At 35.6% G+C, this 66,939-nt stretch overlaps 1 protein-coding gene across 1 annotated transcript; it reads right to left on the minus strand.

The window, feature by feature from the left end:
* Window positions 1–13,770: 13,770 nt before the first annotated feature.
* Window positions 13,771–57,155, minus strand: LOC143237802 (cuticlin-1-like). Its single transcript, XM_076477407.1, has 10 exons — window positions 56,934–57,155; window positions 54,408–54,448; window positions 44,114–44,162; window positions 33,962–34,167; window positions 30,749–30,885; window positions 24,493–24,641; window positions 24,192–24,273; window positions 22,145–22,307; window positions 21,245–21,428; window positions 13,771–15,213 (listed from the first exon to the last, which is right to left on the minus strand). The coding sequence occupies exons 2-10, from the start codon at window positions 54,441–54,443 to the stop codon at window positions 14,990–14,992; spliced, it is 1,230 nt and encodes a 409-aa protein (XP_076333522.1). The 5' UTR covers window positions 54,444–54,448; window positions 56,934–57,155; the 3' UTR covers window positions 13,771–14,989.
* Window positions 57,156–66,939: the final 9,784 nt, after the last annotated feature.

Genomic DNA, 66,939 nt, shown 5'->3' on the forward strand with positions numbered 1-66,939 from the left:
CGTTGGTAAAAGAGTACCCCAAGAGTTGGCAGTGGGTGGTGCTGACTAGCTGCCTGCCCTCTAGTCTTACACTGCTAAATTAGGGACGGCTAGCACAGATAGCCCTCGAGTAGTTTTGTGCAAAATTCAAAACAAACAAAGCAAAATCCTTCTAGTGTATTACTTCGAAATTCGGGGCGGCTAATTCAGTATCTCTCGAGTTCGACAAACAAATAGACAAAAGACTAAGTTGAGATAGAGGACAATACACACCGATATTGCTGAGCAGCAGAATTATATCATTGGTTCACTTAAAAAACTCTAACTATGGAAACCTATGACAGTTTCCTCTTGTAGCTGATGTTGTTTTGCAATCTGAAGTGTAACAACAGTTGAAACACGCGAGTTCAAACTTGCATATTCCATGACATTGTACTTAATGAAATACATCTTTCCCACTAGGTTTCTTTTAGAAATAAGCAATTGAAATAACGAAAGGGAGAAAATATGCTCTTTCGAAATGTATGTTGCAAATGTAAACCATGAGCGTACAAGGGTGGGTGGTGCTTAGAAGGCAGTTTCTCCCCCTGTAAAATGGGAAACTGAATTGATTCTTTCTTTATTTAACACATGTATATAATTTTTTTTTTCAATTCACAATTCTACTCTAACCCCCCTCCTCCCCCAGAAAAATTTCTGCGGGTGTCCGTGCCGTAAACACGATTCTTTATTACATGTTTACCGCGTTGCCATAAGAGCTCAATGGTGAGGATCGCAGTCAAACCATGGGAGAGAAAAGTAATCTCCGACAAGGGTTAGAGAAAGTCAACATCACAAGAGCCATCTGTTCACTGACCTGTAGGTCGCCAACCTCGGGGCGTATGACTTATAAATGTTCATCTAACCTATCGTTATAATCATCTTCTGAGATGAAGTGAGCACAGATCTCGTGAGCGACTAGTTTTTAATCCAGAGATAGAACAGTCTTAATTTCAGCCTGTTGTTTTTCTATTGTTGTTATTTTAAATTTCACTCAGGGCTGGTACATTTTCAACGCGCATGTTTTGAATGAATAGTGAATGAAAATTGTTATGAAATGTTAATAGAGTGCAGAAGAGGCGCCATTAGTTTATCGCACAATTTATTCAACAAAAGAAATGACGGTTTAAAACATGTACTACTGCAATTATGAATACAACAACAACAACAACAACATACAACTGTTAAGAAATGTAGAATAAATTATTTAATAGGTAACGAAAAAAATATTTCAATTACGTTGGAAAGAAAGAAACTGTTTTACTAGGTGAACTTGAACCATATGCTGGCTTCGCAATCTTCAAGTTTTTCAAAGTTGCTTGAATAATATTTTACCCACGTGTAGTGTAAACGACAAGGTCAAACACCCCTAGGATTCAGGTCTAGGTGACCTTAATATTGAATTACTGGCCAGAAGTTTCTTAAAAATTATTTTTTAAGTTAATCACAAAGGTACATGTGGATTATCTGTGCTCTGCTTGCAACGAGTATCGAAACCCGTTGTATAGCGTTGTAAGTCCGCTGACATACCTCTGGCCATTGGAAGGGCAAAGGTACTGGAATTTCTTAACAGCATTGAAAAGAAAAACAATATTTTTTTGTTTAGTTTGTAGTCAAGCGCAAAGCTACACTGTGAGCTATCTGTGTCTTGCCAACCCGTTTTCTAGCGTTGTAAGTCTGCAGACATACCGCGGTGCCACTAGAAGACTGCCCAGAAGGATTGCAGTCAATAACTTGCGCAACAGCAATGTTTTTGTCAGATTTTAAAAACCTTATAAAGGAACTGACTGTTACGTTTATAACGCGCATAAAACTGTATCTGTGTCAAAATTTGAACCTTTAGACAAAGCCCGAATCACTAACAATTAGGTCACGCCGGGACTGCTTTTAATTAATAAAATTCAACTTAATAAACATAGAACGTGTAATCAACTTGCGAGAATATATATATATATAAAAATTGTATTAGAATTTTCTTAACCAAAACTCCATAATAATTTCCCTAACCATTTCTGTTTTTCGTGATTTATATGTATATTTTTTTGCTGTTTTGGCAATTGCATAGTTCACACTAGATGCAATTACATGTACACTACAAAAACTAATAACTGGAAGATCCTGAACCTAATATTGAGGATTTAAATTTATTTATTTATTTTTTCCAGTAGAAACTTTAAAATTTAATATTGGTTCAGTTCAATCACTATTTCAAATGTATGTATTTTGTGAATTTCAGACGACAATAAATGAACAACAGATACTGAAGGATGGCTTCATTTCATATACACTTTTAAACAGAATGCACTGATTATTAAATGTTTGAATGTGCGTTCCAAATTAAGTAAAGAAAACGTCAAATGTTAAGCTCTAAGTCCATAATTTAGTTGGTTTCAGTAAAAATGTTTATTTTTAAGTTAGAATGTCTGAGCTTCGATTCTACTCCTCACAAATTGTTCTTTAGTGAATCGAAACTTTTGTTTTCAGATGGATTAATTAAACAATGAATTAACTGCCGACTTCATATATCTCTAATATCCATGAAGAAGATGATATATGTTACAACTATAATAGTTTTATTGTCTTCCATCAGTTGCCCGTAACTTCTGTCGCTGTTTGGTATATAAAGAGAATAGATGATCTGTGTTATGTTAGAATATATTCATTGTCTTTAATCAGTTGCCTTTAACTACTGTCGCTGTTTGGTATAGAAAGAGTAAAAGATGATCTGTGTTATGTTAAAATATATTTATTGTCTTCCATCAGTTGTCTTTAACTACTGTGGTTGTTTGGTATAGAAAGGGTAAAAGATGATCTGTATTATGTTAAAATATATTTATTGTCTTCCATCAGTTGTCTTTAACTGCTGTGGTTGTTTGGTATAGAAAGATTAAAATATGATCTGTATTATGTTAAAATATATTTATTGTCTTCCATCAGTTGCCTTTAACTACTGTCGCTGTTTGGTATAGAAAGGGTAAAATATGATCTGTGTTATGTTAAAATATATTTATTGTCTTCCATCAGTTGTCTTTAACTGCTGTGGTTGTTTGGTATAGAAAGGTTAATACCAATATCGAGCGAACATCATTGTTACATCATCACGAACTCAAAGTTTTCTCTCTTTTGAGTTTCTAAAACCTAACTATTCATTTTGTGTTTAAAGATAAGGTATTGTTTCTTAGTGTGGAATTAATTACCATTGCATTACGTTAATATCAATGTTTTATATTGATATGAAAATATTTTATGGGAAGTAAAAATTACTGTGAAGAAATTCTAAGTGGTGTTCCTGGCCTCTAGGTTAAAGAACGCTATTTGTACTTATTTACATACACATATTGCTGTGCATTCATCATTCTAAGGTTACTTCATTAAATAACTGGCTACCTTATGAGCCAGACAAAAACTAGTCACGATGTAGATAGGCATTCTGACCTCTGATGGATACAGCGCTCCGCCTGGTGACGAGCATGATGAGAACTCTGAGGTCAACACTCTCGTACGTGTCTGGAATGTTTACTTAGTAAAACAAAGTATTATGATCTCGGACTAGGAGAGGCTTAGCAAAGAAAGGAGGATATCTGATTAGTGTCTACCGAGTTAAAAAAATTAACCAGCAGGCTTGTGATTTGTTGTCTCATACCCGTGAGTACTTCTTAACGGCAAAAATTATCACCTGTTTGAACAGATATCTCAATACGAATCCCGACTTTAATTGACTGTTCTTGATGTTACTGGGAACAATTAGCGCATCTCTGTTTTTCTGTTTCTTAGAGAAGACAATGACTTAATTGCCAACGGGGTCAGATTATACATTGCGTTGCCAAGGGCTGGGTTATCTGGTGAGATAGGCCATTGTCCTGTAGGGTTGTTACATTTCTCATCCATGTCGGGCCCGACATGGCAAGGTGTGTTAAGGCGTTCGACTCGTAATCTAAGGGTCGCGGGTTCGAATCCCCGTCACACCAAACATGTTCGCCCTTTCAGCCGTGGGGTGTTATAATGTGATGGTCAATCCCGCTACTTGTTGATGAAAGAGTAGCCCAAGAGTTGGCGGTGGGTGGTGATGACTAGCTGCTGCCTTCCCTCTAGTCTTACACTGCTAAATTAGGGACGGCTAGCGCAGATAGCCCTCGAGTAGCTTTGCGCGAAATAAAAACAAAACAAAAAGCTGACGGACTAGTTTAACACTACCCCTGTCTCTTGATTTAACATACTGGCTGACACTAGCCACTTAGTCCAGGGTTATTAGGAAATGGGATACCAGTTTTCTACGTCAAATGAAGATAGAGTTTAATCAAGCGATTTCGGTCCCTAATGTCATGAAAACACGAGAAGAGATGTGCCAGCTCGTGACATATTATATCAACTAAATTAGTGACAGTTTAGAACATTTCATGTTGCATGTTTAGAGCACTGAGACGATTGTGGAGATAAATGTGCTGAACAGAAACGTTCAGTTGTCTCACCATTTTTCAAAACTAGTTAGTAGGAAACTTTTGTGTGAGTGACATGGATTACACTGTAAGCCGGTCTTCCTATTGGTTGTATTATATGAAGGAGAACCCTTTGGGATGTTAGGAGAGGAGACACTAAACCAACAGACTCCAAGTTACAGGTGAGATTACACAGTCTGGCTCCTTCACACATACTTTAGACACGTTTCTATCTCACATTCAATTTTTCTTATTTTTTGTTATTAGTTTTCTTTTTACATGTTTTATTTGTTTTAATCAATCATTGTCGCAAAATCGCTGTCGGCACTTTGAGGCCGTGAGTGCGTTATAAGAGTGAGGGTCAAATCCCACTGTTTGGTCAGAGAAAAGTACTGTAAGAGTTGACGGTGAGTGTGCTGTTGACGAGTTGCTTTCTACTATAGTCGTATTGGTACACATTTATGGACAACTATGCGCAAATACCCTTAATGTATCTTTGTGCGAAATTCTGAAACAAAAGAAACGTCAACGTTGCGTTTGATTGATCCTCAAAAAAAAAGACGAAAAATACATTTTACATGCTATATAAATGCAGCCTTCATTTTTGTTGTTTGATATTACACTCGCTGTTCATATGAAAGTTAAATTGCTTCTGGTAGAAGAGATATATCTCAGGACAGTAGTTTGTGAACATGGAGGAAATGAGGACCTGACTATCTTATAATGAAAGTCAATGTCCTAAAACATGAACTTACAAAATGTCCTTCCTTGATTGAGGAACGACAGAGAATAGCATGTGTTTTTTGTGTAATTAGTGACCAATAAAAATAAATGTTGGGGGTACACGAAACCATGAGCAACCAAGCGTTCGTATGGGTCTCCTAGTCTCTTCCTCTATGTGTGAATGACTTTTGTTTCCACGTTTCCCATCGAATCTCCAGGAAAGTCGCGCTATTATTTATTTGCAAACGTGGTTTCTAACTTACCGCTGTTGTAATTTTATTCAGTAGATTTAGTATCGTATTGAGTAATGTCTTTGACTTTAAAATTCTGACATAAGTCATTATTTCAAGCGTCGTTGAGCCTTGATCACAACTACGGACAAAGGTCAAACAGAATACGGGAAGTTTGCTACTGTTAGGTTTGTCTGTTTGTTTTTTGGAATTTCGCACAAAGCTACACGAGGGCTATCAGCGCTAGCCGTTCCTAATTTTACCAACTCTTACCAACGAATAGTGGAACTGGCCGTCATAGTCCGTCAGCTCAAATTTAGGAGGTTGTGCGCCGGTAATCCAGGATTAGTTTTGAATGAAATTTATAAATATAAAAAGAAACTATAAACTAAAACTCAATATTTCCTGTTCGTCAGGAATATGAATAAAGTTTTTATTCAAATTAACTCGTAGTATTAATCGTAACCTCTAAGAAACACGACTTAAAACAAAATCAATAGATAAATGTTTGAAGCTTAATCAAAGAACTTCTTTCGTTACAATTTCTCAGAAAATTTGTAAAGTGTATTGCCCCAACACCGTGTATACATTTCCCGCCATCAGCAGTATTTGCAACGTTTGTGTTAATCTCAAAGCCCTAAGGCGAAGGTACCTAAAACTAGACGCAACATGTCCCCCACAGTAGTTCATAGCAAGTTTGGTAGATAGCGCTGTTGTAATTGTCTTTATTGCTTTAAAAAGCTGTATGACAGCAATAGGAATTTTGTCGATTACTATACTTACTGTACAGCCTTTCTAATAAGCTGACACCACTTACTTTCTCAAAGTAAATCAATCAACATCATTAACGTAATTATTGTAATGACAACAGCCTCAGTTCTCGTTGTTAATAAGCTGTTATCACACAGTCCACGACCTGCCAACCCTATTAACAAACTATGACGACAAACAGATCAGCTTTACAGTTGTTAATAAGGAGTTGTCCTAGAATAATTTTAATAATTTTGTTTGTTTGTTGTTGATATAAGAAGTGGGATGTGTCTGTGATGTGCCCACCAGGGGCATGAGAACTCTGTTTTTTTGTGTTATAATTCGGCATACTGTGCCATCAGAGAGGCTACATCACTAAGACATGACGACAACCCGACCAGTATTCATATCCTTAACGAGCCTTTACTACACAACATGACGACAACCACATCATCTCTTCGGTTGTTAATATGAAGTTAATACGTAATAACTTCAAAACAAATCTATATCAATCAATAGTGCCGGCAATCAGGTCAACTCTCCAGTTATTAACATGAAGCTAATACACTGTTTCGTCAAGACGTTACCTTTAGATCAATCAGACATGACGACAATCATATCAACGCCCCAGTTGTTCATAGGGAGCTATCACACAATAGCTTCAAGACATGACGACAACCAGATCTATTTTTCAGTTGTTAATAAAGATTTATCAAAAAATAATTTCAAGACATGACGACAATCAGATCTATTTTACAGTTGTTAATAAACAGTTATTAAAAAATAACTTCAAGATATGACGACAACCAGATCTATTTTTCAGTTGTTTGTGTGTGTGTTTGTGTGTTTTCTTATAGCAAACCCACATCGGGCTATCTGCTGAGCCTACCGAGGGGTTTCAGTTGTTAATAAAGAGTTATAAAAGCATAACTTCAAGACATGCGACAATCAGTCCATTTCACAGTTGTTAATAAACAGTTATCAAAAATAACTTCAAGATATGACGAAAACGACATCTATTTTTCAGTTGTTAATAATTCATTAAAAGTTAAGTTTATCATTTTCTCAAATTCCAAAAGATGTAACTTTTGGTATTAAATACGTGACGGTCAATTCGTTTATAAAAAAGTATCCCAAGAGTTGGCAGTGGAATGGTGATGACTAGCTGCCTTTTCGAATCCCAGTCGCACCAAACGTGCTCGCCCTTTCAGCCGTGGGGACGTTATAATGTAAAAGAGGAGCCCAAGAGTTGGCAGTGGAATGGTGATGACTAGCTGCCTTTTCGAATCCCGGTCGCACCGAACGTGCTCGCCCTTTCAGCCGCGGGGGCGTTATAATGTGACGGTCAATTCATTGGTAAAAGAGTAGCCCAAGAGTTGGCGGTGGGTGGTGATGACTAGCTGTCTTTCCTCTAACTTTACACTGGTAAATTAGGAACGGCTAGTGCAGATAGCCCTCATCTAGCTTTGCGCGAAATTCAAAAACAAATTCTTTGTTGTTAAGCACAAAGATACACAAACAGGTATCTGTGATCTGCCTGCCACGAGTATCGAAGCCTTGTTTCTAATGTTGTACGTCTGCAGACATACAGCTGTGGCACTGGGGGCGCATTCCAACGTATTCAGGATCAATTATTGAAAAAAAGAGGCTTACATCAGGAAATAAACCCAATACTGTAAGTGTTTTCAGAAACTGGACTTTTACCATTTTCCTCCGACAAAGATAATTTTGCGATCACTTATTATTCTTTCTTTTCCATTCCTATTAAAGATAAAAAAGACTGTTAACGCCGTGCGCTGCTGTTTTATTAATTATTTTTGAAAACTACTCATTTCCTATGATAAGCCAGGCAAAGTCCATTAACCAGAGGGAAACAAACAGGAAATCTTCTGCTTTCAAGGAATCTTTCTTTCCCTATTAACTGTATTTGACTATCCAACTCCTGCATATTAAGTGAAGGATACACAAATACCAAAATGTTTTGGTACTATATAAGGATGTGATTCTCAGGTGGCGTAGTTTAAAGTGGACCAGTATTTGCATGATGGACTATGAATTTAAGGGTCCAATGATGTATGTCCCATTTCAGCAAAAACACGTTCTGCACTTTGGGGCGGTGGGCGTTTTATAGGAATGATAATCAAATCCCATTATTCGTTTAAGTATCCCAAAAGTACTTTGTTGATGCTGTCACAATTAGAGACTGTTAGCGTAAATAGCTCTTGTATATAGATTGTTTATTTATCACGGTAGGGCTATCTGCGTTAGTCGTCCCTAATTTTGTAGTGCAAGACTAGAGGGAAGGCAGCTAATCATCACCACCCACCGCGAACTCGTGGGTTACTCTTTTATCACGAATAGTGGGATTAGCCGTCACGGTATAACCTCCCCCTGGCTGAAAGGGCGAGTCTGTTTGATGTGACTGGGATTCGAACCCGCGACCCTCATGTTTCGAGTCGAGCACTCAAACCACCTGGTTATGCCGGGCCATTAACATTATAGTCGTTTGGATGATACTACTCAAAGAGTATAATTAATGTTGTAACCAAGCATAATTAAAATTTCTCTTTACCTAATATTCTTGAATTTACTCTGATAAGTAATACATACAGAATGATCGTTGGATTAAGCCGTTACTAATGTCATACACAATACTAGATGTACTTCCGAAGGTCCCCGAAATTGTTCTGTTTCAAGAGTAAATATAGCCAATATAAAGAGTAACAAATACTTCTATTTTTTGCTTCTGAAGTTCATATGTCATGCTGTACTGTATGTAGTCTACAGAGTGCATAATTCTTCTCGTAATTCACGGCATTCTCACGTTTCACTAACGTCACGACAGTGGCAATTGCAAAGATAAGCATCTATTATGAGACGATATTTTAGCGTCTACTGACTTACTGACAGACAAGACAATCCACTACTACGTAGTGGTGCAAGTGGTGAAAACAGGTGGCCTTTTCAAGAGACTTTCCCCTTTTTGAGGGACCTTTCTAAATAACTAATTTATAAAGTAACAATATCATTTGTAGCAGTGGTTCTCAAACATTTTTTTTTATCCGCGAGTCACTTTAACGTGGTAAAAAATAGTTCCCACGGGCCACTTACTGGTCCTACCCTACCCGATTTCACTTACTATCGGAATAAAATCAAACTTAATGAGTAGAACAGTGCTGTTTTTGATATGGCTCGCACTTTGGGCCACATAGAGTACCTCCTTCTTACACCAACAGGGGTTCGTGGACCACTGATCTATAGTATTCACACACAATTTAAGCATTGAGATTTTCTAAAAGTATTTATTTCGACTCTAAAATTATCGTGCAAGTTTGTGTTCATAAACGGTTGTAATCCACCTGGTTAAAGAAACTTCGATGATTTCCAGGACTTCTATATTGTTCCGAGACTAAAATAGGAACTGATATTTTTAGAGTTGGTCATATTTTTTACTTTTTTGTGTTAATTTTTTATTTAATGAACCCAGTTACAAACCATTGCAAGTTCGACCGCCCGCCCTATTGTTTTGAAATAAGATTTACTACAAAAATCTGTTCCCTTTTTACCAACTGGAATTTATAACTGGTAAAAAGAAAGAAACGTAACAGAAAAGATTTACTATATTCGTCGTGACCGGAGATTTTGTAATCTTATAACCATTAATGCACCATACTCAATATTCTATCGAATATAATTAACATAATACGTCAAACACAACTTACAATAGTTAAGAACATTTCTTATTCTTGCTTAATAAAACTTTCTATCCCATTTCTCTTCTATCGATTGATAACTTCAAAATACTTAAAATTAAGAACATTAATACATCATAACAAAAGTAAAACCTTCCTCTATTAAAACAAATAAGATAACGCGATTAAAACCTCCTACCTCATAAACCACAAAACACATAAAATTTTTATTTAGCTTAGCCCATGTTGTGCAACTAAACCTACTTATTTGATCATAAAAGTACAACATAAATTGATAGTAAGTGCGTACAAAGAAACATTTGTCGACCGAAGTGGGCGTTATAACCACTCAATACTAATAACCTGCTTAGTTTAAAATCTCAAACAATCACTCAATGTCGCGAACTTAGCAGAGACAGCCATCAGGTTTTACTTTATCATGGAAACGGTCTTTATTCTAAACCACCTTCCTGAGTTAAACGTAAATAGGTTACAGATAACGTCTAGTTTACAAGCCATCATTTTTTTAGTCTTTCCTCAAATAAACATCGTAAACATGCTGTTTTTTTAAATAAAAAAACAACAACACGACGTCTTATTTACTAGGCGCCCGCTTGTACAACGGTATGTCTACGGATTTACAATGCTGAAATGAGGGGTTCGATGCCCATGGGTGGGCTCAGAAGAGAGTTTCATATGGCTTTGCTATAAGAAAAACACACACGTACATTCACCAAGTGCGTCATTACATGCACGACGCTTATTATTCGTCATTAAATTGAAATGATTTTAAATTAATGTTTGTTATCACCTGGTAGTTAAACTTATATACCTAGAATACTTAAATTTATATATAACCTTTCATGCTTTTAAATATGAAATTATTTCTTTATATATCTGAAAAACTTCAATTTTTATTGTTAGATTTAACACTTCTCTAAAATACCTTTGTGGATAAGCTCTGAGAAAGGACCAGCATAAACTGGTTTTCGTATTAATTGTATGTTTATCTGTATATATAGTATTATTGGGTTTATTTTTATTTCAGAAGTTTTTTTTAACTTGTCAACCTTATCAGAATAATTACACATAGTAACCTTTATCATTCTATTTAGGGAAAAAAAAAACACTTTTTATTTTAAAACATTTTGATGCTGTCGAATATCTTATGAAAGTTTTCACACGGATATTTTATAGAAACGACAAGCTGATAAATGAATCAAATTTGTTTTAGAAAAAAGTTAAAATGTTAAAACTCAAATATACACTTGTAAGTATTTTTTATGTTAAACTTCACATCCAAGACTACTATTGTTAAGATGAACATTTGTTTTACAGAATGGAAAGTTAATGCTCTCCTTGATGTTCCAAAGTAAATATATTTTCATTTTTTTTATCTGTATAACTTCGATATTTCATTGGCTTAATGTTCAGTGGACAGTTTTCCAGACATAATCTTTCGCAAAGATAAAGGAACAAAATAACAAGTGGTGGAACTAACCTCGATCCCAGCGTAATTCCCTAAGTTTGATCAACAGAACACGGTATTCTTTGGCGGGAAACTCTAGTAATTTATGAAGCTTGTAAATACTGTATAATTATTTTGATATAACGAAACAACTTTAAACTTTAAAATCCATTCACAGCAGTGTTAGTGTAGAAAAGTATCCATTAATATAAAACAGTACATTTTTCATTTCATTAAAAATTCAAAACTGTTCGGGTGAGTTCTAAAACTACTAAAAGAGGGTCGCGGGTTCGAATCCTGGTCGCACCAAACATGCTCGCCCTCCCAGCCGTGGGGGCGTATAATGTGACGGTCAATCCCACTATTCGTTGGTAAAAGAGTAGCCCAAGAGTTGGCGGTGGGTGGTGATGACTAGCTGCCTTCCCTCTAATCTTACACTACTAAATTAGGGACGGCTAGCGCAGATATATCTCGAGTAACTTTGCACGAAATTCAAAAACAAAACAAACTTAAAATATTTATGTGATTCTTAACGGTCCTTACAGCGTAATAATTCACACGTCCACACAGGAGGAAAAAGAAAAATGACAAATATTTAAGAAATATATTTTTATTTGCAAGACTATGGCTAAAATACTACAAAAATCATAGATGGCGTACTCAGTTATTGTTGTTTTATTACATCACTACAAATATACTACCAAACGATGATCTGTCACCAACAGAAAAGAACCTCTGGCCATTGTGATTGAAGACATTAAATAAGCAAAATATTTCACTTTATCATCAAAAGACTACAAAAAAAAGTTCGAAGAAAATCTCCATACCACCACTCTTTAAAGGCAAGACAAAATGTAATAATTTTCCGTAATGCTTACCACCGGAACTGACTTTTTGAGTAGAGGTTGGTAGAAGAGATTCTTCTTTCAAAACCCTGCACCTTACACCAGATCATAACTTAATGTATAGATGAAATAGGAGACCATACCTTTACCATTTGGGCCGGTTGATATATGTGTAGAAGAGATTACATGTGATGGTTCTTGCACTAAAAACATTCCGTACGTACTTCGTTAGCATTCAATAATTATAATAGCATCAACGGAAAGACAATTATGAACAAAAAAGTAAGTTTCGTTTATTTGTTATAACGCATAAAATTACACATCTCCCCACCAGTGATATTATCGAAGTGTGTGTGTGTGTGTGTGTTTCTTATAGCAAAGCCACAAAGGGCTATCTACTCAGCCCACCGAGGGGAATCGAACCCCTGATTTTAGCGTTGTAAATCCGGAGAAATACCGCTGTACTAGCGGGGGGCGATATTATCGAAATCTAGGTTTTAGTGTTATAGTGTTTTAGGCCTTCAGACTTATTGTTAAGCCAGCAGAGGGCAAATTATGATGAAAAGATTGTTGAAAATAAATAATTCTAAATTTGTCAGATCGATTATTAAAATATCATTTAAGGAATGATTTACTTTAGAATGAATTGTATTTAAATATAAACCTTTATCGCTACCACTTCGCGATAACTGATCCGTTTTGATGCGAAACGCTGAAAAGATAATCTATACCAAGAAATATTGGTTGTTATACCACTTATAGCATCTAGTAGTAACCTATCCCGGTGTATTATTAATTAGGCTTAACGTTCACGATTAGAATAACCCGTAACACATACATGACGTTAAAGATAATCTATACCAAGGAATATGCGTCGTTATACCACTTACAGCATCTAGTAGTAACCTGTCCCGGTGTATTATTAATTAGGCTTAACGTTCACGATTAGAATAACCCGTAACACATAAATGACGTTAAAGATAAACTATACCAAGGAATATGCGTCGTTATACCACTTACAGCATCTAGTAGTAACCTATCCCGGTGTATTATTAATTAGGCTTAACTTTCACGATTAGAATAACCCGTAACACATACATGACGTTAAAGATAAACTATACCAAGGAATATGCGTCGTTATACCACTTATAGCATCTAGTAGTAACCTATCCCGGTGTTATTATTAATTAGGCTTAACTTTCACGGTTAGAAAAGCACGTAAGACGTACATGACGTTCCTAGGTTATATGTCAGCATTAAACCGATTGTATTTAATAGTTTCAAACTAGCTTTTTCAGTTTGTAGTTTTCTTTGCAGTATACCACAAATCTAAGTTTAGAAATGTAAGAAGATCAATGAACTCAGCGTCTTCAAAATTATTTTTACCGTTCAATATTTAATAGACTTTCATGGGCATACTAATACACTGTTTTTTTAATTTTAATCTGAATACTGTAAAATATACAAACTATCAAAATAAGTAATACTATAAAGAAGGCTATAGCACTGAAGTTTTCATGGAAGCACAGTAACACGTTTGTGTGAAAAGAATAGTAACACACGCTAGCTCCTGTGTGAAAACAACGGAAACACACGTACATGTTAGTACCTGTGTGAAAACGAATTTTTATTCCTTCTATACAAATACAAAATTTTTTCATATTCAATTTCGGCTTTTGACCCTGAGCCAAAGCAACACTTGATGAAGTAAGTATTGTTACAAGGCTAATAATGAACAGATACAATGAGTCTAAAACGGCCATACTCTGTTGGTTTATTGTTCAAAACTGGTTGTTTCGCTATAGATCAGTGATTCTTAATTGGATAAATGGTTTATCCAGGGATTAATAATATCAATATTATGGTAAATGAGTATAATCAACAAATTCAACAACAAACAAAAATTCATTAGTTATTATTATTCATTCTAGTTGTATCTTGATTCATACGTTTACTTTTTTGTTTATGTTGTATTTTGATATATACGTTTACTTTTCATGTTGTATTCATTCTAGTTGTACTTTCATAAATACGTTTGCTTCTTACGTTGTATTTATTGTAGTTGTAGTTTGATACATATTTAAGTTATAAAAAATAAACTTTACATTTTAAATCAGTAGTTTTTGTCTTGTTTTTCGAACTCGATGAGTGAACTATTGTGACAACCTTATAAGGTTGAATGATATTGGAAAATGTTGAACAGCAATGATACAGATAATGCTTACGTAAACATCATTGTCGACTCGTAGAAGTTTCAAGAATATCACAGAGTCTTCACCAAAGTAATAATACATCTTACATTTCAAAACTGAAAGATTTACTAAGACTAAAATCGTTTTTATTACTGGCGCTTCTGCTCTATCTTCCCACGTTAAGAGCCAACTAGCAAATGTAGAGTAGAGCAAAAGTGATTAAGTTACAGCACCGATAGTAACCTGAAATAATAGATAGAATTACAGGGACCCGCCCAAGTTCCACCTCCGTCAAAATTGACGGAATATCTGTTAAAAAATAGACAAGCCAATGTAATTAGATGCATAGTACCAAACTATACCATAACCATCATATATCCCTCACGAAGTACGTGAAGTAGTGAATACTGATCGATTTCGTTTCAAACGCTTCTTAAAACCATAAAAATATATTTTCAAAAACATAATGTACATATCAGAATACCTGCCTACAAATGACCCTGAAATGTGATAATTAGAACAGGAAAATATTATCACGTAACAAAGAAGATCATTCTAGCGTGTTTTAGTCCCAAGATGCATTGCTCTTAATGCGTGCCCATTTTACGGTGAAGCTGTCCTGCAGCGGTTGAGGATTATTCTCTGCTGTAACCGGCGTTAGAGTACGGTCCAGAGTAGATGGAACTACCAGCTGTGTGGATCCCTTTTCTCCTACGACGGCGATGAAGGATGCAAGCCACCAATAACACAACGGCTAACATCAAGGAGACTCCAGCCACAGCAATACCAATAGCGAACTTTCTGGTGGATACACAGAACTCGTCCTCTGCTACCGACAGCTGCGTTGCTACTCTAGTATCTAAAAAACAAGAAACATTATACGATACAAACAAAATTACCAGACATCAGTGACGGGAAAAGTTAATCTATCATTTTAAATTATGCCAGGACTTTAGAAATGATAACTGTGTTGCACTCTTGGTTTCACACAGATATAAACCTGAGGTACTTATACTAACCACTGTGTAAAATAACTACTGACCATTTCAGTCATGCTAAGAGTCACTCAACAACAACATAACAAACAAACCATAAGCCACATCGCATATTGAGATGTGAATGATAGTGTGATTAGTTCGTGACAATTTAGTGTAGAATATCCTGCTTGTGACATTAAACTTAGCAACGACATTATTCATGTCTGTTCTACCGTCATTTGTCTATGGTCTTACAACACTAGAAATTGGGTTTCGATACCCGTGGTGGACAGAGCACAGATTAAGCACAAGCAAAGAACTCTCCCCGTCGTTTCAAAAATGTACGTTGAGCTTTCCCTGAGCTCACGCGTAGCTTTTCAAACGGGAGTCTGATAAACAGACACCATGGTTAACATCACATTATAATTTTAACACGCATTGCGGCTAGGCGTGGCCAGGTTGTTAAGGCACCCGACACGTAATCTGAGGGTCGCTGGTTCGAATCCCCGTCGCACCAAACATGCTCGCCCTTTCAGCCGTGGGGGGCGTTAAAATGTGACGGTCAATCCCACTATTCGTTGGTAAAAGAGTAGCTCAAGAATTGGCTGTGGTGGGTGGTGATGCCTTGCTTCTAATCTTACACTGTTAAATTAGGGAGGGCTAGAGCAGACAGGCCTCGTGCAGCTTTGCGCGAAATGCAAATGAAACCAAACACACATCGCTCCCACTATCAAAGCAGCGATTAGAGCGACTCGTACAAAACACAAAGTAATTTGTTTCTCGAACATACTTGTGAAGAATATTAAAATACTCTTTCTCAGATTTCATTTAGGTACAAAGACGAGCAATTTTATGTTAGTCCAACGGATATTCATGTTAAACTTCGGACATCGTGTTTCTTGTGCATATTTTATAATGTGCTGCAAAGTCTTACTCAATGGGACTTGCGTGTGTTTAAATAATACATTTAATTGTGTTGCTCACCTTACCTTCAAATAGCAATAATCGTAGCTTTGTTGTTTGTGTGGCCTTTTTTTATATATTTCGCGCAAAGCTACTCGAGGGTTATCTGCGCTACCCGTCCCTAATTTAGTAGTGTAAGACTAGAGGGAAGGCAGCTAGTCATCACCACCCACCGCCAACTCTTGGGCTACTCTTTTATCAACGAATAGTGGGATTGACCGTAATATTATAACGCCCCCACGGCTGAAAGGACGAGCATGTTTGGTGCGACTGAGATTGGAACCCGCGACCTTCGGATTAGGAGTAGAACTCCTTAACACGCTTGGCTATGCTAAACTCGGTCTTTTTCTGCCCATATTTTTATTACCCTAAACCACAACATCCTGCCAATATGCGAGTCACGGATTCAAATCCTTCCCCGAACGTACTCGCCCTTGCAGCTGTTAGAACGTTATAGTGTGACGATCAAACCCACTGGCTGTGTGTGATTTTTTTTACTAGCTACCTTCCCTCTAATCCAGTGGTTCCCAACCAGAGGTGCGGGATAACATTTGTTTTGGCCACCTTCACCTTTATTCTTAAATAAATAATTACTATGAGGGGTGCGAGAACACATTAAAATTTTTTAGGGGTGCGGGACACAAAAAAAGGTTGGAAACTACTGCTCTAATCTATCGCTTCTAAATTACGGACGGCTAACGAAAACAAGCCTCGAGTAGCTTTAGGCGCAATTTAACAAAATAACAAAGAACTACAATGTTATTTAATCTTTTATCAACTCAAGCCTGTTAATTTTAGAAAACACCACGTTTCCATAAACTGTCTACGATCTTTTCCGACAAATAGTTTTAAATTGGATGAATAACTATATGTACCGAGTAAAAGATTGCCCAGATGGTTTTTGGAAGAAAATAAAAGTGAGAGGAGAGATTCCAATTTATTTGGTTATAGAAAAACAAGAAACCATAAAACGATTAACAGTAGCAGTAAATTTCATTCTTCTGGTTTCATGAAGGAAAACAAGAGGAAATCCTTAATAGCCTCGTGTCTAATTAGATCTCAAATCGGTCAATAGATGGTGCCATGAGTTAAACGTTTGTACTTAAAAAAACACAACTCAGAACGTTTTATGAGCCACTAAGCAGCGGCTAAAAATCACCTGCTTGATCACTGCAGCATTGTGTTTTCTGCAAAATATGTCCAATTTTAAGTGTTTTTTTTAGTCAAACAACCACAAAATGAAAATATTGAATATTATTGGTAACATTTGGGATTATATTTTCAAATTATTTTTGTTAATAATTGATTGTACAATTTATTTTGAATCACTAACATCATATGTGTCAATCATTTTCAGTTGAGCTAAGTGTGTCGGTGATTTATGTCTATTAGCTTGACAAGCCATATTCGAGTAGTAGGCGTGACGGACTGCTCAAGAGAGGCTAAAGCGGATACGTTACGCCAGTCCCACACTTTCAAATGAACATTACAATTGTCTTATTGTTGTTTTTCAGCTTATTGTGCACACAATGGGCTGTTCAGGTTGAAAATCTCAATTCCTTTTCCATCTCAATAGGTTTGAGTTTCTCTCATGGGCAGTGTTTATATTGCACTATAACTGATAAAAGAATAAAGTTATATTTTAATATAATAATTTGGTCTTCCTCTGCTTCCATAACGATGTTAGTGAACCAATAAGGCAACTAATGCTTCGTGTACTTTGCAAAAATAAAAAAACATCCAATGGAAACAATGCTTTATTAGAAGCTAAAAAGACACTCAAAGAGTGCAATCTTTATCCCACAATGTTTTCTTTTATTAATTTAACAGTAACAAATATAAAATATAATCAAAGAATTGATCGACATAAGATTCTCTTTTCAGTTTATCTGTATTTTGACCGTTTTTCTCTAAATATGAATTTGCTACCGTTGGCTGATCTATAATGTGACCGACCTCCCCTTGAGATACGTTCAATATTCTCGCCATGGAGCGGGAGTAACGACAACAATAATGTGATACATATCGGAACAATGATTATTGTATTAACAGACTCAGCTGAATGACGATCACAATAATGTAATACATATCGGAACAATGATTATTGTATTAACAGACTCAGCTGAATGACGATCACAATAATGTAATACATATCGGAACAATGATTATTGTATCAACAGACTCAGCTGAATGACGATCACAATAATGTAATACATATCGGAACAATGATTATTGTATTAACAGACTCAGCTGAATGACGATCACAATAATGTAATACATATCGGAACAATGATTATTGTATTAACAGACTCAGCTGAATGACGATCACAATAATGTAATACATATCGGAACAATGATTATTGTATTAACAGACTCAGCTGAATGACGATCACAATAATGTAATACATATCGGAACAATGATTATTGTATTAACAGACTCAGCTGAATGACGATCACAATAATGTAATACATATCGGAACAATGATTATTGTATCAACAGACTCAGCTGAATGACGATCACAATAATGTAATACATATCGGAACAATGATTATTGTATTAACAGACTCAGCTGAATGACGATCACAATAATGTAATACATATCGGAACAATGATTATTGTATTAACAGACTCAGCTGAATGACGATCACAATAATGTAATACATATCGGAACAATGATTATTGTATTAACAGACTCAGCTGAATGACGATCACAATAATGTAATACATATCGGAACAATGATTATTGTATTAACAGACTCAGCTGAATGACGATTACAATAATGTAATACATATCGGAACAATGATTATTGTATTAACAGACTCAGCTGAATGACGATCACAATAATGTAATACATATCGGAACAATGATTATTGTATTAACAGACTCACCTGAATGACGATCACAATAATGTAATACATATCGGAACAATGATTATTGTATTAACAGACTCAGCTGAATGACGATCACAATAATGTAATACATATCGGAACAATGATTATTGTATTAACAGACTCAGCTGAATGACGATCACAATAATGTAATACATATCGGAACAATGATTATTGTATTAACAGACTCAGCTGAATGACGATCACAATAATGTAACACATATCGGAACAATGATTATTGTATTAACAGACTCAGCTGAATGACGATCACAATAATGTAATACATATCGGAACAATGATTATTGTATTAACAGACTCAGCTGAATGACGATCACAATAATGTAATACATATCGGAACAATGATTATTGTATTAACAGACTCACCTGAATGACGATCACAATAATGTAATACATATCGGAACAATGATTATTGTATTAACAGACTCAGCTGAATGACGATCACAATAATGTAATACATATCGGAACAATGATTATTGTATTAACAGACTCAGCTGAATGACGATCACAATAATGTAATACATATCGGAACAATGATTATTGTATTAACAGACTCAGCTGAATGACGATCACAATAATGTAATACATATCGGAACAATGATTATTGTATTAACAGACTCACCTGAATGACGATCACAATAATGTAATACATATCGGAACAATGATTATTGTATTAACAGACTCACCTGAATGACGATCACAATAATGTAATACATATCGGAACAATGATTATTGTATTAACAGACTCAGCTGAATGACGATCACAATAATGTAATACATATCGGAACAATGATTATTGTATTAACAGACTCAGCTGAATGACGATCACAATAATGTAATACATATCGGAACAATGATTATTGTATTAACAGACTCAGCTGAATGACGATCACAATAATGTAATACATATCGGAACAATGATTATTGTATTAACAGACTCAGCTGAATGACGATCACAATAATGTAATACATATCGGAACAATGATTATTGTATTAACAGACTCAGCTGAATGACGATCACAATAATGTAACACATATCGGAACAATGATTATTGTATTAACAGACTCAGCTGAATGACCATCACAATAATGTAATACATATCGGAACAACGATTATTGTATTAACAGGCTCAGTTGAATGACGATCACAATAATGTAATACATGTCGGAACAATGATTATTGTATTAACAGGCTCAGTTGAATGACGATCACAGTAATGTAATGCATATCGGAACAATGATTATTGTATTAACAGACTCAGCTGAATGACGATCACAATAATGTAATGCATATCGGAACAATGATTATTGTATTAACAGACTCAGCTGAATGGCCATCACAATAATGTAATACATATCGGAACAACGATTATTGTATTAACAGGCTCAGTTGAATGACGATCACAATAATGTAATACATATCGGAATAATGATTATTGTATTAACTGAATGAAATAACAAACAAATAAATGACTAAGAAAGGGTAAGGGAGCAGTTAATAAACAGGTTTCTTTTTGAAACTGGCGAAACCACAGGTGTAATTTATTTAATAATCACACGTCCCGAGATGAAACAACGTTAACTCTACAGGTTTATAACGCTAAAATCTGGGGTTCGATTCGCCACAGTGAACAGAGAAGACAGCCCAATGTGACTTTACTTTAAAACAAACAAATAATCATACACTAAATTTTCAGACTTTTATTACTGTGGGTGAAATGTTCATGATAAGCCGAGGACGTAACTTCACTGTTCGTTTGCTTTGAATTTCGCGCAAAGCTACACGAGGAATACTCTTTTACCAACGAATAGTGGTATTGATCGTAATATTATAACGCCCCACGACTGAAACGACAAGCACGTTTGTTGTGACGGGGATTCGAACCTGCGACCCACAGATTGCGAGTCCAGCGCCCCCTAGTTACCCGATCATGTTGGGCCTATGTAACTTCATAAGTTAATTACATCTCGTTTTATTATTTATACAAAATTATCACACCAATGTAAGTAAAGATTAGTATTTCATAGCAGCTGGAACGTACCATCGCTTTTCTCCAGGTTGTCAACCTCGTTGACGTACAGACCGGAATAGACCTCAATGCTGAGGTCTCGCACGTTCTGTTCCTCTTGTTTCAAATCTTCAAGATCACCTTTCTCTTCTAAATCACTTTCTCTCTTTCTCCGACGCTTCAAGAGGTTATTTCCACTGACGTCACACTTCGGCGGCTGGAGAAGAAAAAATCTAAGTTTTTTTTTTTTTTCTATAACGTTTCAGTTTTTGCGTAGTAAGTAATCAAGTTGCAGAAGTCAGTTGACAACCGTACGGTATATTCAAATATGAAACACAACTATTTCTATTCTATAACAACTCCCAAATTATGAACCAGTCCAGCTAGTTCATTGAAGAACAATACGCAGTTTTGGATGTGGTAGTAAATTTTGTCTAAATATCCATCTTTTTACTGCTGATTTCTCAACGGCTACTAAGCCTAATTATAAAGCACTAAAGATATTAACTTTAGTGATACAAACAGTGAAAAGATTAAACCGTTATTTCTTTATAAGAGTGTTGTTAAGAGTACACACGGGTAAATGACGTTCAACCACTTCTCAAAGATGAGGCGACGTTAAGTTCTCACCCTGCCACCTTCTGGACGTAAGCATCAAAAGTGGGATTTTATTCGCTTTTTTTTTTTTTTAAATTGGTCACCAAACCACTGATTTATTATGAAAATAAACAAAAAATACGTGAGGTAAGAAACAAAATAAAGTTTTTAATATGTAACTGAGACATTTCATTACTGATCACAAACGGCAATTAAACTTTCCTAAAGGCCTAGCTAAATTCCTTACAAGTCGTTGACATTTTGTAAATAAACATACTTGAACATATAGAGCTAGTAAGACTTAGATCCTGAAAGTCAATGGTTAATACAACCTACCACATCATCACAGCCACCACTCTGCTTTAGGCACAGCTTCACGTTACACTGATAGTAGACGGAGGAAGTGTAGGGGAATTTATGAGCTTTGAATGTCACTATCGCTCGGGTCTTGTTCAGGGTGTAGTCAAAAGGGCCCATTACCTCCAGGTCCACTGGACACCTGAAATAAAGTTTTAAGAAAGCGATGATTGTAAGAAAATTACAAGTCACAATATTTTAGCCTCCTTCCTCAGTGAATCAACAATACCTTAACAGACGTATAACGCTAAAATCCGGTGCTTGATTCCATGGACAGAGTGTGGGCAGCCTGTTGTGTACCTTTCTTATAAATGCGTTACTTAATTCTACTCTAAACATGAGACACTTTAGGCCTATAAATGAACACAAGCTATAAAACACGTACAATAGTGTGCATTTGTTTGTTTTTGAATTTCGCGCAAAGCTACTCGAGTGTTATCTGCGCAAGGCATCCCTAATTTAGCAGTGTAAACTAGAGGGAAGGCAGCTAGCCATTACCATTCTACTGCCAACTCTTAAGCTACTCTTTTACCAACGAATAGTGGGATTGAATAGTGGGATTGACTATTAGGGAATTAGGTAAGTAATATGCCATTGCTGCTTAATATTTATATAAGTGCCTTAGTTTTGTGGGCCTGGTATGGCCAAGCGCGTAAGGCATGCGACTCATAATCCGAGGGTTGCGGGTTCGCGCCCGCGTCGCGCTAAACATGCTCGCCCTCCCAGCCGTGGGGGCGTATAATGTGACGGTCAATCCCACTATTCGTTGGTAAAAGAGTAGCCCAAGAGTTGGCGGTGGGTGGTGATGACTAGCTGCCTTCCCTCTAGTCTTACACTGCTAAATTAGGGACGGCTAGCACAGATAGCCCTCGAGTAGCTTTGTGCGAAATTCCAAGAACAAACAAAACAAACAAACAGTTTTGTGGTTGACTGGTCTCACTTACAGGTAACAGCCTAAACAAGCTTTGGAATTATTTTCATTGGTTTTAAATTAAATAATGTTACTTCTAGGTAACGCACCAATTTATATCTTACCAACATATAATTCACATCAGCTCTTTTGTGCAATATAGATTGAACTATTTTAAAAAGAAATTCAAGGAATACTTTTTTCATCGTATTTTCATAGATAGAGAGTTAAATACAATTATAATAAGCAGCTATAGGCTCGTTGTTTTGATTTATTTTCTATGTAAATGTCATAAAAAACAACTTTTTTATAGTTTCCCAAAAATTATAGGGCGAGTACTATTTTCTCTATAGTATACCCTAACCTTACATTGCGTAGCTAATTGAAATAAATAAATTTTGCAAAATCAACCTTGAGTAACAAAGAGTCAGAAAAGTCGAGTCGAGGTAGTCAAGCTTTGGTAAATTCTTTTGTGAGGCAACCAAAATTAAGATAATTCCTGAAATGAATTCGTGGTGTATTCATAGAGTAATTATTGGTTTGTTTTGTTTTGAATTTCGCGCAAAGCTTTTCGAGGGCTATCTGCGCTAGCGGTCCCTAATTTAGTAGTGTAAGACTGGAGAAAAGGCAGCTAGTCATCACCACCCATCGCCAACCCTTGAGCTACTATTTTACCAACGAATAGTGGGATTGACCGTCACATTATAACGCCCCCACGACTGAAAGAGCAAGCACGTAGATGCTTTTGGTCCGGCCCGGCATGGCCAAGCGCGTAAGGCGTGCGACTTGTAATCCGAGGGTCGCGGGTTCGCGCCCGCGTCGCCCTAAACATGCTCACCCTCCCAGCCGTGGGAGCGTTATAATGTGACGGTCAATCCCACTATTCGTTGGTAAAAGAGTAGCCCAAGAGTTGGCGGTGGGTGGTAATGACTAGCTGCCTTCCCTCTAGTCTTACACTGCAAAATTAGGGAAGGCTAGAACAGATAGCTCTCGAGTAGCTTTGTGCGAAATTCAAAAACAAACAAGCTTTTGGTCCATGAAATATTACGTAAGTTATTAACATCTTTAAATACGGTCTCTTCAAAAACAGAAAAGTTTAAAATAGTAGATATTTACCCATTATTGTTGATTAAAGGCTGTTCTCCCCAGTTTAGTCCATCTCGAACTAAGCAGTTTGTCACCTTCATACCATAGATATCTAAGATAAGACATGAACTCAGTTATAACAACAAACATGAACTTGTTACATATGTGATATTTATTCGCTACTTGCAATAACAAATTTAATATATTCCGCCTTTTCTGTTCTGGCTTCTTCAACCTTAACATGAATCGACAATAAATCAAGGTTCTATTTTGCAGACAAAGAAGGATTAGCGATATCTGATAACAACTACTTATAATGTTTGTACTTAACCCTGAACATCGATGTTAATTAGGAGTGTGAGTTGGTCACCAATCTTGACATTTTCAGCAACAAATGCGTGATCTGGATCTCCTTGAAAAATTTTCATGTGACACGTTGGCATTGCGGCGGTGGCGTACATGGGTGTTGTACCGAGCATGCTGTAATCACAAGAAATAAAAAATACAGTTTTAATAAGGTTGGTACTCGATAAAACAAAGGGCAAGGTATTCATTCATACAGGAAAATCCTCTCATAATGAATAACACAGATAGGATAATAGAATTGTAAGCACGAAGGTTTGGTTTGAATTTGGCGCAAAACTGCACGAGGGCTATCTGCGCTAGTCGTCCCTAATTTAACAATGTAAGACTAGAGGGAAGTCAGCTAGTCATCACCACCCACCGCCAACTCTTGGGTTACTCTTTTACCAACAATGGAGTAGGATTAGCCGTCACATTATAACGCCCCACGGCTGAAATGCGAGCATGGGTGGTGTCACAGGGATTCGAACCTGCAACCCTCAGATTGCGAGTGAAGCGCCCTACCCACATGACCAATACAAACGAGGTCAGAGTAGCCAAACAAGGAAGCACTATCCTTACAAAGTAATGAACCAAGGAGAGACATTATTAGAATGGTAAGTTCAGAGTTGTCCAAACTTAAGAAGACTCAGGTTAGATTCACACGTACTGTGACACTCAAATAAAGTTGGCAAACTGAAGCATTTCATGGTACGGGAATGTTGTATCTAATACAAGGAAAGTATGACAGTCAGACAGAGACAAAAGTAACATTTTATTTAATACTATATATGGAAATCTGACATCACATGCTTGAAGCAGTGACAGAATAATCATGTCGGGTGTACTTCGAAAAGAGAAGAATGGAAAGTTATTGACAATAGAACAAAACGAAAACATTGAGGTCTAGTAGAACATAACGTAAGTAATATATAGTGTTTTACACGAACAAGGCCGGATTAGGGATTTTTTTGGTCCTAGGCTTTTTACCTTATAGAGGTCCCTTCGAAACAGAACCTCTGCGCGTAATACATTTACAGTCATAGCATGAGGTTCCCTAATTAGTGTGAGGCCCTGAGCTTCAGGCCGGTAAGCCCATGCCTTAATCCGGGGTTGTACACGGACTTTTCTATACCTTAAAATACTTCTATTTGCAAGCTTTCGGTCCTCTTACTGAAGACTTCATTGGCAACGATATATATAGAAAAGTCCGCGTGTAATTCCACATGACAGTCTCATGTTGTTTTTAAAAAAACAAGGAGAGAATGGTATGATCAGAATCGTTTATTGAAGTGACCAGTCTGGACAAGAAAAGTTCATCTAATGTTCCGAAACAAGAAGTTGAAAGACATATTAAAGTACTATTTAACAAAATGAAACTAGAATAGGTATGTTGTACCTAGATTATGTTAACAATGTGACACTTCCAGATAATGTTTTAAAACAAGAAGTTGGGACAAACAGACTAACGTTCGTCTTACTGAAACTAGAACAGTTAGTATGAGATTGTATTCAACATTAAAAAAAACAATAACAACACCTCTCCCACTCAAAAAAACAAACAGAGAACAACAACAAAATAACAGAAGAACCACTTGAGTGAGACATGGCGTTTTGATAGTACCAAACACGTCGAAAGTTTTGTGTCAAAGACGAACTAAACAGGTATCTCTCGTCAGATAACATTCCAAAACAATACCAAACAAGGCTTAATATTAAGATGTTGTTTTTAGGTGTTTCTGGAAAATATAAATTTGTAATTTTACCTGGGAAGGTTGGCTGTTGGATGTCAATAAAATTATCTAAGTTGTCTTCTTTCTGTTGGTTGTTTTTGGTTGTTTCCTTGTTTTTGTTCTCTGTAGAAAGTATCACAAGTCTCCTGGCTAGGTCTTCTAAACATGTTTTGATTTCTATGGTTGGAATGTGCCTAGGTGCTATAGCGAAGTTGAGTCCTTTGTTAAGTAGATGTATCTCGTCTGTGTTTAATTGACGGTCGGATCTGTTAATTATGAGGTTGGTCAACGGTTTGTCGTTTTGGTGTCTTTTCTGTTGTTTGCATCTTAGTTTTTCTAGTTTTTTGTTGTGGCAGATCTTTTTGTCTCTGTCGTTTTAGTATTGATTTGGTTTATGTTTCGTTGTATAAGTCCGTAAATCTCTGGTTTAATGCAGCATGCCAGTTGATGGTCTAGATTCATTTTTTGTTTTGTAAGTCATGTAGTTCTTTATATTTTGTGTTCAACATGGCTTTCAGTAGTTTTTTCTGTAAATTTTGAATAATGTTTGTGTATGTATTAAAATTTTTTGAAAGTTTTACCTTTACAAAATTAGGGGTTAGTTGTTCTTTTCTACATTGTTGAATAAAATAAATGTCATTTCTTCTATTAATAATTCGTTGGTTTAAATTCCTTAGTTTCTTAACGATCGTGTGAGCGTGTACTGTTAATAGTGGTGTACGGTATGCTAGTTCAGACATAATGGTAACAGGTAAGTACAAATACACTGAGAAAAACACAAAACTTACACTTCTCGTACAGTCGCCGCGATGAAACAATAATCAGTGATGACGAGAAACCCACTTGTTGAGAAATTTATATGCAAAAACGGCTCGTTTGGGCTGAGAAAACACTTTACATAGAAGAGCGAACAACGTTTCGACCTTCTTCGGTCATCGTCAGGTTCACAAAGAAAGAGGTAACTGACCGGAAGCTGACCACATGTTTGAAAGGGGTTGTGTAACTGTGTGTCGAAATGTAGAGGGCGGTATTAGATGTTTGAATATATAATTTTATTTATTATATTAATATAGGTATAAAGGCGTTCCTTTATATTGGTTTATTTTGGGTTTAAGTTGTTGTATAAGTAAGGCTTCTTTAATTTTACGTTTGTTTATGTTTGTTTCTTTATTTAGTATTTGAGTGTTTTCTATGGTTATGTTGTGTTTATTTGACTTGCAGTGTTCGAAAACGTGTGAAGGTGACTTTTTATGTTCTTTGAATCTGGTTTCACAAAAATTTTAATACATACACAAACATTATTCAAAATTTACAGAAAAAACTACTGAAAGCCATGTTGAACACAAAATATAAAGAACTACATGACTTACAAAAACAAAAAATGAATCTAGACCATCAACTGGCATGCTGCATTAAACCAGAGATTTACGGACTTATACAACGAAACATAAACCAAATCAATACTAAAAACGACAGAGACAAAAGATCTGCCACAACAAAAAACTAGAAAAACTAAGATGCAAACAACAGAAAAGACACCAAAACGACAAACCGTTGACCAACCTCATAATTAACAGATCCGACCGTCAATTAAACACAGACGAGATACATCTACTTAACAAAGGACTCAACTTCGCTATAGCACCTAGGCACATTCCAACCATAGAAATCAAAACATGTTTAGAAGACCTAGCCAGGAGACTTGTGATACTTTCTACAGAGAACAAAAACAAGGAAACAACCAAAAACAACCAACAGAAAGAAGACAACTTAGATAATTTTATTGACATCCAACAGCCAACCTTCCCAGGTAAAATTACAAATTTAAGGCTTAATATTGGTTTGGTTTCAAAGTTCGCGCGAAGCTACTCGAGAGCTCTATGCGATAATCGGCTCTAATTTAGCTGTAATAGACTAGAAGGAAAGCAGATAGTTAACATCACCCGTCACCAAATCTTGGGGTATTTTTTATCGACGAATAGCAGCATTGCCCATCGCGTTAACACCTCCATGACTGAAAAGGCGAATATGTTCGGGGACGGATATTCGAACCCGCGGCTCGCAGATTGCGAGAAGATAATCCAAACTATTAGATCATGCTTTAAATAACTACGAAAACAAAACAAAGACAGACTTATTAGAGGTAGGAATAATGAAGACGTAACAGTTAGATGGGAGTCGCTGTCGTAACGAACCGAAACTGAAACATAAGAGTTGCGATGAAGAACTCGGCACATGATTTGAAACGTTGTCTCCAAAACTAGACAAAGAACATGTGTAGTTAACACGAAACAATTCAACCTGTCAATAAGCTGCCTAAAACTTTCGTTAATTTAAAAGGAATCCGCCATGGCCATGTGGTTAAGGCACTCGACTCGTAATTCGAGGGTCCGAATTCCCGCCAAACTAAACATGCTCGTCCTTTCAGCCGTGGGGGTGCTATAATTTGACGGTCAATCCCACTATTCGTTGGTAAAACAGTATCCCAAAAGTTGGCGATGGGTGGTGATAACTAGCTGCCTTTCCTCTAGCACTGCTAAATTAGGGACGGATAGCGCAGATAGCCCTCGTGCAGATAGCTTTGCGCGAAATTAAAAAGAAACAAACTATATTTTACTTATTAGTAATGTCGAGAAAACCCACTTGTAGAGAAATATATATGTAAAAACGGCTCGTTTCACTCCTCTACGTAAAAAAATTTTCTCAACCCAAACTGGCCATTTTTACATATATATATATTTTACTTACACCTGCAAGTCGTATATTTTTATTCTTGTTTTCCACACCCTTGGTTTTAATTTTTTTCCTGTAATCTTTATTTCATCTATACCCTGTTGTTCGTTTTTGTAGTGATTTGATCCATACAACAAAAATGTTGAACAAAACGACTTGTTATATTTATATTTTTGGATTTCCTTTTAAATTGTTTGTTTATTTGTTTTGAATTTCGCGCAAGGATACACGAGAGAATTCTGCGCTATCCGTTCCTAATTTAGCAGTGTAAGATAATAGGAAAGGCAGCTAGTCATCACCACCCACCGCCAACTCTTGGGCTACTATCTTACCAACGAATAGTGGGTATAAAGCCCCACGGCTGAAAAAGTGAGCATGTTTGGTGTGACGGGGATTCGAACTAGTGACCTTCGGATCACGAGTCGAGTGCCTTAACCACCTGGCCAGGTAGAACATAGAGTGAAAATGATTTTAGCTTCATGCTGTTTTCTTAATATAAAGCTATACAATTGGGCTATTTTGGACTGTGTTAACTGCGAGGAATCGAACCTCGTACTTTAGTGTTGCAATTCTGGAAACTTATCGCTGACCCGCAAAGCGACTCTTCAGTTTAACTGTAAAATATTACAGAAAGTATAATAACGATAATATAAAAGTTCAACAAACTGCAGTGTGTAAGAAAAAAAAAAGCAAAACAGAAACACAAAAGAAACGGAAGTGGAGACATGCGGTAGCTTTACAGGTAACTTCCGGAGTAGCTTTACAGGTAACTTCCGGATGACATAAGTGTGAGAAACTAAGTAATTAACATCTTTATAACGTTGATGAAATTAATACTCAGATGAACATAACAAAAAAACACCATCAAAGTTGCTATGGTAGTGTGGTAATGCATGATAGCCCTGGTAACATGTCTGCCAGTCACACTTTATTAAATACTTCTCGTTGAATACAAACGTCAGTGGACCGTGAACATCCTAAAAAGTCTGGCTTACCTACCATTTCACCATGTGACTGAACCTTTATTGGTGATTCAAGGATGTTTATAATCACCAAGGCCATTACCAACTTTTCTTTTTCCAGTAATAAAAAAGCTACATCCCTTTGTGTGACCAATCCCAACCAGTAGGCAGCTGTTGCTAGTTCGAATACGTACAGTACAGAATAATTACGGCAATTCGTAAATTCAAATAAAATAAAACAAAATATAATTTTCCATTTAGTAATCGCAAGAAACAACAAAGTCACATAAGACATTTTTTGATAACCTTAAACACTTGTTTTCAAGGCCAAAGCATTTTTAAAGCCCGTAATCAAGCGGGGAGAGTTATTTCCACAGTCATTTATAAAACAAATGTTCTAAAAAGACCACGTTAATATACCACGAGCGGCAACACCCTTCGAATAAAAAATTTAAAGACTGAAGAATGAACATATTGCGAAAATAAGCGACCCTGAAAGTTTAGCTTTCAAAATATGGGTCTTTCTTTATCAGTCTAGCCCTGATGAACAAAAAAAAAAAAAAAAAAAAGACATCTTTTGCAAAGCCCCAGGGGTTACAAGCGTTGTTTTTATATCCAAACTTACGCGTTTTCTTAACAATTGCTTTTAGTGGTAAAGGGGCCAATTATACGTGAGTTTAATATGTGAAAAAAACAATTCTATCTTAATACTATTATAATTATTGAAGAAGTTGGTAAAAAAGTATATATATATACTTAAAGTAATATTAGTGTAAATTTAGCGTAAGTGTGATAATAAAGTAAGAGAAACTGTTACCTAACATTGAAATTGGAAAGAATGGTCTTCTCTTTCGTCTGGTAACGACAACGGACATGGTATCCTCGACCTTGACTGGTCACTAACTTTCGATGTGGTTGTACTACAACAGTGTTGAAGTATTCCACGCCATCTCTCTATGTAATAAAACAAGGTATTCTAAGGCTGACAAACCGAATTGTCAAGTGTGCATTGTTGTAACTTTTATTGCAATATTATACTGTAATTGAAATATATTAATAATTGTTTATATGGGTGAGACGCCATCTACAAATGTTAGAACCTAATATTGTACAGAATGGAAAGTCAAATGTCAACAGATTAATTCCCAAGAATGGTCGGCATTTAAAACATGAAAAGCAAACACGTTTGTCTTTCACAGAATTTTAGCGCAAGGATACATCGAGATGTATTTCCGCATAACATTCCCGAATTCTAAATTATATAGAAGTAATCAATAGCTCCTACCGCCAACTCATGGTCTACTCTTATGTAATAGAATAGTCTGAACACTAACCATTAGATCATACCCGACCCAAGAAACACTTTTTGTTCCTTCTGATGAGTTTTTTATTTATTTTATTAATTTCGTTGTTAAGAATTAAACATAAAGTTACACAATGGGTTATCTGTGCTTTGTCCACCACAGGTATCGAAACTCGGTTTCTAGCGATGTGAGTCCGCAGACATACCACTGTGCCACCAGGTGGCTTATTTGTTTTGAATTGGTAGTTCAGACGCTGAACGCGCAATCTGGAGGTGACGTGTTCTATTTCCTGTCACCAAACATTCTTTCCCTTTCAACCGTGGGGGCGTTAAACTGTGACGATCAGTCTCCCGTTTCGTTAGTGAAATAGTAGCCCAAAAACAAACAAAATTATGATCTACATTTGTACTGTATAGTGTGTGCTTTTATTAAAATTAGTTATTTCTACAACTTAACTAACTTAGAAATATACATCATCTGTTGTTTTTCGCTTGTTTGTTTTGTTTTCGAATTTCGCGCAAAGCTACTCGAGAGCTATCTGCGCTAGCCGTCCCTAATTTAGCAGTGTAAGACTAGAGGGAAGGCAGCTAGTCATCACCACCCACCGCCAACTCTTGGGCTCCTCTTTTACCAACGAATAGTGGGATTGACCGTGACATTATAACGCCCCCACGGCTGGGAGGGCGAGCATGTTTGATACGACTGGGATTCGAACCCGCGACCCTCGGATTTCGAGTCGAACGCCTCAACACGCTTGGCCATACCGGGCCCACTATCATCTAAGCATCGCAATTTTAATATTTAACAACTACAGAAACTTCCCTTCTGGATGCACAGATCTAAAATTTGTGATAAAAATCAGGTAAGTAGGGAAAACATCGGCAGTTTACGTTATATACGTAGGTACAAGTTTCGGCGGCTATATTGACCGAGTTTATTTTGACGAATAAACAAATCAGCACGTGACTTTTGGTACGGTAAAAGTGGATAAATATCCACCTGCATGCCTTCTAATTACTTATTGTTAATCGAAAAAGTTTGTAATTATAATTTGACTTTGTGCAATCATTATGATGACAGAGAGTTGAAGCCAATAAATACCAGTTGCACTGTATTATCTCTTACTAGTTATAGGCTTGTTAGTCTTACATCAGTAGTGGGAAAAGTTTTGCAAAATCTAATAAAAGTCATTTATTGACCCTTCTTTAAAAATAGTAAAGGTTCTAAGACCGAGCACTGAAGTACCCCACTTGTGACATTAGTCCAGATGGCGTTTTTCCATCCAGCTACTATTCTATCTAACTTAATTATCACACTTATAAAGATATTTCGGTTGGTTGGTTTTTGGAATTTCGCACAAAGCTACTCGAGGGCTATCTGTGCTAGCCGTCCCTAATTTAGCAGTGTAAGACTAGAGGGAAGGCAGCTAGTCATCACCACCCACCGCAAACTCTTGGGCTCCTCTTTTACCAACGAATAGTGGGATTGACCGTAACATTATAACGCCCCCACGGCTGGGAGGGCGATCATGTTTGGCGCGACTCGGGCGCGAACCCGCGACCCTCAGATTACGAAGCGCACGCCTTAACGCGCTAGGCCATGCCAGGCCTGGAGATATTTCTTTCAAGCATTTTATGTGGCACCTTGTCAAACGTTTTCTGAAAATTTAGGTTCATAAAATCTAAACTATTTCCTTTTTCTACATAAACAATAACCTGTTCCCATGTTTGTATTTTATTTTATGTTCTAGGTAATGTAAACATATTCTGAAACATAAACATAAGAATATAATGAGAAGAAGCAGCTGGAAATTATACGAAATTGGTTTGTTCAGCCAGATATAAAATATATATCTGGTTGTTAACTATAATATAGGCCTAAAACGCTTTTATTATCGCCCATAGGGCAGTAGTTATCTCACTTATTTTACTCTTCGAAGATGCAAATCCGCTAGTAAGCCTTACCTTTGAAAGGAGTAAGTTTTATTTTTGTGTGGATCTTTGTATTTAATCGCCTGGAGACTTACGTAATGGTTGTAGTTAGGGGTAGAATGAATGAAGAGAATCTGCTTTCCTTACTCGTAAAATGATCAGCCTCGTTCTCGCGACGACCTTGACACACCATATAAGGAAAACCGTCTATTCATGACAAATATAAGGCCGGCATTTTGTCTTCAATAATTTTGCAGTAAAAGACTAGGGGCAAGACAGCTAGTCATCACCACCCGCCGACAGCTATTGTGCTACTCTTTTACCAACGAATAATGGGATTGAACGTACCTTATAACGCTCCCACGGCTGAAAGGGTGTGTTTGATGGGACGGGGATTCGAATCCGTTACTTTAGGTTTGCGAGTCGAGCACCCCCTAACCGCTTTCTCCAGTGAATCGTAATTACTGTTTCTAAGTAATGTCATAATTGATATATTGGTATTAGGTATATGCTTAGACACTCATAAAATTTGAATAATGACTTATATGTTCAGAGTTTGATAACCAACCAAACTATTAATAAGGTGAGATATGTTTCTTCACGTTTTCCGTTTTACTCAAGCAGTAATTTTTAAAATTAAGAAATTTTAAAAGGTAAAACAAAAGTGATGGCTTTAAGGAGTTTAAAACACAAATCATTTAAAGTTATTGGATTTTTCCAAAATTTCACTTGCATTTTTACTGTAATGCTCTTTAACACTTGATATATTTCATCAGCAATAAACAACACACTTACCACGTCGGTATTCATGGTATTACAAGAGTGTAGAGGTAATGTGTAAATAACCTGTCCTCCAGTGGTTGAATATTCAACCATGCAGGTAGAGTTCTTGGACAGCCCCTTCGGATAAACCATCCCATTAAAGTTAGTACCAGTTGCTATGGTGACTTGGATGTTGTTGCTATGACACTGAATGCTAATACCAGAAATATATACCGAATCTGAAAATCACAGAAGAATAAAGTGAGAACTTATTGAATAAACTTATATCTGAGTTATATGAAATTATATTTTTAATCGTTGATTGCGTTGCAAGCCATGATTGTAACAACGTTTGTTTTGTGTGTTTTTAATGACAGTATATGATGGAAATAATCAGTTGTTGCTGTCTTTGAAGAGCTCGCGTAAATATGACTAAAACGTTGTCATCAGACATATAACAAACTCACAGTGTCCATCAAGTATAACTTAACAAATAGCTACATTACTGTTGTACTTGGTTTCAACAATTTCAAAACTACTACTCTCGTAACCAGTATTTTGAAATGAGGCTTAGGTCATTTCAGAGTATAAGAGAAAAATAATATGTTGATTTCAAGGAATGTGTAGATGTGTTAAAAACGTATTTTCATTTTCACCAGAGGTAAAGTAAAATGGGCTTGAAACACCATAGATCTCAAGGATGTTTTTAGTGTATTAAATTATGAATCATTTCATATTTCGATGCATTTATTTGTTAGCAAGTGCTGAAACAAAGATGTTTTTTTAGTTGAGAAAAGTAAGTGGTAAATGTACGTGCACCAATCTTCTCAGATTTGTTGTATGACGTAGTTAGCACATGCGCACATGAAAATTAAACGGTTTCCATAAACGCGTCTTGTGTCTAGGAATTCTACATATATATATATATTATTATACAGGGGCGTAGATTTTTTACACCCGATGGGGGAAATGATTTTTGTGGACTGTTCAGTTTGCAAATTGGTAATCTCTGGTTACGTGAACCTGAAAGCTGTAAGCATGTAGTCACAGAGTAATCTTGTTGCCACGATACGTGGATGTATACTTAGGCCTACTTACTGATACTTACGAAGTTACGAACTATAACTTAGATCGAAAAGCTTAGAAGCACGCCTATATTAAAGATGTACATTTCGGCTACTGAAAAAGCCTACATCTAGGCCTAATTATGTAATTCAATTGATAAGAACACGAGAATCACAAGAACAAACACACAATTTGTAGGCCTGTGATGCAATAAAACAATTCAACAGACCAAACTGTAGGGGGGGATGATTGTATGCACCATACCCCCACCTAAAATGAAGGGGGGATATATACCCTTCATCCCCCCAGGATCTACGCCCTTGTATATCATATACCGAAATTAATGTTGCCACAGCAAATGCGTAAAGCCTTCTTAATGATGCAACACATTCAAAATTTCTTACGCAAAAAAATTTAGTCTTAGTGCTGTCTCTTACTTAATTTATTGATATTTTGAGATATATATATATGCATATGTATATAATGCGTACAGCGCACACTTTACAGAGGTCCAGAATTCATATCTTATTTGGGAAATTCACAAAATTCACTACTTAGACGTTATTGGAATGATAGGGAGGGAATCCCCTTACAAGAGGGAAAACATTGTAGCTCTACCTTTGTTTTTCATGTTTTGTTTGTTAGTTTTGAATTAAGCACAAAGGTACACAATAGGCTATCTGTGCTCTGTCGAATACGGGCATAGAAACCTGGTTTCTAGCAATGTGAGTCCGCAGACATACTGTTATGCCACTAGGGGAATTTTCATGTTTAACATGACTGAACTACAGTTAGAGGTGGCCCAGCATGGCCAGGTGGGTTAAGGCGTTTGACTCGTAACCCGAGGGGCGCGGGTTCGGATTCCCGTCAGACCAAACATGCTCACCCTTTCAGCAGTGATGACGTTATAATGTAACGGCCAATCCCACTATTCGTTGGTAAAAGAGTATTCCAAGAGTTGGCAGTGAGTGGCGATGACTAGTTGCCTTCCTCCTAGCCTTACACTTCTAAATTCGGGACGGCTAGCGCAGATGGCCCTCGTGTAGCTTTGCGCGAAATTCAAAAAACAAACAAACAGATAGAGGAAGTAAAGCAGTACTAAAGTTTATCCCAAAATTTTTGCGAATGCACATAGACGCTTTTCATGTTCTAATAAATATCTGATTTTATACTTTTTTGGCAGCTAGTTTTAAATATTAATGATGTCAGGTTTCTTTTGAAAAAAAAAAAAAACCTCAATAAATACCAACAAATAAACGTTTTAATGAATGTGCTTTAAACAAATTCGAAATTTCTTAAAGAACCGTATTTGTTTATATATTCTCTTTTCAGGTATGCAATGTGAAGCGTAAAAAAAAAAAGTTATTAATTTTTTGGCGCCACTTTGTATGGAGACGTGTGTGTGCTTATGTGTGTTTTATTTTGAAGCGAAGCCACACTGGGCCATCTGTAATGTCCACAGAGAGGAGTCTAACCGCTGATTTTAGCCATAAATTCGTAGACTTACTATTCTCCCAGCATGAGTATTCAATAGATAAAGGGAACAACAGTAGTTGGGTGAGGCTATTTTGAATTATGTAATGGTCAAAGCTATGACAAGAAATTGCAAAAAGGAAAATAAAATCAGCAAGAGTTATGCTTTGCATTAACTTGTCGAAGACTGCGGAGATAAACTACTTCTGTAAAATAACAGGAAAATATTATAATTACACTGAAATGTTAATGAAAATAATTTTTTTTTTTTTTTTTAATTTCGCGCAAAGCTACACGAGGATTATCTGCGCTACCCGTCCCTAATTTAGCAGTGTAAGACTAGGGGGAAGGCAGCTAGTCACCACTACTCACCGCCAACTCTTGGGCTACTCTTTTACTAACGAATAGTGGGATTGACTGTAACATTATAACGCCCCCACGGCTAAAAGGCGAGCATGCTAGGTGCGACGGGAATTCGAACCCGCGAATTACGAGTCGAACTCTTTAACCCATCTGGCCATGCTGGGCCTTTAATGAAAAGAAGAACGAATCATGAATAGGCAAAGTAGATTTGAAAAGTGTGAACTAATTTATTCTTCAATACATATTGATCCATTTAATGAATTTATATGATGTATTTTACGTAAATACATTTTGAAAAATAAATATTTAATTCAGGCTATTCATTATCAGTTGAAACGTGGCATTTAAATTCTTTTATTACAGATTAAAATTACAGCTTTAAGTGTGATCTTTGAAGCCACGAAGCACCGGTAGAAAATAATAAAAACATTTGGTAGTGTTTTGTTATTTGTATCCATAGATGGAAATGCGTGTTTGTTTTCTTACAGCAAAGCTACATTGGGCTATCTGTTGAGTTTACCGAGGTGAATCAAATCCCTAAGTTTAGCGTTGTAACTCCGTAGACTTACCGCTGTACCAGCCGGGAACCGATGAGTGAAAACTTGTGCGTGTTTTTAGTTATGTATAAATACATAAATACATAAATACACGCATCATTTTACAAACTTTCATCGACATATGATATATTTATATTAGTAAGCACATATAATATTTTTGTTTGTTTTTGAAGTTAAGCACAAAGCAACACAAGGTTAACTGTGCTAACACAATATTTTTCTATTTAAATATCTGTGGTGAGCAGAGTACAGATTACCCTTAGTGTTGGTAATTGCTTAGTAAGAAACAAACCCATGGAGCCAGTGAACCTCCCTACCGAATTTGGTGAAGGTACATCAACAGGGGGTGAAATAATAGTTAAAATAAAAACAACAGCAAAACTCTCAAGATCTGTATGTACTCCCACATAACACTAATGAACCTCCATACTGTAGTAAAGATCCATCCATACTCTACGAAGTAGTTACATGGACATACAACAGACAGTACTGTTATATTTATATAGGTAAGTAGTTATATGGACATACAACAGACAATACTGTTATATTTATATAGGTAATTTTTTAGTTACATGGACATACGACAGACAGTACTGTTATATTTATATAGGTAAGTAGCTACATGGACATACAACAGACAATACTGTTATATTTATATAGGTAATTTTTTAGTCACATGGACATAGAACAGACAATACTGTTATATTTATATAGGTAATTTTTTAGTTACATGGACATACAACAGACAGTACTATTATATTTATATAAATAAGTAGTTACATGGACATACTACAAATAGTACTGTTATATTTATATAAATAAGTAGTTACAGTACTATTATATTTATATAGATACAAAATACTTATTTCTGCAACAAAGAATAATATAAAAAGTAAATCATACCAAGACAGATTTTTTTTTCAAATTCTGTTGTTATAATTTTAGCAGACTTAAAAATAATAATGTCCTGAAATCTGATATTGAAAAACAATCCTGGACAATGCATCTATGTCAGGAGTATATCGTAATCGATTTATACGTGGACAGCGGTTTCTAAAAATAGAAATAGTTACCTGTTCTTTATTAACACATATATTAATCATTTTAAAATTTCCTGTCTCGGTAAGTTGCAATAAATGCGTGCGATTAGTTCGCAACAACAACAAAGGAAAAAGTCACGTCATTGGTGAGAAAATACTTTCGCTTCACAAAATAGTTTCTTTTTATCACCTCGGTTTGTATATATAGTTCAATGTCCCCTGTGGTGCGATGTGGACCTAAAGTTTTACATACGAAGCTAGCGCTTAGTTACAAAAGATAACTTTATATCTCCCCTTCCATTAACCGTTCCCACCCCTCCGTAACTATCGCGGTTCTTGACCTCGTAAGAGATGACAGAACATTTCCCCAGCTTCAGACGACACATCACAAATGTAGATCCGTTGTTACGTATCCTTTCAAGTTCAAACAGGTATGGTAACCTAGAAGTAGAAATCACTAATAATCGCTATTTCATACAGGTCTTTCTGTTCGGGATCAGACGCAAGAAACAAAAATTTCTCGATTTTATCATTATGTAATAATAATAACCCTAAATTTTTCATTGTAGTTAAGCCTTTTAGTAACCAAACCGCGCCATCTATACGACGCTAATGTTTTCCTCTTGTATTACAGTACGATTTTATCAATCCATATTAAAAAATAAATTTATATTTAAATATAGCTTGTTTTGAATTTCGCGTAAAGCTACACGAGGGCTGTCTGCGCTAGCTGTCCCTAATTTTGCAGTGTAAGACTAGAGGGAAGGCAGCTAGTCATCACCACTCATCGCCAACACTTGGACTATTCTTTTACCAACGAATAGTGGGATTGATCGTAACTTATAACGCCCCCACGGCTGAGAGGGCGTGCATGTTTGGTGCGACGGGGATTCGAACTCGCGACCCTCGGATTACGAGTCGAACGTCTTAACCCACATGGCCATGCCGGGCCTCCTTGTTACAATGAGCAGACGTAATAACTGAGCCCACCCAAGGGGAACTTTACAAAACTTAAATAAGTTTTTATGCCTCATTTAAATCATGTATATTGTAGAAAGTAACTCAATTAATTATATTCAACTTATTCTATAATTTATTTACATTCATTTCGTTATCAGCAGCTTCTTATTTAGTTTTGTTTATAAGTTTAATGAAACTTAGAATATTTATTATTTACGTTATTTATTCAGGTTATTACAGAGAACTGTTTGTTTTCTTATAGCTAAGCCACATTGGGCTATCTGCTGAGTCCACAGAAGGGAATATTACATAGAAGAAAATCATAAACTTTTCATTGGCAATTCAGTGGTTGTTGTTTTTAATACTATTATGGTATGAAATAGGATGATAAGTTTGTCCATGTCTTTTTGTTGTTGTTGTTGCTGTTGAATTTTGCACAAAGCTTCTCGAGGATTATCTGCGTTAAGAGTCTAATTTTGAAGTAACAGAGCAGAGAGAAGGTGGTTACTCGATGCTACCTATTGCCATCTCTTGGGTTACTCTAGTCGAATAGTGAGATTTGACTGCTAATCTTATAACGCACACACAGCCCCAAAGTAAGAACCACGATGTTTCTATATATTTGTTTATTGGCGCCAACGGGGAGCGAATCACAAAACTTAGTTCCACAGTCGTGCACGCTAACCAATGGAAGGCACTCAAATTCTACGTTCTTAAAAGCATGAAGATAAATAATTATTGTTTTGGTCTTGGATAACAAAACTGTAAACCTAACAAGTAAATACATAAAATGCATAGTTCGAGCTTGAGATTGGCATGCATTGTTAGATAAGATATTCTACTGTATGAGAGTCGCGGATTCAAATCCTCGTCCTACCAAACATGCTTGCCGATTCAGCTGTGGAGACGTTATAATCTACGGTAAATCCCACTATTCGTTGGTAAAGAAGTAGCCCAAGAGTTGGCGGTGGGTGGTGATGACTAGCTGCCTTCTCTCTAGTCTTACATTGTTAAATTAAGGACGCTATCGCAGATATATCTCGAGTAACTTTGCGCGAAATTTATAGCAACCAACCAACCAATTTCGAAAGTGGGATTTACCGTAGATAAAATTAAAATTTGCGAAATAAATAGTTCGTTATTTTATATGTCTAATATTTAGTAAGAATATTTGTCAAAACGTTTTCAGATTCTTAAAAAAACATTAACAAGCAATTAACATGAAAGTGTTTTGGGGCACAGGAGGCGGAGCTAACTTTGAAAAAAATCAAATACAGCCTGGAGGAAAGAAACGTATAGAAATATAAATCGTCTTACTTGTCTAATAGCGTCAAGATACAGAATTGTTTGCATTGTTCCTTGTGAAAGGCGAACAAAAAATCACGTTTCACCTGGTTAGTACAAAGGGTAAAAACAAGTTTCAACTATTTATTAAAAAGGGTGGAAAAAACGTTTCAACTGTTTATTAAAAATGAGTAAAAAGTTTAAATTGTTTATTATAGAATGTGAAAAAAATTGCATTATTAATTTGTTTACTGTAAAACTAAAATATAAAACGCGGAACACTTAAATCTTGAGTGAACTCATAAAGTCAAATACTTGTTTACTTATCACTAGTGCACGTTTTATCCTCGATATTAAAGAACTCGAATCACACCACCTCAGTGGCTCAGTGGTATATCTGCGGAATTACAGCGCTAAAAACCGGGTTTCGATACCCGTGGTGGGCAGAGCACAGATAGCCCATTGGGTAGCTTTGTACTTCATTCAAAACAACAACACACAAGAGGCTTGGTCTTATACTGTTAATAATATGAAACATTAGATTTCCATCTTTGCTTTTTAGGATTTCTTTTTAAAGTTTAAACCTCATAGTGACAAAAAGTAGTTCTCAGAGTTCGTTTTAGGAGGACTTGACATCATAGTGACAAAAAGTAGTTTCCAGAGTTCGTTATAGGAGGACGTATTTAGGCACAAATTTCAGTAACTTTTACGTCACAGGTGACACTTCTAAGATAGCGTGCAAAATAAATAGTTAACTGAAAACTGTTGAACACATATGTTTAATTCTATGTACAACTTTCCGAGAAATACAAGTTCGTAAACCAAATATAGTTATTAAAGAGGAACTTTTTCTTTTCTCGGAGAACTATCATAACTAAGTTACAGTTAGAGTCTTGTCCCAGTTTGTTAACGGGTGGGTATTAAGGGCAAACTCTTGTTTTCTTTATATGTATAGTTCCTGAAAGGTACAATATTCATTTGGATGCTGTTTCTGTATTTTTGCGTTCTACTGTAGACCCGTGAGAGATTCACTTGATGATATTCAGTTATATTTAAAGATAATTTTTATTATCTTCACAAGACCCTTTTATTCTAACACTGACACGATAAAAATGCCTCACATTTTCAGCCATCCTTTTGCTTCGTTATCTATACGCTTGTCATCACTTTTTTTTTCCTCCGAACTGCTTTCCAAGTAGAAAATGTATGAACGACCTTGAACACCTGCCCCTTGGTGGTTACAGCGGTCAACTGGAAGGTGATCTTGCCTATGGCTAGTCTCAGATTCCAGTCACGCATGCTGAGCCTCACGCACATCTCTGTAATTGAACCGACTAGTATGTTCTGTAGTTTTGGATTGATTACAGCAAAAGCAGACAGACGAAAGGTTCAACACTGTAGGTTACTCTGAACAAGTTCGGAATACATATATTAACTAGAAAATCACGAGATAACCTGCCATTTACCATTTCCAATCATGTATGGTTGATGCGATTAATTCAGCACCATAGGTTTTGACTCACGTGTCTCGTTGTATTATAGTCACTTCAAGAATAGCTCGCGGGTTTCAGTGACAGATGTTGCATATAGGAGGGTTTATTTGTTTTTGGATTTCGCGCAAAACTACACGAAGGCTATCTGCGTTAGCCGCCCCTAATTTAGCATTGTAAGACTAGAGGGAAGGCAGCTAGTCATCACCACCCACCGCCAACTCTTGGGCTATTCTTTTACCAACGAATTGTGGGATTGACCGTCAAATTATAACGCCCCACGGCTGAAAGGGCGAACATGTTTGGTGAGACGGGATTCGAACCCGCGATCCTCAGAGTACGAGTCGAACGCTTTAACACACCTGGCCATGCCGGGCCATCATATAGGAGGGCAAGACCAGTTTTACTAGCCTCTTGCACGAACCTTCTCGAAACCTCTTTCGTTGGATATATTGAACACACACGTGGTTCAAATTTAATACAGAGAACACACCAGGAAACCAAATAGTACATGCACACTGCCAATAACCTAATGATGAAGTTGAGCATTGATGAGTGATTGGAAGTTTTATATTTTTAAAGTCAACAACATTGACGTATCAGAATTATTAATTATTCATTTTTACTCACTTCACGAGAATATAGTTAGGGATTTTTTCATTGTTGTTATGGTTCCTCTAAGGAACAAAACAAATTCGGAAGTTTAAATTCACACTTAAAGTTCACATTCTCAATTCTGAAACTGTACAGTATTGTCTGTGTTATTCTAAACCGGAGCATACCTACGTGTGAAACTGTACAGTGTTGTGTTTGTTACTCTAAACCTGAGCATGCCTACATGTGAAACTGTACAGCATTGTCTTTGTTACTCTGAACCGGAGCATGTCTAAGTATGAAACCATACAGTATTATCTTAGTATTCTAAATCGGAGCATGTCTAAATGTGAAACTGTACAGTATTGTCTTGGTATTCTGAACCGGAGCATGTCTAAATATGAAATTGTACAACATTGTCTCAGTATTCAGAATCAGAGTACGCTTAACTGTGAAACTCTAACAGTATTGTCTTGGTTTTTTTGAACTGGAGCATGCCTAAATGTGAAACTATTGTTTTTAGTTTTCTGAATCAAAATTATGCCTAAACGTGAAACTGTTACAGTTCCTGAGTTGTCTTCACTCTGAGTTCCTGATGATGAAATATGGTTAATTTTTCTCATTTTGCAGTTGAAACGACCCTTCATTCGTACATTTGTATATTATCTCGCAATAGATACATATTTTTAGACAATTAAAGAAGCTTTTCTTGTACAACAACTCAAGATACATGTTTTTGTTTATAATTATCATCTGCAAGATGTTAAGATTTTCATGGCATGATATACTTAATTACAATGAGCAGCTCGTGATTAATTAACCATATGTGCGTGTCTTTACTTCCTTTATAATGTGTTTAAATTTTTCACACATTTGAAAATGGAAAATATAATTGCAACATGACTAACCTGACCCCTTATTCCATTATTATGACGTAAAACTCCTGCTTACGTCAAAGTGCCAGTGATTCACTAAAGAGTTTATTCTTTGTTTGTTTGTTTGTATAAAATATTCGACGATCGTGAAAGGTCGTAACAAGAATCACTATCGAAATAAATTAAAACAAGAGTGAATCCTTAATAGTCGCGGCTGTAATTAGATCTCAAATCGATCAAGAGATGGTGTTGGGCTAAAAGTTTGTACCTAAACAACAACAACAACAAAAACAAGCAACAACTTAGAGCCATTCTATGAACCGCTATGCGGCGATTAAAATTTGGACTAATACCTAATACTAATACGTAAGAGCCAGCTGCTCAAACTGCAACTCTTGAAAGTCGAAAGTTTATCTTCTTATAACTCATAACGTACATTGATTAATTAGATGAACATTTTATCCAATAAATCATTGTTACTTACTCGTGTTAGAGATCCGTTGATTAGCTCCGGGTTTCACTACTTGCGCCATCTGTAAAATAGTTACTCTTTGTCATGAAAAAAAAAAAAATATATATATATACATATATTTCCAGAAGGATATGAAAATACATTGTTTTCTTTCTCATTACTCATCCCTTCCTCCCAAAAAAAGAACACAGACACAACATCTGAGAAAAGACCAAACTATAAAACTACATAAACAAGGTGGACAGACGAGAAATGTGATGTCCGTAAATATATTGTCAACATACTGAAAGTAGCTAGCGAACTTGAATTTGAAAGATGAAATGAAGACGATTCTACAAATGAAATTAGGGCTGTCCATAATGCTCATGGAAGCACAACGGTAAGCTCTCGCGAGCTCATCATACTATAATTAGCGGTTCGATCCTCGTGGTGGACACGGCTTAGTTACTACCCTTTGTGCTGAAACAGAACAAACAGTTTTTTACGTCTTTAATTCTTAGGAGGAAAGAATTTTCACAAGATTGAAAACAAAAATATATGTGTGTGTTCGTTTTGTTGCGCAGCGTCTTATTAACCCCCCAACACGCCCCCTGTGGCGAGAAGAAGAAATAAATCACGAAAAGCCGGTTTGTTTAGTACAGTAAACCTAACTCTCCGCCAGTTTCCAGTAAGAACGTGCTTTGCAACCTTAGGTTAACACTCTTCTGTCTCTGCTACATCCTGACCATGTTTGGTTAAATAGTGAAATTGTTCAAGGTTGAGGTTGCTAGTATGACGTCATTTCTTATTATGTCAGAGGTGTGAGAGAAGTTGCGTCTCGCGCGTCATAAAACAGAATAACTTTTAAATAATGTTCCCCATTATTCATGCATATTTGAGTTTAAATTGAATTATTATCAGTGAAAAAAAAAACAGCCAAAAAGTATCGTACATAATGTTCGATAAACAACTTCTATATAATTAAATCTTCAAATAACTAATTTACGATCGCCTTAGAAGGTCAGAACGTTGTCCTCTGCTTTTTGTTAGTAAAAGTATTTAATACCAGCCGTCCCGAGATACATTTTTACTTCAAGTGGGTTTCTCACCATCACGAACTATTTTCTTAGTGTTACTGATTTTTAAGCAATATATTACTTAGATGTAAATAAAACAAAAGTTTTTTTCTTGACAGTGAAAGATTGTTCTGTGAATACCGCAGGTACTGAACTCCGGATTTATTATGTTTGTTTATTTTTTTATTTCGCGCAAAGCTACACAAAGGCTATCTACGCTAGCCCTCCCTAATTCAGCAGTGTACGACAAGAGGGAAGCCACTAGTCATCACCGCCACCCGCCAACGCTTGGGCTACTCTTTTACCAAAGAATAGTGGGATTGATCGCAACAATATATAATGCTCTCACGACTGAAAAGGCGAGAATGTTGGTGTGACGGGGATACGCACCAGCGACCTTCACATTACGAGTCGAATATTTAGTCACCTGACCGTGCCGGGCCCTCCGGATTTTGATACTGGCCTGGTATGGCCAGGTGGTTAAGACACTCGACTCGTAATCTGAGGGTCACGGGTTCGAATCCCCGTCACTCCAAAAACATGTTCACCCTTTCAGCCATGGTGGCATTATGACGTGATGGTTAATCCTACTATTTGCTGGTAAAAGAGTAGCCCAAGAGTTGGCAGTGGGTGGTGATAACTAGCCGTCTTCCCTCTAGTTTTACACTGCTAAATTAGGGACGGATAGCGCAGATAGCCCTCTAGTTGCTTTGCGAGAAATTCAAAACAAACTAAACCAGTTTTGATGCTATAAGTCCTAAGCTTATTGTAAGCCACGTAATAACAATATAAATATAAAATAGAAGCATAAATAAAATGAGCGAACAACTGACCATTAAAGCACTACATTAAAACAAATATTTACGAAAGCAAAAGCTGGAAGGAGATCTTAACAACAAATAACAATACAATGGATTTTTATAGAACGACTAAAATCGCTGGTGTCATATTTACAGCGTTGTAAACACATTGTTCTTTAATAATCCATTCAGTATTTGATTACATTTTTGATAGATTTCTCTTAGTCACGGTGCCCCTTCGATCCAGCCTTTCATATAACATACATATATAAACCTATACCTAGACTGATCAGTAGCAGTAAAGCAAATTTCGAGTCATCGAAATCAGTAAAAGTTGGGATTTTCGGCTCTCCTATCATCCATTAAACCATTTCTCAATCAATATAACTTTATATAAAAGTTAAGCACACCAGCGAACATGTTCTCCCTTTCATATATGTGGACGTTATAAAGTTTTGGTCAATTCCATCATTTGTTGATTAAAAGCAGTTGGCGGTGGATGGCATTATTAACTAACTACTTTATCTCTAGTCTATTGTTTCTAAATTAGGAATGGTTAAATAATATATTCTTCGAGCAACTTTGCGTGAATGACAACAATGTGGGTTTTCTTATGGCAGAGACATATCGGGCTGTTGCTGCATCCAGTGAGGGGATCGAACTTATGATTTTATCGTTGTAAATCCGAAGATTTACCGCTGTCCCACCGTGGGACAGGAAGACAACAAACTAACAAAAGCACATTTTTAAACTTTAAATTTTTCTATCACAATGAACTTATTACGAGGAGAGGGGTTAGTTTGATTCATATTAAGTTCGAGGAATTCAACAACAATTTGCGGACGTCTCAAATACGCACGTATTTTCTGAAGTAAAGTATATGGACAAATCAATCCTTTTCAAACTATCTAAGTTGTTTTGAAATTTACCGGATTAGATGGTGTTCGTTATTATATACTGAATATTTTAAATAGCACGGCCTTTAAAATCCTTCTTGCTTCTAATAAACCTAAACGTTCAAAGTTGAGATTTGTCTAATCACAGTATTTGGAATCACAGAATGTTTTGAAATGCTTCAAGTACGCCAATATTTTAGTGATGAGTCACTTCAGTTTGGATGGCTTCTAGCTTTGTACGAACGGAAATACCCCGGAGTAATAATTAAAGGCTATGAGCCTCAGTTCTGGGTTTATTAAAAGGCGTGTATAAATTTAATAGTAAACAACATAATTATATCGAATGAAAATGAGCGAAGCGTGGTCTAATTGTTAGCTTGTTGGACTGTAGATCTGAAGTCCATGGTTTGTGTCTCATTTCCAAAAAAATGTGTTTTACACTCTGGAACTGTCAGTGCGTTATATTACAAAAATCAGAGTTAACAATCGGTGTTCTTGACTAACTGCCTTCACTATAGTCTGAATCTGTTAGTTAAGTATTAGGAACGACCATCGCAGATAATCCTTCTAAGAGTATCAAAAAACTGAAACGAAAAATATTCAGTTGTACCTATTTTTAAAAAAAATCACCTGTAATTTTTCAAGATAAAGCATAAATGTTTCGTTTTTTTTATTTTTGGTTGTTGACACACAAATTTGTATCGAATGTAGGTATAAAACCCAGAATTGTAATATTTTAAGCTCTCAGTTTTACCACTAGGTTATCGGGACTAGACAAATAGTAGAGATTTGTTTTTGGAATTGATTATTCAACTCTTCCCTGGTGCTAAACTGGAATATTGTGCAGAAGGTTTAATTTTTGCTTTAGTGCAAAATTACACAATGGTCTATCTGTGATACGGATCGAACCTCGAATTTTAACGTTATAATCCTCTAAGCTCGCGCTCAGCCACTGGAGGACTAAGCCGTTTAATAAAAGTCTACAAATAATTGGTTGGTGTTTTCCTAACAGCAGTAAATGAAGAGCATTTCTTAATCTTGAACATCATTATAACTATTGTTCACAAAGCGAAGATTTAGGTTTATCTTTAGCGAACAAAACTTTGTGAACAAGTACTTTAATGTGCACTTGTATTAAAAAAACACACTATTATTTTAAGAAATATAATGGCAGAAGAGTTGAAACCTGTCAAAATAACTAAAATAATAATTAGGAAACAGTTTGCAAAATCAGTGTTGTCATATCCCTACAGTTTAGATTATAGTTACATAACGATTCCTTTATATCTTGTGGTGACCAATATGACCAGATGACTACTTTATTATTTAAGGACACTTTCTGAAACTGTATATCTTACCTGAACCTAGAAATATTCCGTATCATTATTAACCTTCTAACTCCTATCCAAAAAGAGGAAAAGAGGAAGTCTTATGAATTCTATACAATGGATATTGCACCTTTTTTCTTGTAAATACCTTAACAATATAGAGTTAACGATGTGTCTAATTGTAAAGCATGAATAACAATAAATGCTAAGCATTTCTTTATTGTTTGTTCCCTCTGTAATTGCTATCCGCATGATGAGTCTGGCAGGATAAATATATAGTGTCTCGTGTTGCGTTAAGACCATTTCAAATGTGAACATTTCTAGAACAATGTGAGGAATTTATACTTGAGAAATAACTTTAATGATTGATGGTAAATAGCGGGTAAACTATACATGCTCTGAAAATATTTAGATGCAACAAAAAATGCAATGAATAGCGACATTTATATATTAAACGTACATGTTGACGAGAATTAGGCGTTGCTTGTCAAATGTATAAGTGAAATAATAATAAATTTGACATTAAATGAACTCTGTTTGCATTTTCCATTTGTGCGCGTGAAATCAACAATAATGAAAATTGTATCGCCGCTAAGCTTTCGTGAAATTAATAATAATATTTGTAGTGATGCTAAGCTTTCGTGAAATTAATAATAATATTTGTAGTGATGCTAAGCTTTCGTGAAATTTATAATAATATTTGTAGTGATGCTAAGCTTTCGTGAAATTTATAATAATATTTGTAGAGGTGCTGAACTTTCGTGAAATTGATAATAATATTTGTAGTGTTGCTGAACTTTCGTGAAATTTATAATAATATTTGTAGTGTTGCTGAACTTTCATGATTGGTACTAAAGCTGTGTAAATTAACGAGAGTAAACTTGAGTGACAAGTAGGGAGTGTCATGTTGCTTAACTTACTTCCACAGATATGTCAGTAATATTGTATTTTGCTTAAATTCAGTAAGAATCACAAAAAATAGCATTTTAAAATTTTATAACTGAAATGTACACGCTTTAAAATGTGTACCGTGAAAAAAAATGTCACATATAAAAAAATCGGGGCCGGGCATGATTAGGTGCTTATGGCGCTCTACTTGTAATCTGAGGGTCGCTGGTTCGAATCTCCATCCCACCAAACATGCTCGCCCTTTCAACCGTGGAAGCGTTATTATGTTATGGTCTATCCCACTATTCGTTGGTATAAGAGTAGCCGAATAGTTGACGGTGGGTAGCAATGACTAGCTGCCTTCCCTCTAGTCTTACACTGCTAAATTAGCGAAAGCTATCACAGATAGCCCTCGTGTACCTATGCGCGAAATTCAAACAAACAAATCGTAAATGTTAAACTCTACCGGTTTATTTTTCAAGATATTTGTGACAGATTCACACGTTCTGAATGTGGTTTACCGGTAAGTTTAAGGACTTAAGCGCTAAAACTGAATTTCGATACCCACTAGCGCAGTTAACTCGTTGTGTAGGTTTGAGCTTTATCACAAATAAATAAATTGAATAAGTCGCATCTTTTAGACTGATAACTTGTATGTTATACACTGAAGAACTTTCATCTTGTGGCGTTTATTTTCAAAACCAAGTTTTATTGGTTGTGAACTTTTGTCTATTTCTTATCAATGAATGAGTGTGTGCATGTGTCAAAATTATGTAATTTGATGCAGTAAATTCAAAACTTATTTTATTTGCTTGGAATTTACTAAAGAACAGCTTCTCTGAACTGGACACAGTCGTGTTTACCATTTGAAGTAACAAACCACAAGTTACGTCATACATAAGCTTTAGTGAAAACAGAGTGTGATGTGCTGTACAGATTTGATCGAATAGCAGTGGCGAAGTTAATCACGTCTTGCCTCCGGGAAGGCTGTAAGACTTGATATTTTTTATGACCACGCCTGACGTTTGGTTTAGTTTTCTCTTTTGTTCGGTTTCTCACAAGAGGATAAGAGTCATCGCAATCCTGTTCCCTGGCGGGAACAATTACAGTCAGATCACACAATAAGATACCTTGTTCGGCTGGTTCAACCCTGACTTCTAAGGGTTGTCAGCTGGAGCCGCCAGTCTAGCTGCTGTCTTTATTTTTTAAGACATTTAACATGTTAGAATATGTTAGAATTTTCCCACAGAACAACACCAGAGTAATCTGTGCCAATAGTCAATAATTTTAACTGATAGACTAGAGAAACGGTAGCACACACAGTTAGTCCTTGCCATTATCAAATATCAGAAAAAGGGACGCAAACCACAAACCTCAACATATACAGTTCGGATTCTCTAACCTCGAGGCCAGGGCATGGCCCTTCAACGTATGTTACCCTTCAGTTACTGGTTCTAATTGTTCGCTACAATGCTCAATATTTTACAGTGAATTCCTTTACAGGTTGCTTTTACTCATGAATATATATATATATATATATATAACAGAAGTAATATTACATCATGGTAACCAGTGATGCTGAATTACGAAATAATTATCCCCCTCACACACTCCCTAAAAGAACAGCAAATTATTGAACTGGCTATTTCATATGACTATCTTATTTACTATTTAATTATATGCTCTGAATAGAATTATTAGGATATTTTTCTCTGAATCGGTATAAGCAAGCTCATTGTGGCGCAACAAGCGCTTCGTACGTCATAAATGATGCATCAAACAATCAAACTGCTTTCTGGAACACGTTCTCATTCTGGGGTAAGCTACAACTACTACGCTGTAGGTAGGAATTTTATACCAACTGCAGAAATTCGTACTTATCGTGTATGAATTAGCTTTATCATTTATCCATGGAAAAATATTTAAGTAAGTCTGGTGCTGCAAAGGAGAATGTGTTGAATCAAAAGCAAGGAATCAAACGAGAGTACAAAAACGAATACATCGAATACGGTTTTATCGCTTTGGAATCGGAACATTCTCAATTACCATTCTGCCTATTCTGCAATGCAGCTTTATCGAACGAGGAGCTTGTTCCTAGCAAACTGAAGAGACACTTGGAAACAAAACATTCAGCTATGAAGGATAAACCAAGAGAATACTTCAAGAATCTCGCGGCTCAACAACATGAACAATCAAGGAATCTTATGAACTACATGAAGCTGCCCGAAAAAGGATTGATTGCAAGTTATAAGGTTGCTCAATTGTTGGCAAAACGCAAAAAAAAAACTCATACGGAGGCCGAATCAGTCATTGCGCCAGCGTTAGCAATCATCGTTGAAACTATGCTTGGATTGGATGCCGCCAAAAAGGTTAAGCAAGTTCCACCGCCCAATGACACAATTTCGCGCAGAATTGTAGACTTGTCATCGGATTTGAAGAATCAAGTTTGTGAACACTTCGAAGCTCCTGAAGATGAATTGTCTCTGTTATGGTCTCTTGAAGTTGATGAATCTACTGACGTTAGTGGAAAAGCTCAAGTTCTGGCTTTTGTTCGATTCAAAAAAGATGGAAAAATCGTAAACAAATACTTATTTTACAAATATTTAAAAAGTACAACGAAAGGCCAAACATTTTCGAGTTAGTGAATGAAAACATTTTGCTCTTCAAATTACATTGGAATAACTGTGTCTGCGTTTTCACCGATGGCTGTTTTTCAATGTAAGGAAAAAAGAAGGGATTCTTCACTCTGGTGCGCCAACAAAATCCAAACATCAGGATTGTTCACTGCATGATTCACAGAGAGGATCTCGCCTCCAAATCTTTGCCGAAAGATTTGCAGTCTGTTGTGAATCAAGTTATTCAAGTGGTGAATTTCATCAAGTCTCGGCCACTTCAATCTCGACTTTTCTCTCTTCTCTGTGAGGCGATGGATTCAGACTACTAAAAGCTACTGTATCACACTGAAGTTCGATGGTTTTCGAAAGGAAAGGTGTTAAAGCGTCTTGTCCAACTCAAAAAGAAATTACTTTCTTGGAGGTTGAGGAAGCAGGTTTTGAATTTTCTTTTCATGATGAGATCTGGTGACTGAAGGTTCAATTTCTCTCCGACTTGTTTGACAAATTAAATTCTCTGAACTGAAGTCTCCAAGGACCATCTGAAAACATTATTACTGCAACGTCTAAACTGAAGGCCTACGATGAAAAGGTGACGATGTGGAAGAATAAGATCTCGAAAGGAGTCCTTGATTGTTTTCCTTCTGTTAATGAATGTCCGTCAAAGAAGAAAATTGTCCCTCAAATTTTGAACACATTAAGCGACTTACAGTCCGCACTAAAACATTACTTCCCATCACTTGCTGTCGACGAATATAACTGGGTGGCCTATCCATTCTGAATCAACGAGACAACCAATCTTACTACTGAGGAAGAACAGCTCATTGATTTACGAAACGACAAATTTTATCAGTCATTATTTCCCGAAAAGAGCTTGGATGAGTTTTGGATCTCCATTTAAAATTCATATTCTGCAGTCAGTTCAAAAGCAGTTGACGTTCTGCTTTCATTTGCATCTTCGTGGTTTTGCGAAATTGGATTTTCAGCATTGATTGAAATTAAAGCCAGAAAGAGAGAGAGGCTTCTTACAGTCGATGATGAAATGCGAGCTTGTTTGTCTACGTTAGAGCCTCGCTTCAATTTGATTTGCTCTCGGAAGTAGGCACAAGTCTCACAATGAAAACATATGTAAAAATAAAAATTTTTGGTTTTTCTACTACACCATAAAATCGTTGAATAGCCTTAGAAGGACACTCACGACCAAAGCAAGCGATGGTATTGTTAATGTACAGATGACATTAATATCGCTTGCTTTGGTCGTGATTTTCGTTCTAAGACTTTTAACGCTTGCCGTATAACGTGTACCTAAAAAAATCGTTATGGTTTTCCAGGTGTGCCGCGAAAATTTTCAGATTGTCGTAATGTGCCGCAAGTCACAAAAGGTTAAGAACCACTGGTCTAGCATTTGCTGGGGTTCTTCAAAGAAAGACTGTTACTCCGTAAGAGGCTGCTAACCCCTTGTAATACTAACACTACGGCACTTCCATTTGTTATACAGAGCGCCGTCTACGAAACAATGTTCCCTGAAAACAAAAACATGTTAGTTCAGAATATTATGAGACGGCAACGTTGAAACTTACACATGAAAGGCGCGAAAGTTTGAGACCACTTCCAGCTTCCACTAACATCTCGGTGTTGTAAAATAAAGACGTGTAAACTCACATTAAATAACAGAGCTTTATTTTCAGCTGACAACTATAGTTTTTATCTATTAATATATTAAATTTCGTCAGTTTCGCTTTGCACATCACCCAATTGACATCTGTGTGGCTTTGGGCACTTTGTTTTTATTTGTAGAATAACTGTTACCAGTTACTATTAATTTTCAAAATAACAAACAGTAAAAACAACACAAAATAAGTCTAGTAATGAAACACAGGATAGTCCAAAATTATTTTTCCTATATTAAAATTTAATAATTACATAACTAAAGAAATACAACCATACAGTTTTTAACATCTTGTAGCCCAACTCAAACAGTTTTTATTGACACATCAATAGACTTCTAATTTTGCATTATTAATTACTTTCAGCACGTCTAATCTAGTTCACTCCATGTTTGCTGCAACAGTTACAGTGGTAATGGTATCCATTATTCTGAGATGTTTGCTATAGGTGTGCTATACACGATGATATCCTTAACATACCCCCAAAGAAATAAAAAGCCTAGCGGAAGTGTGGTCTGGTAAACACGAGACCCACGGAATTGGCCTACCCTAACCATTCCATTGCATTAAACCTTTTCTAGCACGGTTACCATTTTATGGGGTAACACTACCCATTGGGTTGAAAAATACGCACGCACCACCCCTTCACAAAACAGTATAAACTGTTTGAATTGCGCTAAAATATATTGAAAACTGCATGATTGTATTTCTTTCGTCATTTAATTATTAAATTCTAAAAAATAAATGATAATTTTGGGACAACCTGTACAGATTAATCACTTTATCTTTTGATTCAGAAATGTACAGTAACAGTCAAACATTTCAGTACTTCGTTTTTGCTAAAGCATCAAAACGACACTGGAAAGATTCTAACTCAGTAAACAAAGATAATTTGACTTCACGCCATCTTGAAAAAATGACCCAGATCTGAAAACATGGCAACATAAACAATAACAACTTCAAACCAGAGATTTCAATAAATGTTAATAGTTTGAAAGATTGCAATAGATAAAGTCATAATAATGTTAAAAAGAGATGAAAAAACAACAAAGCAACTTACCAGACAAAGATATAATGGCACCCAGTACGTCTTCATATTGCCTGTGAATAAAAAAGTATGTTAAACAAAGAACGAAATGGATTACATACATCTGTGTGCTAAACATACATCAATTCCTGGATTATGACTGGCCTCTATATAGTATAAATAATTTTCTTTACCAATCATATATATATATACATATAGTATAATCATAATATGTACATATTGTTTTTCATTTAGGCAGAAATATTTATTACGCCTGGCCCGGCATAACCAGGTGGGTTAAGGCGCTCGACTCGTAATTTAGGGTCGCGGGTTCGAAACCCGGTCGCACCAAACATACTCACCCTTTCAGCCGTGGGGGCGTTAATGTGACAGTCAATCTCACTATTCGTCAGTAAAAGAGTAGCCCAAGAGTTGGCAGTGGGTGGTGATGCTTAGCTGCCTTACCTCTAGTCTTACATTGCTAAATTAGGAATGGCTAGCGCAGATAGCCCTCGTGTAGCTTTGCGCGAAATTCAAAAAACAAACGAACAATCTATTATGTACCCGCAGTAAGTTTATGGTGGTTGGATATCACTGTCATGGTTAGTAATCTAATCGTTTGTTTATTTTTAATTATCATTTTATTTATTATTGTTAATGTTGGACCTAAAGTTTTTTTCAACAGGTCAGAAGTTCTCCGCTAGGACACCAATAACTTTAAGGAATTACGACGCTAAATTCCGGGGTTCGATTTCTCGCGGTAGACATAGATAGCCCACCATAGCTTAACTCTAAAAATAATAAAAATGTGAAGTTCATTATATCAGTGGTAGGGTATCTAGGAACAAAGTTATTTCGTAAGTTAAAAAATAATATTTACAACACGATAATTTAATGACTTAAAGCACTTTGAAATGTTTATATAAAAAGTAATTATAAAAATACCTCTGTTTTTAAAACACTGTAGTTGTTTCATGTGTGGATTAAAATTTTGTTTAAACCTTTACCTCTTATGGAGGTTTTGAGATAGTGGCTAAACTTTCCTGCCTTGTGGAGTGTTTGTAAACAGTGGCTGAACTCTTGTCTTATGGGGGTTTAGAAACAGTGGCTAAACGTTTCTGTGTTATAGAGGTTTTCTGTGTTAAGTGGGTTTGGAAAACATTAGCTAGACTCATCTGTCTTGTGGAGTGTTTGGAAACAGTGGCTAAATCTTTCTGTCTTTTTGCACGTTTGAAAATGGTGGCTAAACTATTCTCTCTTAAGGGGATTTGGAAACAGTGGCTAAATCTTTCTGTCTTTTGGCACGTTTGAAAATGGTGGCTAAACTATTCTTTCTTAAGGGGATTTGGAAACAGTGGCTAAATCTTTCTGTCTTTTGGCACGTTTGAAAATGGTGACTAAACTATTCTCTCTTAAAGGGATTTGGAAACAGTGGCTAAACTCTGAAACGGCCATTTGAATAAGCTATAAATGTGCCTACAGTTGAAAATTATGGGTGTGGTGCAGAAATATGCTTCCAAAGACATTTTCATAATTATGATGGAAATTTAATTCGTTTTTAAACAATTATTTTTTCAGTTTTGTTTGCTACTACATCAGACTTCTGTTAGCACTATTAAAAGTGGTACATATGTTTGTTAGAATTTTAAATTGTGTCCTAACGTTAACGGCTTTGTTGCGTTCGAAAATCTTGTTCGACCAAAATGAGCATTCTATTCTACCATTAGTAAACTACTAAACTAATGTTTTAAAGCAAGGAAATACAGTAGAGGTCAATTTGATTTGTTGATTTGGGAGAAAGTGACAATGTATAACTTCCATGTTCGGATCAAGGAGTTTCTATTTTCACTTTTCGTACAACATTATTAACATACGAATCTTTAATTATGTTGTTAATAGTAACTTCAAGGGTCTACTAGTTGTAATGTATGTGGAGTTAAGTAGTTTTTGTGGTTAGTATGTCCGCTCTCTTCTTGTTAGTTTCGTTTCACTTGTAGTAGAATTGATGTTTCGTCAAAATCGTATATATTTTTTCAAATAAGCGTTGAGATATGATTCAGTTTAACGATTTACTAAAACAAAAAGTAGTTCTTAAAACAGAACTAAGTAGCTTCATCTGATGGCCCTGGCATGGCCAGGTGGTTAAGCGCTCTACCAGTAATCTGAGGGTCGTAGGTTCGAATCCTCTTCACACTAAACATGCTCGCTCTTTCAGCCGTGGGAGCGTCAATTCCACTATTCGTTGGTAAAATAGTAGTCCAAGAGTTGGCGGTGGGTGGTGATGATCAGCTGCATTTCCCCTAGTCTTACACTGCTAAATTAGAGACGACTAGCGCAGATAGCCCGCGTGTAGCTCTGCGCGAAATTCAAAAACAAACAAACTACATCTGATAAGGAAAACCCGTGGATCCAAAGTAATAATAACAATAAATTAAAGACAAAGTTCGATTTTAATAAGAAAGGTTAGTTTGTCTTTTAAAAACTCTTTGGTTATAGGGTTTCGTATTTTTACATTAGTTTGGAGTTTTACAATGGATAAGAAATCTTTTGTACTCTTACCTTTTGTTTTCTTAATAAAGGCGTAATCAAAGTATTCCTTAGATTGATCAAATAATAAAATATGTTAAAGACAATAACTGTCGAAATTTAGAGAAAACAGCGATACATCAAACCACTGAAGACGAATGAGTGTAGTAGTTTGATAGGCTCGATTCACTGAACACAGGACCAACCTGTTTCCACAAACTACGTCGTTCCTGTATGAAGACTTGTTCCTTGACTAATTTCTCACATGCCAGTTCTCATTTAATACTCCACTCACTGTCACGTGACAGAGTTAGCTCTACTTTCTTTTCATATCGAACAGTGAATTCGAATTTTAAATCGTCTTTCCAATGAGACAGTTACATCACAATCCTGGTCACACCTGAGTACGACGTTAAGTAAGATGATTGATAAATATGTTTAAGACAGAAATAAAGTTAATTATATGCAAGTTTGTTTGTTTTTTCATTCTCAATCGTTTCTGTATTGTTGAAATTACTACGTTTCTTTTATAACTCTGGTTTTCTCCGCGTGTGATTTTCCGGATTCACAATTTAGGCGATGGATGAACTGAAATAATAAACCCGAGAAAATTCGAGCCCGGTGGTTAAGGCACTCGACTCGTAAACCGAGGGTCACGGGTTCGAATCCCCTTCGCACCAAACATGCTCGCCCTTTCAGCCGTGGGGGCGTTATAATGTGACGGCTAATTCCACTATTCGTTGGTAAAATATTAGCCCAAGACTTCGCGGTAGGTGGCGATGATTAGCTACCTTCCCTCTAGTCTTACACTGCTAACTGAGAGACACCTAGCGCAGATAGCACTCGTGTAGCTTTGCGCGAATTTCAAAGACAAATAAACCAACAAACCAAGAAAGTGCCGCTAAAGGAGAATAACATAAACAGGTTTTAGTAATGACAAGAGGTAAAAGTTTGATTTTAAGCGATAAAATGTTACTGTAGATAATAAATTAACCCTAAAATTTATAAAAGACACTTGTTTAGTTTACGATACGTAATAAATCTCACATATTCCTTTTTTTGATGTTCTTGAAGCTTTCACATCATTATGACAGGAATGAACATTTGAAGGCAATATTCATTTAAAGTTTCATATTGTTATAAATCTGCACAATAAGCTGTTTGTGATTTATACAAAACAGGGATGGAGCCTTGATTTCAATTGTTATAAGCATACGAGCTTTCCGCTAAGCCACCAAAAAGATACTGTTTTGTGTTAGTTATTATTATTAAATAAATTTATTCTAACAAACTTCAGAACTTAAATTTTTTGAACAACCAAAATTAGTTTTTAGCCATTATGCAAACACGAATAAAATTAAATTATTTTTAGCATAATTATAAGGTAAAGTTTTACGTTAGGCTCACAACCCGAATAAGCCATTGCAATGTTGGTGAGCAGATGAAAAAAAAAATTACGTTTATATATTATTTAAAACCTAGCTTTGTTTTCCTACTGACAAACTCATGTCTTAAAAGCTGTTTCTATTACGATTCATGAGGTACATCAACAAGTTTTCATTCATTCTTAAAAGTAAAATAAAGTATCAGGCGTTTCATTCGAAGCAGTACAACCTTGATATGTGGCACTTTTTATTTGAAATTTAAACACGAAATGTCTTAAAAGTGTCTGTTTTTCTTATTCTGTATTTGGTTCCTGTCGATATCAAAATTTTGAGACAGCGCCATCTTTTGATTTTGTTGGAAAGCACTGAAAGAAAGATGTAACTTCGTTTCTTGGTTCTTTTAAACTATCTGTCGAAAATAATGGAGTCTCAGGTCCACGTAATGATAGATGATAATAAATTATTTTATTTCCTCGTTTAACGTTCCTACAAATTTGAAAATTCGTACACTGCTGTAAGTTTTTCTAAACCTACGTTACAAATAACCTTAATTAACGCAAAACACATGAACTTACCGCAATAATCTGGGGCGTAGATCCTGGGGGGAGGGGATGGAGGGTATATACTTTCCTTCATTTTAAGTGGGGGTATGGTGCATACAATCATCCCTCCTACAGTTTGGTATGTTGAATTGTTTTATTGCATCACAGGCCTACAAATTGTGTGTTTGTTCTTGTGATTCTCGTGTTCTTACCAATCGAATTACATAATTAGGCTTAGATGTAGGCTTTTTCAGTAGCCGAAATGTACATCTTTAATATGGGCGTGCTTCTAAGCTTTTCGATCTAAGTTATAGTTCGTAACTTCGTAAGTATCAGTCAGTAGGCCTAAGTATACATGCAAGTATCGTGGCAACAAGATTACTCTGTGACTGCAGGTTTACAACTTTCAGGTTCACGTAATCAGAGATTACCAATTTGCAAATTAAACAGTCCACATAAGTGGTTGCAAAAATCATCCCCCCCATCGGGTGTAAAAAATCTACGCCCCTGCTGCCTAACACTTTTCAACACTAAAGATAGAGATTACAACAGGCCCTGCATGGCCAGATGAGTTCAGACGTGCGACAATGTGACGGTGAATCCCACTATTTGTTGGCGGTGGGTGGTGATGACTACCTGCCTTTCCTCTAGTCTTACACTGCTAAATTAGGGACTGCTAGCACATACTCGTATAGCCCTCGAGTAGCTTTGCGCGAAATTCAAAAACAAAACAAAAAGATTACAACAATACATTGTTTCTAATTTCCTCGTCTGCCTGTAATTATTAGCCTGTCAGGGAGGTATAAAATATTTGAAGAAATTGGTGATTTATAAAATCTTTTTATAAATTTGGTGATTTATAAAATTTATTCTGAAAATTGTTTTGATGATTTATCAAACATTATATTTCGTTACGAGAAGCTAAGATGTCGCTTTACTGTCATCAGAATATTTTATTACTTCTAGTTCCAGGTATGTTACAACACTAATATTGTGTTGTTGATTTTTACCGGTGGCTTTCATGTTATTGCACTAACGTTGAACCTTTAATCGATAGTTGTGAGATTGCTTTATAAGTATCATAATCTTCTAGTTACGCCTGTTAGGATGGCTTCTCAACACTATTTTTGTTGGAAAAAAAAATGTGATTTGCTAATTGCTAAATTTTTTACCGATTTTTAACATTTTTTTATTAACGTATCAGTGACGAAGAATGCTGAAACGTTGTGCATTATTTTATAAAAATCTTACTGTAAAAATTGTAATCTGTCAAACAGATTATCACTATTATTTGTTACAGATAAGTGTTGAGGTTATTTAACAACATTTATTTTATTTTAACCAATGTTTCACCTTTGCAGCTTCATCAGGGTTAATATACACAACTGGTTCTTCACGAACATCAACCCAAAGGTGAAGGGCCAGTTTAAAGACGCGCATACACACATATATACAGTGTAAATATGTAATTCCTTCTTCCAGTATGGCCTCCCAGTGGCTCAACGGTATGCCTGGGGACTTACTACGCTGAAAACCAGGTTTCGATACCCGTGGTAAGCAGCGCACAGATAGCCCATTATGTTGCTTTGTGCTTAATTCAAAAGAACATCTTCCAATATGTACTACACATTTTGAAAGATACCAACGTTACATACACTTCGTTAAATATAACTATCAAGGTGATTTTTCAACACAACACGCTATTCTATATAACTGTAAAGAGATTTGTCAAAACTGTGCTACGTTACAGGTGTCTGTAAAGATTATTTACCTAAAATACAATTTATTACAGATAACTTTGTATTTGATTTACCAACAATATACTTTATTACAGATAATTATGAAGATGATTTACCGACACTTTACTTTGTTTCAGATAACTTTGTATTTGATTTATCAACAATATACTTTATTACAGATAATTATGAAGATGATTTACTGACACTTTACTTTGTTTCAGATAACTTTGTATTTGGTTTATCAACAATATACTTTATTACAGATAATTATGAAGATGATTTACCGACACTTTACTTTGTTTCAGATAACTTTGTATTTGGACTTTATTAGAGATAATTATGAAGATGATTTACCGACACTTTACTTTGTTTCAGATAACTTTGTATTTGGTTTATCAACAATATACTTTATTACAGATAATTATGAAGATGATTTACCGACACTTTACTTTGTTTCAGATAACTTTGTATTTGATTTATCAACAATAAACTTTATTACAGATAATTATGAAGATGATTTACCGACACTTTACTTTGTTTCAGATAACTTTGTATTTGGTTTATCAACAATATACTTTATTACAGATAATTATGAAGATGATTTACCGACACTTTACTTTGTTTCAGATAACTTTGTATTTGATTTATCAACAATATACTTTATTACAGATAATTATGAAGATGATTTACCGACACTTTACTTTGTTTCAGATAACTTTGTATTTGGTTTATCAACAATATACTTTATTACAGATAATTATGAAGATGATTTACCGACACTTTACTTTGTTTCAGATAACTTTGTATTTGGTTTATCAACAATATACTTTATTACAGATAATTATGAAGATGATTTACCGACACTTTACTTTGTTTCAGACAACTTTGTATTTGATTTATCAACAATATACTTTATTACAGATAATTATGAAGATGATTTACCGACATATATACGTAAAAAACGGCTCGTTTGGGTTGAGAAAATATTTTACATAGAAGAGCGAACAACTTTTGTTAGTTGATTTTGCTTTCTGTCTAGGTGTGTGCGTATAATGTTTTCTACGGTTTGTGGAGGAAACTTATTGATGTTGATGAAGTATTGTTTTATTTTGTCTAATTCATCGTTAATTTTATCTGGTGAGCATAGTTTTATGGCTGTGTTTATTTGGTTTCTTAGCATGTTGAGTTTTTGTTTTGTTTCATGTGCTGAGTCCCAAGGAATGTATAGTCCAGTATGGGTGATTTTTTGGTGGATTTCTGTTTTAAATTGTGTGTCGGTTCTTGTAATTTTGAGGTTAAGAAACGATATTTGATTGCTTTCTTCCTGTTCACATGTGAAGTTAATGTTGGGATGCATAGAGGTAATGTGATTGAAAAAATTAAGTATGTGTTCTGTAGATGTGAATCCCGCAACCGTGTCATCTACATATCTGTACCAGTATAGTGGTGGATGTAATGCTGTGTTAATTGCTTGTGTTTCAACTTGTGTCATAAAAATATTGGCTAGAACTGGTGACACTGGGTTGCCCATGCTTAGGCCATTTGTTTGTATATAGTTGTGGTTGTTGAACATGAAGTTTGTCTTTATCGTGGTGAATTCTATGAGGGTTGTTAATTGGTTGCTGGGAATGTCTATAGTTGGGTTAGGGTCTCGGATATAGAGTTCTAAGGCTATCTTGCAGGCTTCACTGGTTGGAACTTCTGTAAAGAGAGATATAACATCGAAACTGGCCATTAAGGCTTTATGATTAAGTTGATTTAGATTAGACTTGAAATTAAAAGAGTCTTTGATGAATGAGCTGGCTGATGTTACATATTTGGAGAATGCCCATGCTATGTATTTACCAAGATTGTAATTAAACGATTCATATGTGGACATTATTGGTCGTAATGGACAATCTGGTTTATGAGGTTTGGGGATGCCGTATATTTGTGGTGTGTGTGAGTCGGTTTTACGTAGGTAGGAATAAAGTGTTTGTGAAATTGTGTTGGCTTTTTTCATTTTTAGTAGTAATTTGTTTAGTTGCGTCTCGTGTGTCTTTGTTGGATTTGTGTGTATTGGTTTAAATTTGTTAGTGTCTGATAGGATGTTATTCATTTTTTGGATGTATTTATTCGTGTTCATTATGACTATAGCGTTACCTTTATCTGCTTTTAGAATTTTTATGTTTTTGTCTTGTTTTAGGTTTTTAATGGAATTAATGTCTCTTTTTGTAAGATTGTTTTTTAGCTTTCTGTTTTGTGAAATTATGTTGATGGTTTTGTGAGAAAATTCTTTGAAAAATCGTTTAAGATTTAAGACACGGTTGCGGGATTCAGATCTACAGAACACATACTTAATTTTTTCAATCACATTAACTCTATACATCCCAAAATTAACTTCACATGTGAACAGGAAGAAAGCAATCAAATATCATTTCTTAACCTCAAAATTACAAGAACCGACACAGAATTCAAAACAGAAATCCACCGAAAAATCACCCATACTGGACTATACATTCCTTGGGACTCAGCACATGAAACAAAACAAAAACTCAACACACTAAGAAACCAAATAAACAAAGCCTTAAAACTATGCTCACCAGATAAAATTAACGATGAATTAGATAAAATAAAACAATACTTCATCAACATCAATAAGTTTCCTCCACAAACCGTAGAAAACATTATACACACACACCTAGACAGAAAGCAAAATCAACCAACAAAAGTAAATGTATCTCACGAATCAAAAAATCACGAAACCATATACTGCTACATACCATATATTCCCGACATCAGCAGACAAATAACCAACATTTGGCAAAAACTAATAACAAAATATGACATTCCAGTTAATACTAAATTTATTCAAAAACCAGGCACAAAACTGAGGTCTATACTATGTAAAAACTACATATAAACACCAACATTATATATAAAATACAGTGTATTAACTGCCACGACTTCTATATTGGAGAAACAAGTAGAAAAATGAAAACTAGATTCAAAGAGCATAAAAAAGTCACCTTCACACGTTTTCGAACACTGCAAGCCAAATAAACACAACATACGAGGTCTGTTCAAAAAATACGCGGACTGACGTCTTAATACAAAATGTACTTTATTTAGAAGTTACAGGTCTGGGACCCCTTCAAAGTACTCTCCTCCCCAAAGCACACACTTATCCCAACGGTGTTTCCACTTATTGAAACAGTCCTGGTACGCTTCTTTTGTAATGTCCTACAGCTCCTTCGTCGCATTTGCCTTAATCTCGGGAATCGTCTCAAATCTTCTTCCTTTCGAGGGTCTTTTGAGTTTGGGGAACAGGAAAAAGTCGCAAGGAGCAAGGTCAGGTGAGTAGGGGGTGGGGAAGAACAGTGATCGAGTGTTTGGCCAAAAACTCACGAGTTCTGAGGGATGAATTTCGCAGCAACGCGGTGCATCTTCAATTTTTTCGGTCAAAATCTCGTAACAAGATCCAACTGATATCCCACACTCTTCAGCAAGCTCCCTGACAGTCAGACGTCGATTTGCCCGCACCAGGGTGTTGATTTTGTCGATGTGTGGGTCGTCAGTTGACGTGGAAGGACGTCCAGGACGCTCATAATCTTTAATGGACTGTTGGCCATCCTTAAAACGTTCATGGCATTTGAAACATGCCGTACGCTTCATAGCAACATCACCGTAAGCCGTGTTAAGCATAGCAAAAGTTTCAGTCGCAGATTTTCCAAGTTTAACACAAAATTTCACAGCAAGTCGTTGCTTCTTCAGGTCATTCATTCTGAAATCCGCCAGACGAAAAAATCGCACTTCACTTAAAACCGCGTAGCTAATACACAAATGAAGATATCTGCAATCGGGAAATGGCGTCGTAATCTGCTGATCTGTGCAAACCTAGCGACTCCAAGCGGATTTCCCTGGAACCAACTGGAGCCGCGCAATTCAAACAGTCCGCGTATTTTTTGAACAGCCCTCGTAACCATAGAAAACACTCAAATACTAAATAAAGAAACAAACATAAACAAACGCAAAATTAAAGAAGCCTTACTTATACAACAACTTAAACCCAAAATAAACCAGTATAAAGGAACGCCTTTATACCTATATTAAACATAATAAAATAAAATTATATATTCAAACATCTAACACCCCCCTCTACATTCCAACACCCAGTTACACAACCCCTTCCAAACATGTGGTCAGCTTCCGGTCAGTTACCTCTTTCTTTGTGAACCTGACGATGACCGAAGAAGGTCGAAACGTTGTTCGCTCTTCTATGTAAAATATTTTCTCAACCCAAATGAGCCGTTTTTTGCATATATATTTCTCTACAAGTGGGTTTTCTCGACATCACTGATGATTTACCGACACTTTACTTTGTTTCAGATAACTTTGTATTTGATTTATCAACAATATACTTTATTACAGATAATTATGAAGATGATTTACCGACACTTTACTTTGTTTCAGATAACTTTGTATTTGATTTATCAACAATATACTTTATTACAGATAATTATGAAGATGATTTACCGACACTTTACTTTGTTTCAGATAACTTTGTATTTGATTTATCAACAATATACTTTATTACAGATAATTATGAAGATGATTTACCGACACTTTACTTTGTTTCAGATAACTTTGTATTTGATTTATCAACAATATACTTTATTACAGATAATTATGAAGATGATTTACCGACACTTTACTTTGTTTCAGATAACTTTGTATTTGATTTATCAACAATATACTTTATTACAGATAATTATGAAGATGATTTACCGACACTTTACTTTGTTTCAGATAACTTTGTATTTGATTTATCAACAATATACTTTATTACAGATAATTATGAAGATGATTTACCGACACTTTACTTTGTTTCAGATAACTTTGTATTTGATTTATCAACAATATACTTTATTACAGATAATTATGAAGATGATTTACCGACACTTTACTTTGTTTCAGATAACTTTGTATTTGATTTATCAACAATATACTTTATTACAGATAATTATGAAGATGATTTACCGACACTTTACTTTGTTTCAGATAACTTTGTATTTGATTTATCAACAATATACTTTATTACAGATAATTATGAAGATGATTTACCGACACTTTACTTTGTTTCAGATAACTTTGTATTTGATTTATCAACAATATACTTTATTACAGATAATTATGAAGATGATTTACCGACACTTTACTTTGTTTCAGATAACTTTGTATTTGATTTATCAACAATATACTTTATTACAGATAATTATGAAGATGATTTACCGACACTTTACTTTGTTTCAGATAACTTTGTATTTGATTTATCAACAATATACTTTATTACAGATAATTATGAAGATGATTTACCGACACTTTACTTTGTTTCAGATAACTTTGTATTTGATTTATCAACAATATACTTTATTACAGATAATTATGAAGATGATTTACCGACACTTTACTTTGTTTCAGATAACTTTGTATTTGATTTATCAACAATATACTTTATTACAGATAATTATGAAGATGATTTACCGACACTTTACTTTGTTTCAGATAACTTTGTATTTGATTTATCAACAATATACTTTATTACAGATAATTATGAAGATGATTTACCGACACTTTACTTTGTTTCAGATAACTTTGTATTTGATTTATCAACAATATACTTTATTACAGATAATTATGAAGATGATTTACCGACACTTTACTTTGTTTCAGATAACTTTGTATTTGATTTATCAACAATATACTTTATTACAGATAATTATGAAGATGATTTACCGACACTTTACTTTGTTTCAGATAACTTTGTATTTGATTTATCAACAATATACTTTATTACAGATAATTATGAAGATGATTTACCGACACTTTACTTTGTTTCAGATAACTTTGTATTTGATTTATCAACAATATACTTTATTACAGATAATTATGAAGATGATTTACCGACACTTTACTTTGTTTCAGATAACTTTGTATTTGATTTATCAACAATATACTTTATTACAGATAATTATGAAGATGATTTACCGACACTTTACTTTGTTTCAGATAACTTTGTATTTGATTTATCAACAATATACTTTATTACAGATAATTATGAAGATGATTTACCGACACTTTACTTTGTTTCAGATAACTTTGTATTTGCTTTATCAACAATATACTTTATTACAGATAATTATGAAGATGATTTACCGACACTTTACTTTGTTTCAGATAACTTTGTAGGTGAGTTACCAGCAATATGTTTTGTTACACATGACTGTACTTTGCACTATTTATATATGATTTCGACTCAATGTATATCCTTTGCTCAGCGTTAAATAATAAAATTACCAATCGTATTGTACTACTAAAAGCACTATGCTTTAAT

Source organism: Tachypleus tridentatus, chromosome 13, assembly GCF_004210375.1.
Source record: "Tachypleus tridentatus isolate NWPU-2018 chromosome 13, ASM421037v1, whole genome shotgun sequence".
NCBI lineage: Eukaryota > Metazoa > Arthropoda > Merostomata > Xiphosura > Limulidae > Tachypleus > Tachypleus tridentatus.

Excerpts from the sequence above, each read along its gene's own strand:
- LOC143237802 (XM_076477407.1), bottom strand. The coding sequence starts at position 54,443 with ATGAAGACGTACTGGGTGCCATTATATCTTTGTCTG. Across the intron at positions 24,642-30,748 it reads CTTTCCAATTTCAATGTTAG|CATGCTCGGTACAACACCCA; the intron begins GTAACAGTTTCT and ends TTGTGATTACAG. Across the intron at positions 22,308-24,191 it reads CCTTTAATCAACAATAATGG|GTGTCCAGTGGACCTGGAGG; the intron begins GTAAATATCTAC and ends ACTTTATTTCAG.